Here is a 72,089-nt window from a genome sequence, read left to right as displayed (position 1 = left end):
CCTGGCTTTGCTGATCCAAAGAATGCATTCTTAAGTATTTGGGTCCATGACGAGTCTTTCAAAGGAGCCTTGTCAACAATCTTAGAAAGCACCAGAGGATGAAGCATCAATGCTTGCTTCATGAGGTCAATAGCTGTTGATTTATCAGCATGAGCAGAAACATCCTCGGATGCCGCATCACGTTCAAGATAAAACCGGGCAATGGCAAGAGAATAAGAGAAATTGGGGAACAACCAAAGGGAGTTATCACACTGGTACTCTTCAGCAAACTGTTCCAACCATTTGTACTGCTGCGATCTTAGAGCAAAGTAATCAATGCAAAACAGAGCACCCTTTGGGTCGTCAGAATCCAATGACAAAAGGAATTTGCAGGCCTCTAAAGCTGAACGATGGCAACCACGCCTATCCAGATTTTTCATATGACTGAAAAGGGCTGTAAAAAATGGCTTATTTGTGTCATGGCTGTATTTCAACTGGTAGTTGCCCTGCAGTGGACCAAATAATGGATGCCAAGCACACTCAAGTGCAAATAGACACTTCTCAACAGCATCTGCTGAGGATTGATGTTCTCCAGAATATTTGAACAAGTCAGCAAATGTTAACAATGAGTCTGGGTGATAGGGGTATCTTGCTAATACAGCAGCGATAGCATTGAGGTCATTGGCTGATTTGGCAGCTTCAAACAAATCCTGCACGTGGCTGACAGAAGGATCATATACATACCTGCAAGAAATAAAAAACATGGTTACTTAGGAAGTCAAGAACTCTAGAACAGATTTCAGCAAACCTACTTCTGAAATTTTACTACACCTGTAGTACTGCTTAAAGCTTCTTAAAATGAACTACAATTGTAAGCACAAGGAGTACCAGTGATGCTATCTGTGCCCATACAAATTAGTGATGTACTGAATTACTGAAATGATGGCAGGACAAACAATAATAAATGCATAATCACAACGAAACAATATTCCAGCTTGAGCCAGAAGTCAAATTCCCCGTGCTTTGACAAGGCTATGTTGTCCTCAAAGAACCCTCATCTAGTTCTATTACTAAGAAATCAGTGCATAAATGTCGTGGAGGGAATAACAATTGCATGATGCGTATATAAATGGCCCTCTGATGGACTGTCTACTTGCATGAATGCATGTTCAAACAAACACGGTTACCAATTGTAGATAATGGGATATATAAAATAGCCTTCTCTGTATTCAATCAAAATTAATTTTTGGCTATGGACGAAACAAGTTGTTCTCCTAGTATCTCAGCAAAAGAGAACCAAGTACTAAAATTTTTACATACAAATATAGATCATATTACCATGCACAGTTCAAAGTAAAGGATATGACCTCACCTGAAGTAATTCAAACTACCCTTTGTCTCAATAAGATCCATTGACATTAACTTATCCCATGGTGGCCAGAAGCTAGGTGGCGATACAAGGAGGGTTCTTCTAGGATTATGTGCTGCACGCCTGACACCACGTACTTGCCTTGAAGGGCCAGGCACATTCCGCTGGTTTTCAAGTGAATCCACTACCTTTGATCCAAATATGCGCCTCATCTCATTTTCAGCCTTGAGGTGCTTGGGATCAATTGCGAGAACTGAGGATGTCCCAACAGTGGTTTCGCTTGTCTCAATCTCCTTCCCAGCTGCTCTGTCACTTTGATGAACTTTTTGTTGGATGGGCTTCTTTTCAATAGATAGATCTTCCAGAATTGAATCCAGCGACTTCTCATCCCTTGACTTCGCTGAGGCTGGTGGTTCTGCCTTGCCCTTCTTCTTCTTTTTCTTTGATTTCTTGTTTGTCTCAGGAACAGCGCTGGTAGGCTTCTTTTTCGTAGATTGTTTCTGTTCTGGATAACTCACAGTTTGATCGGCGTCCACTTCATCTTCCTGCAGTGGAGTAAAGAACGTAAGATTAAAAGCAAGTCATCAATCATGGTTGATACATAGTATAAAATACATGAGTTATGTAAGGCTACATCACATGGTCTAGATCAATATTGATAAACATGATCTCTTATTTCTTTCACCTTGTCATAAAAAATTCAATGCAAACATGCATCACCACAAACTAGTGGTATAGACACAACCTGAGCAATCCCCTAGCAAGCAAACAGACAACCAACTCCTAATCAACAGAACAATTCTCAGACTCCATCCTAGAAGCCACTCCATTCATAAGGGTATACAAGTTGCAGTTCAAGCGGGGTCAAAACTACTGACCAAATTGCAACAACAGACCACTAGTAATGAATTATGATTCTAGACAATAAGGAATAGTAACAAACACAGATTACACGATGCAACATGTATCCCTTCCAAATTCCCTCGGTGCTACTAGAGTTCTACCCTTAATGAAAACAACCTCATGTGCACACAAACAACGAATCCTGTCTATTGCCTCTTCTTCTCCAACACTAAACCATGGCATCTCTAACACAAGCACAAGGATCAGCGGGCATCTGCTCGCATTCTACCAATTTTATACAGTCATAATATAAGATATGGCACCACGAGCGCCAGCACGCATGCTCTACGGCGATTAGACCGGGGAAGCAATCCGGAACCCAAATAAACCCTAACGAGAAGCGCGCGGTGGGGAGAGGAACGGACCTTGTCGTCTTCTGCCTCGTCGTCGTCGTCGTCGAGGAGATCGAAGGGGTTCCGGGCGGCGACGCGTCTCGGGGAGGCAGCCTCCTCCTCCTCCTCTTCTTCATCCACCACCACGAGCCCGCCGTCGGCTGCGGCGGCGGGGTCCTGCGGGGAAGCCTCCCTCTCCTGGAGGACCCGACGGACCAGCCTCCCGGACATGTCGACCTCGGCGGCGGCGGCGAGCGGGAGCGAGGGTTAGGGTTTGGGCTCGGGCGGCGGGTCGCGAAGCGAGAGTTGGAGATGGAGACGAGGTCACGAGGACGATGAGTGTTTTGCTATGTTTTCCAGGACTCGGGAGAGGGGCAGATCGTGATTTCGGCACCGCAGAAGGGTGTTTCTGGAAGAAGGTCAGTTGGCACGTGGCAGGCGTCATTTTAGGGTTGAATCCGATACTGTGCGTATATATAATAGTATGATCTACAACTTTGTAAACAACAGCAGCCCTTATAGCTCAGTGGTAGAGCGTCAGTCTTGTAAACTGAAGGTCCGTAGTTCGATCCTGCGTGAGGGCAATACATTTTTCTTTCCTTTTTCCAGCAATAGACTTTTTTTTGCGCTCCCCAGTTCTCCTAAAGAGCATGTCCTCTCATGCCTCCTCCAAAGCGATTGAAAACGCACCCGATATTTGACCCCTTCCACTCGTACCGCAAAGCACTTTTTCCGTCCGATATAGCCTAATACGCTTTTCAGCGTCTCGAGCTTGTCCCCGCTACACAAGAGACATTGCGGGGGCGTCGGACTAAACCAAAACCCGTGTCGTGAGTGATGGGTTAGTCTTGTCAGTGACGCAGATGCGTGCACGCGGGGTTTAACCCGTCGCCTACCTCTGCCCAAGCAGCGTAATGGTCGCGCAACTTTCCTAGCTAGCCACGCAATTTACTGGGTGACGCAGCGAAGCGTCGCGCATGGCCGCGTGGCCATCCGCGCTGGCTGCACAACATGTACTTCGAGTTCGTCGTCCACATAACCGAGGACCATTTGGGCAGAAAGAGACTCCCGGACAAGTTCGCGGAGTTTCTCTCCGGCTGGGAGCCGGCCGCCGTGAACCTGCGGGAAGTCAGCTGTCATCAGTGCCGGTGGCCCACCGAGGTCCTATTTGACGGGCAAGGCAAGATGTACCTCAGTATTGGCTTCGCCCGCGCCCACAACTTGGAGGTCGGATGCATGTGCTCTGCCGCTACGAAGGCAATGGAAACATGTGCGTCAGTGTGTTCAACTAACTCATCCTGCCGTAGCCACTACCACAATGACGACTCCGGCGAAGATAGCGACGGGCAGCTGTAAGTTCTAGGATGTTCTTTCTTTGTAACCAAGATGGCAAGTGCCAGTTGAAGCCACTAGTGTAGGTTTTTGGATGTTCTTCCATCGCAACGAAGAAGGTGCGGACGTCCAAAACTCTTGTTTCGGTGATTGAGTGTTCTTTCTTCGCAGCAAAAAAGGCGAGGGCCATCACACCCACTAGTTAGGTTTCCTCATTTTGTACTGTTTAAATTTATGTATGTCTCAAAACATATGAAAAAAAATCTATGTAATTGATTCTATCAATTAAACATATTTCCAAATTTTAAAATGCATCGGGCCGTTGGGGGCACCTCAGACGAAAACGGTCGATCGTGGCACGAAGCCTAATTTCGCATTCGTGGTCTGACCGAAGTACACAAAATCTAGTCTAGAACTAGCAGTACCTCGCTCGTAGGCTTCCCCTCAGAGCCATCAAATGTCTCGGTGGGCCTCTATCAAGGACCAGTCAGGTAATCATGCAGCCAAATGCATGTAGTTTCAGGTGCATCTGGGCAGAGCTTCGCCCTCACTTCACTGAACTTATTGGAAATGCCTAGGACAGAGTTCATTCACTTGCCCAGCAGCCCTACTCCTCATAGTTGATCCGAATTTCTATCCCTGATTGAGTCAATCAGGAAGAGGAAGACTTGATAAAAGATGAAAAGAAAGGATTGATTACCTTTTTAAGTCAAGAAAAGAAAGGAAAGGGCTATTTATGAGTTTATGTAGATGAAGTTTCAGATTCTTGGATGAGCGGAACATCTTTGAGACAAATCATCTCTACCCGGGTACATAGCTTCATCCAAACCAAACGGCCCAAACAAAAAATCTCGGGCCTGGTCAGGTCAGGCTTGCACGTCGGCTGAGTTCAGGCCTAAATTTGCAGCCTGAACGTCGTGATGGGCCGGGCTCAGGCTTGCAGAAAAACAGGATTAGGCTTAGTTGGGGCTAGGTTTGTCGGGGCAGGTCGGGCTTTCCTCTCTTCGGGTTGGGTTCGGGTTTGGTTTGTAAGCTCAAAGGTCAGGCTATGCCGGGCTCAGTACCTGTTTGTTTGGGCTGAAGCTGAACGATAAGCGGCTGAAGATGGCAGGCTCTGAGAAGCAGCTGGAACTGGACGGCTGGTGAAATGCAAAATTGTTGTTTGGCAACCTGCTTTTAGCATGGCTGGTAGACATGTAACTGATGCCAAAAGTCTGATATATCCCTATATATTGACGATGATTTTTTGAGTTGATCAAAATTAATTTTCCATGGTAAAAAATTAATTTTCTAAATAGCATTTTTTGTTGTAAAAAAATTATTTTCTGCTCGTTCCTAAATCATTCAAGAACCACATATCTGAATTTTGTTTTAACTAACCACAGATCTGAATTTCACAAACAAATATAGCGCTTAACCACAGGTTGGAAAAAGTCGTGGTGGCCATTTTCGTTCAGCACCAGCAGGGCCGGATGACACCTTTCTCACCGGCAACAGGCAGTTTGTACATGGGCGGCCGACATCCAGAGCTCTTCCTGGTCGGTGTTCTAGTCAGAGAATTGTTGGAGATATGCCCAAGAGGCAATAATAAAAGTGGTTATTATATATCTTTATGTTTATGATGAATGTTTATTTACCATGCTATAATTGTATTAACCGAAACATTGATACATGTGTGATATGTAAACAACAAAGAGTCCCTAGTATGCCTCTTAACTAGCTTGTTGATTAATGGATGATTAGTTTCATAATCATGAACATTGGATGTTATTAATAACAAGGTTATATCATTATATGAATGATGTAATAGACACACCCAATTAAGCGTAGCATAAGATCACGTCATTAAGTTATTTTCTATAAGCTTTCGATACATAGTTACCTAGTCCTTATGACCATGAGATCATGTAAATCACTTATACCGGAAAGGTACTTTGATTACATCAAACGCCACTTCGTAAATGGGTGGTTATAAAGATGGGATTAAGTATCCGGAAAGTATGAGTTGAGGCATATGGATCAACAGTGGGATTTGTCCATCCCGATGACGGATAGATATACTCTGGGCCCTCTCGGTGGAATGTCGTCTAATGTCTTGCAAGCATATGAATAAGTTCATAAGAGACCACATACCACGGTACGAGTAAAGAGTACTTGTCAGGAGACGAGGTTGAACAAGTTATAGAGTGATACCGATGATCAAACCTCGGACAAGTAAAATATCGCGTGACAAAGGGAATTGGTATCGTATGTGAATGGTTCATTCGATCACTAAAGTCATCGTTGAATATGTGGGAGCCATTATGGATCTCCAGATCCCACTATTGGTTATTGGTCGGAGAAAGTACTCAACCATGTCCACATAGTTCACGAACCGTAGGGTGACACACTTAAGGTTTGATGTTGAAATGGTAGAACTTGAATACGGAATGGAGTTCGAAGTATTGTTCGAAGTCTCGGATAGGATCCCGGACATCACGAGGAGTTCCGGAATGGTCCGGAGAATAAGATTCATATATAGGAAGTCATATTCCAAGTTTGGAAATGATCCGGTGCATTTATGGAAGGTTCTAGAAGGTTCTAGAAAAGTCCGGAAGAAATCACTTTGGAAGGCGGAGTCCCGAAGGGACTCCACCACCCATGGCCGGCCAACCCTAGGGGTGGAGTCCCAGGTGGACTCCACCTAAGGTGGCCGGCCACCTCCCCCCATGGGAAGGTGGGAATCCCACTTGGGTGGGAGTCCCACCTTGGGTAGGTTTCCCTACTACATGGAAATTTTGGGTTGGGGTCTTATTCAAAGACTTGTAGACCAACTCTTGGGGGTTCCACCTATATAATGAGGAGCAAGGGGAGGGGGCCGGCCACACCAAAGCCATTGTGGCCCCACCCCCTCAAGTGGCCGGCCACCTCTCCCTCTCCCAAACCCTAGCCGCCCCCTCTCCTCCACCTCTCCCGCAAAGCTTAGCGAAGCTCCGCCGAAGTTCTCCATCGCCACCGCCACCACGCCGTCGTGCTGCCGGATTCAAGGAGGAGCTACTACTTCCGCTGCCCGCTGGAACGGGGAGAAGGACGTCGTCTTCATCAACACCGAACGTGTGACCGAGTACGGAGGTCTTTGCCCCGATTGTGGCGCCGTGATCAAGATCTTCTACGCGCTTTTGCAAGCGGCAAGTGATCGTCTACCGCAGCAACAAGAGCCTCATCTTGTAGGCTTTGGAACTCTTCAAGGGTGAGACTCGATCATCCCCTCGTTGCTCCCGTCTTCTAGATTGCATCTTGGCTTGGATTGCGTTCTCGCGGTAGGATTTTTTTTGTTTTCTATGCAACGTTATCCTACAGTGGTATCAGAGCCGTGTCTATGCATAGATGGTTGCACGAGTAGAACACAATGGTTTGTGGGCGTTGATGCTTATGTTATCTTTAGTTTGAGTACTTTGCATCTTTGTGGCATAGTGGGATGAAGCGGCTCGGGATAACTTTACATGACCGCGTTCATGAGATTTGCTCCACGCTCGACATGCAACTTGTATTGCATAAGTGGCTTTGCGGGTGTCTGTCTCTCCCACTATAGTGAAGATTAAATTTACTCTTCTATTGACAACACTAGTATCACCGTTGTGGTTCATGTTCGTAGGTAGATTAGATCTCTCTCGGAAACCCTAAACCACGTAAAATATGCAAACCAAATTAGAGACGTCTAACTTGTTTTTGCAGGGTTTGGTGATGTGATATGGCAATAATGTGATGATGAATATGTATGAGATGATCATTATTGTATTGTGGCAACCGGCAGGAGCCTTATGGTTGTCTTTAAAATTTCATGTTGAGTAGTATTTCAAAGAAGTTGTAATAGTTGCTACATGGGAGAACAATCATGAAGACGGCGCCATTGACCTTGACGCTACGCCGACGATGATGGAGATCATGCCCGATGATGATGGAGATCATGTCCGTGCTTTGGAGATGAAGATCAAAGGCGCAAAGACAAAAGGGCCATATCATATCACATATGAACTGCATGTGATGTTAATCCTTTTATGCATCTTATTTTGCTTAGATCGCGACGGTACCATTATAAGATGATCCCTCTCACTAAAATATCAAGATAATAAAGTGTTCATCCTTAGTAGCACCGTTGCCAAGACTTGTCGTTTCGAAGCATCTCGTGATGATCGGGTGTGATAGAATCAACAAGTGCATACAACGGGTGCAAGCCAGTTTTTGCACATGCGGATACTAAGGTGGACTTGACGAGCCTAGCATGTACAGACATGGTCTCGGAACACGTGATACCGAAAGGTAGAGCATGAATCATATGATTGATATGATGAACACTTTGAGTGTTCGCCATTGAAATTACATCTTGTCTCGTGATGATCGGACTTAGGTGTGGTGGATTTGGTTCGTGTGATCACTAAGACAATTCGAGGGATATTGTTTTGAGTGGGAGTTCACCTAGTTTTTAATCATGTTGAATTAAAATTTGAACTCAATTTGTCATAAACTTAGTCTAAACTATTGCAAATATATGTTGTAGATATGGCGTCCCCAATCAATTTTAACCAGTTCCTAGAGAAAGAAAAACTTAAGAGCAACGGTAGCAACTTCACCGACTGATTCCGTCATGTGAGGATTTTCCTCGCTGGCGGAAATCTGCAATATGTGCTTGATGCACCGCTAGGTGACCCTCCTGCAGAAACTGAAACCGATGAAGTAAAGAATGTTTACGCGACTCGGAAAACTCGGTACTCTCAAGTTCAGTGTGCCATCCTATGCAGTCTGGAAGTCAATCTTCAAAAACGTTTTGAGCACCACGATCCACATGAGTTGATAAAAGAGTTGAAGACTATTTTTGAAACTCATGCGGCTGTGGAATGCTATGAAGCATCGAAACACTTCTTCAGTTGCATGATGGAAGAAGGTAGCTCCGTTAGTGAGCACATGCTTGTTATGACCGGGCATGCGAAGAAACTCAGTGACTTGGAAATAGTTATTCCTAACAGACTGGGGATTAATCGTATCCTTCAATCACTGCCACCTAGTTACAAGAACTTTGTGATGAACTACAATATGCAGAACATGAACAAAGAGTTACCTGAACTCTTCTCCATGCTTAAAGCTGCTGAGATTGAGATCAAGAAAGAGCACCAAGTGTTGATGGTCAACAAGACCACCAGTTTCAAGAAACAGGGCAAGTCTAAAGGCAAATTCAAGAAGGGTGGCTGATACGTCTCCGACGTATCGATAATTTCTTATGTTCCATGCCACATTATTGATGTTATCTACATGTTTTATGCACACTTTATGTCATATTCGTGCATTTTCTGGAACTAACCTATTAACAAGATGCCGAAGTGCCGCCTCTGTTTTCTGCTGTTTTGGTTTCGTAAATCCTAGTAACGAAATATTCTCGGAATCGGACGAAATCAACGCCCGGGTTCCTATTTTTCCCGGAACCATCCAGAACACCCGAGAGCCGCGTAGAGGAGCCACAGGGGCCACACACCACCCCCTGGCGCGGCCAGAGGGGGGGCCGCGCCGCCCTATGGTGTGGGCCCCCCAGAAGCCCTCCTGCGCCGCCTCTTCGCCTATATAAAGCCTCCGTCGCGAAAACCCCGAGGCGTTCGACGAAAACCACAGAAACCTTCCAGAGCCGCCGCCATCGCGAGGCCAAGATCTGGGGGACAGGAGTCTCTGTTCCGGCACGCTGCCGGAGCGGGGAAGTGCCCCCGGAAGGCTTCTCCATCGACACCGCTGCCATCTCCACCGCCATCTTCATCACCGCTGCTGCTCCCATGAGGAGGGAGTAGTTCTCCATCGAGGCTCGGGGCTGTACCGGTAGCTATGTGGTTAATCTCTCTCCATGTACTTCAATACAATGATCTCATGAGCTGCTTTACATGATTGAGATTCATATGAGTTTTGTATCACAATTCATCTATGTGCTACTCTAGTGATGTTATTAAAGTAGTTCTAGTCCTCCTGCACGTGTGTAAAGGTGACTAGTGTGTGCACCGTGTGGTTCTTGTCGTAGGCTATGATCATGATCTCTTGTAGATTGTGGAGTTAATTATCATTATGATGGTATTGATGTGATCTATCTGGTTATGTTGATCTATCTTACACTATAAGGTTACTTAAATATGAACAAATTGTGGAGCTTGTTAACTCCGGCATTGAGGGTTCGTGTAATCCTACGCAATGCGTTCATCATCCAACAAAAGTGTAGAGTATGCATTTATCTATTATGTTATGTGATCAATGTTGAGAGTGTCCACTAGTGAAAGTATAATCCCTAGGCCTTGTTCCTAAATACTGCTGAGTTACTACTGCTTGTTTACTGTTTTACTGTGCTACTACTGCTGCAATACTACCACCATCAACTACACGCCAGCAAGCTATTTTCTGGCACCGTTACTCTTGCTCATATATATTCATACCACCGTATTTCACTATCTCTTCGCCGAACTAGTGCACCTATTAGGTGTGTTGGGGACACAAGAGACTTCTTGCTTTGTGGTTGCAGGGTTGCATGAGAGGGATATCTTTGACCTCTTCCTCCCTGAGTTCGATAAACCTTGGGTATCCACTTAAGGGAAAACTTCTTCTGTTCTACAAACCTCTGCTCTTGGAGGCCCAACACTGTCTACAGGAAAGGAGGGGGAAAGTAGGCATCAAGCACTTTTCTGGCGCCGTTGCCGGGGAGGAAAGGTAAAAGGCACTCATACTCCGGTTCCAGGTAAAGTACTTTTCTGGCGCCATTGTGTTTGTGCTCGAAGCTATTTCCTTAAGATCCTGCAATTGCATCTTTTTGTTTCTTGTTTACACTAGTTAGGCATAATGGAAAACATCTGTGAGCTCTTTGTACTATTTCCTGAGTCAAGACATGAATGGTTTAATGCGAAAATTAAAAAACCCATGGAACATGTTAGCATGAATACTTTGAACACCATTGTTGCTAATGATATGGAAAATTCTAAGCTTGGGGAAGCTGGTTTTGATGAGCATGATCTTTTTAGTCCACCAAGCATTGAGGAGAAAATTTTCTTTGATGATACTTTGCCTCCTATTTATGATGATTATAATGATAGTAGTCTTTTGTTACCACCTGTTATGGAGGATAAATTTGATTATGATTACAATATGCCTCCTATATTTGATGATGAGAATAATAATGATAGCTACTTTGTTGAATTTGCTCCCGCTATTACTAATAAAATTGATTATGCTTATGTGGAGAGTAATAATTTTATGCATGGGACTCATGATAAGAATACTTTATGTGATAGTTATATTGTTGAGTTTGCTCATGTTGCTACTGAAAGTTATTATGAGAGAGGAAAATATGGTTGTAGAAATTTTCATGTTACTAAAACACCTCTCTATGTGCTGAAATTTTTCAAGCTATACTTGTTTTATCTTCCTATGCTTGTTACTTTGCTCTTCATGAACTTGTTTATTTACAAGATTCCTTTGCATAGGAAGCATGTTAGACTTAAATGTGTTTTGAATTTGCCTCTTGATGCTCTCTTTTGCTTCAAATATTATTTCTTGCGAGTGCGTCATTAAAACTGCTGAGCCCATCTTAATGGCTAAAAAGAAAGAACTTCTTGGGAGATAACCCATGTGTTATTTTGCTACAGTAATTTGTTTTATATTTGTGTCTTGGAAGTTGTTTACTACTGTAACAACCTCTCCTTATCTTAGTTTTGTGTTTTGTTGTGCCAAGTAAAGCCGTTGATAGAAAAGTAAGTACTAGATTTGGATTACTGCACAGTTCCAGATTTCTTTGCTGTCACGAATCTGGGTCCACCTCCCTGTAGGTAGCTCAGAAAATTAAGCCAATTTACGTGCATGATCCTCAGATATGTACGCAACTTTCATTCAATTTGAGCATTTTCATTTGAGCAAGTCTGGTGCCATTTTAAAATTCGTCAATACGAACTGTTCTGTTTTGACAGATTCTGCCTTTTATTTCGCATTGCCTCTTTCGCTATGTTGGATGAATTTCTTTGATCCACTAATGTCCAGTAGCATTATGCAATGTCCAGAAGTGTTAAGAATGATTGTTTCACCTCTGAATATGTCAATTTATAATGTGCACTAACCCTCTAATGAGTTGTTTCGAGTTTGGTGTGGAGGAAGTTTTCAAGGATCAAGAGAGGAGTATGATGCAACATGATCAAGGAGAGTGAAAATTCTAAGCTTGGGGATGCCCCGGTGGTTCATCCCTGCATATTTCAAGAAGACTCAAGCGTCTAAGCTTGGGGATGCCCAAGGCATCCCCTTCTTCATCGACAACTTATCAGGTTCCTCCCCTGAAACTATATTTTTATTCCGTCACATCTTATGTGCTTTGCTTGGAGCGTCGGTTTGTTTTTGTTTTTGTTTGTGTTTGAATAAATTGGATTACATCATGCTTGTGTGGGAGAGAGACACGCTCCGCTGGTTCGTATGAACACATGTGTTCTTAGCTTTTAATATTCATGGCGAAGTTTCTTCTTCGTTAAATTGTTATATGGTTGGAATTGGAAAATGATACATGTAGTAATTGCTATAAATGTCTTGGGTAATGTGATACTTGGCAATTGTTGTGCTCATGATTAAGCTCTTGCACCATATGCTTTGCACCCATTAATGAAGAAATACATAGAGCATGCTAAAATTTGGTTTGCATATTTGGTTTCTCTAAGGTCTAGATAATTTCTAGTATTGAGTTTGAACAACAAGGAAGACGGTGTAGAGTCTTATAATGTTTTCAATATGTCTTTTATGTGAGTTTTGCTGCACCGGTTCATCCTTGTGTTTGTTTCAAATAAGCCTTGCTAGCCTAAACCTTGTATCGAGAGGGAATACTTCTCATGCATCCAAAATACTTGAGCCAACCACTATGCCATTTGTGTCCACCATACCTACCTATACTACATGGTATTTTTCCGCCATTCCAAAGTAAATTGCTTGAGTGCTACCTTTAAAATTCCATCATTCACCTTTGCAATATATAGCTCATGGGACAAATAGCTTAAAAACTATTGTGGTATTAAATATGTAATTATGCACTTTATCTCTTATTAAGTTGCTTGTTGTGCGATAACCATGTTTACTGGGGACGCCATCAACCACTCTTTGTTGAATATCATGTGAGTTGCTATGCATGTTCGTCTTGTCTGAAGTAAGAGCGATCTACCACCCTATGGTTAAGCATGCATATTGTTAGAGAAGAACATTGGGCCGCTAACTAAAGCCATGATCCATGGTGGAAGTTTCAGTTTTGGACATATATCCTCAATCTCAAATGAGAAAATTATTAATTGTTGTTACATGCTTATGCATAAAAGAGGAGTCCATTATCTGTTGTCTATGTTGTCCCGGTATGGATGTCTAAGTTGAGAATAATCAATAGCGAGAAATCCAATGCGAGCTTTCTCCTTAGACCTTTGTACAGGCGGCATAGAGGTACCCCTTTGTGACACTTGGTTAAAGCATGTGCATTGTGATGATCCGGTAGTCCAAGCTAATTAGGACAAGGTGCGGGCACTATTAGTATACTATGCATGAGGCTTGCAACTTGTAAGATATAATTTACATGATACATATGCTTTATTACTACCGTTGACAAAATTGTTTCATGTTTTCAAAATAAAAGCTCTAGCACAAATATAGCAATCGATGCTTTCCTCTTTGAAGGACCATTCTTTTACTTTCAATGTTGAGTCAGTTCACCTATTTCTCTCCACCTCAAGAAGCAAACACTTGTGTGAACTGTGCATTGATTCCTACATACTTGCATATTGCACTTGTTATATTACTCTATGTTGACAATATCCATGAGATATACATGTTATAAGTTGAAAGCAACCGCTGAAACTTAATCTTCTTTTGTGTTGCTTCAATGCCTTTACTTTGAATTATTGCTTTATGAGTAACTCTTATGCAAGACTTATTGATGCTTGTCTTGAAGTGCTATTCATGAAAAGTCTTTGCTTTATGATTCAGTTGTTTACTCATGTCATTACCATTGTTTTGATCGCTGCATTCACTACATATGCTTTACAAATAGTATGATCAAGTTTATGATGGCATGTCACTCCAGAAATTATCTGTGTTATCGTTTTACCTACTCGGGACGAGCAGAACTAAGCTTGGGGATGCTGATACGTCTCCGACGTATCGATAATTTCTTATGTTCCATGCCACATTATTGATGTTATCTACATGTTTTATGCACACTTTATGTCATATTCGTGCATTTTCTGGAACTAACCTATTAACAAGATGCCGAAGTGCCAGTTCCTGTTTTCTGCTGTTTTTGGTTTCAGAAATCCTAGTAACGAAATATTCTCGGAATCGGACGAAATCAACGCCCAGGTTCCTATTTTTCCCGGAACCATCCAGAACACCCGAGAGCCGCCAGAGGGGGAGCCACAGGGGGCCCCACACCACACACCCTGGCGCGGCCGAGAGGGGGCCGCGCCGCCCTATGGTGTGGGCCCCCGTAAGCCCTCTGCGCCGCCTCTTCGCCTATATAAAGCCTCCGTCGCGAAAACCCTGAGGCGTTCGACGAAAACCACAGAAACCTTCCAGAGCCGCCGCCATCGCGAGGCCAAGATCTGGGGGACAAGAGTCTCTGTTCCGGCACGCTGCCGGAGCGGGGAAGTGCCCCCGGAAGGCTTCTCCATCGACACCGCTGCCATCTCCACCGCCATCTTCATCACCGCTGCTGCTCCCATGAGGAGGGAGTAGTTCTCCATCGAGGCTCGGGGCTGTACCGGTAGCTATGTGGTTAATCTCTCTCCATGTACTTCAATACAATGATCTCATGAGCTGCTTTACATGATTGAGATTCATATGAGTTTTGTATCACAATTCATCTATGTGCTACTCTAGTGATGTTATTAAAGTAGTTCTATTCCTCCTGCACGTGTGTAAAGGTGACTAGTGTGTGCACCGTGTGGTTCTTGTCGTAGGCTATGATCATGATCTCTTGTAGATTGTGGAGTTAATTATCATTATGATGGTATTGATGTGATCTATCTGGTTATGTTGATCTATCTTACACTATAAGGTTACTTAAATATGAACAAATTGTGGAGCTTGTTAACTCCGGCATTGAGGGTTCGTGTAATCCTACGCAATGCGTTCATCATCCAACAAAAGTGTAGAGTATGCATTTATCTATTCTGTTATGTGATCAATGTTGAGAGTGTCCACTAGTGAAAGTATAATCCCTAGGCCTTGTTCCTAAATACTGCTGAGTTACTACTGCTTGTTTACTGTTTTACTGTGCTACTACTGCTGCAATACTACCACCATCAACTACACGCCAAAGCTATTTTACGGCACCGTTGCTACTGCTCATATATATTCATACCACCTGTATTTCACTATCTCTTCGCCGAACTAGTGCACCTATTAGGTGTGTTGGGGACACAAGAGACTTCTTGCTTTGTGGTTGCAGGGTTGCATGAGAGGGATATCTTTGACCTCTTCCTCCCTGAGTTCGATAAACCTTGGGTATCCACTTAAGGGAAAACTTGCTGCTGTTCTACAAACCTCTGCTCTTGGAGGCCCAACACTGTCTACAGGAAAGGAGGGGGAAAGTAGGCATCAGTGGCAAGAAAGCTGCCACGCCTCCTGTGAAACCTAAGACCGGCCCTAAGCCTGATGCTGAGTGCTATTACTGCAAGGAGAAGGGACACTGCAAGCGTAATTGCTCCAAGTATTTGGCGGATCTGAAGAGCGGCCTTGTCAAGAAGAAGAAAGAAGGTATATCTGATATACATGTTATAGATGTTTATCTTACTGGTTCTCGTACTAGTACCTGGGTATTTGATACTGGTTCGGTTGCTCATATTTGTAACTCGAAATAGGAACTAAAAAATAAACGAAGACTACTAAAGGATGAAGTGACGATGCGCGTTGGAAATGGATCCAAAGTCGATGTGATCGCTGTCGGCACACTTCCTCTACATCTACCTTCGGGATTAGTTTTAAGCCTAAATAATTATTATTTTGTACCCGCGTTGAGCATGAACATTATATCTGGATCTTGTTTAATGCAAGACGGTTATTCATTCAAGTCTGAGAATAATGGTTGTTCTATTTTTATGAATAATATCTTTTATGGTCGAGCACCTGAAAAGAATGGCTTATTTCTGTTAGATCTCGATAGTAGTGATACACATATACATAACATTGATGCTAAGCGAATTAAATTGAATGATAATTCTACTTATATGTGGCACTGTCGTCTGGGTCATATTGGAGTGAAACGCATGAAGAAACTCCATACCGATGGATTACTTGAATCACTTGACTTTGAGTCACTTGATAGATGCGAAGCATGTCTAATGGGAAATATGACTAAGACTCCATTCTCTGGTATTATGGAGCGAGCTACAGACTTATTGGAAATCATACATACTGAAAGATCGAGATGTCGCCTAGAGGGGGGGGGGTGAATAGGCAATTACAAACTCTTGCGGATTTGTCTTGTGTGAATGCGGAATTAAACTATCGTTTAGTTTACAAGCACAAACCCTAAATATGCTAAGCTCAACTAAGTGTAACAATAGCAACTAGAGCTAAGCAAGATAGGCACAAGATATATGTAGCACAAGTGATAGCAAGATATATGTACTTCAAGCACGATGGCTATCACAAGGAAAGAGAGCTCGGGTATAGAAATAACCGAGGCACGCGGAGACGAGGATGTATTCCCGTGTTCCCTTGCTTTGCAACAAGGTACGTCACGTTTGGAGGAGTGGAGGTCCCACGAAGGATTCCCCGCGCCACGAAGGCTCACCCTATTCTCCGAACCACACCCACGAAGGATAATGGCCCTTTCCTTATGGTTAGCTTTTCCTCCGCTCCGGAGATGGCAAGCTCCACAACCACTTCACAAGCTCCACGAAGGAGAAGCCCGGGCCTCTTCACAATCTTCTTGAAGAGATCACCGGAGCACCAATCACCAAGCCAACTAGGAGGTCACCCTCCAAGAGTAACAAGCTCACGGTCTCTCACTCGAACAAATCGTGGTGGAGAGCTCAACACTATGCAATGATGCAAAGCAAGAACACTAGAGGTGTTCAAGTCCTTCACCCTCAAATCCCACCCAAGCAACAAATGCTAAGATGAGATTGGAGAGGAAGAACAATGGGGAAAGTCAACAAAAGACTCCAAGATCTAGATCCCAAGAGTTCCCCTCACTTAGAGGAGAAATGGATTGGTGGAAGTGTAGATCTAGATCTCCTCTCTTAGATCCCTCAAGAATTAGCAAGAACTATGGGAGGAATCAAGAGAGAGAGAGCAAGTTCTTCAAATGCAACAATGGAGGAGAGAGAATGGGAAGAACTACTCAACCCAAGGTGGAAGAAGGGCTATTTATAGCCCAAGAGCAAATATAACCGTTGGGGAAAAGTTGGGCTGAGTCAACCGTCGAGGAAGCCGGTCAACCGGGCCTGGGGCCGGGCCGTCCGGTCCAGGGCCCGGTCAGACCGGGCCACAGACCGGACCAGCCGGTCCAAACCGGTCGGTAGGCTGGACCCCGAGGTCATTCGTTTGGCGCCCGGTTGCCGCCCGGTTGACCGGGCCGAGCGCCGGACACCCCGGTCTGTAGGCCGGCTGACCGGTCGGCAACCGGATCTGCTGGCTCTTCGTTTGGAGACCGGAACTGGCCGGCGCATGGGCCGGTCCGACCGGGTCCCTGACCGGGTGAGTAGGAAAACATGTTTATACAAAAACTGTGATAACTAATGCTCCCGAACTCCGATTGACATGAAACTAATTTTGTTGGAAAGATAACGACGAATGGAACCCCAACAAAAGCTGGAAATATGGAGACTCCTCACAGAACATTTTAGATGATTTTTAGAGAGGGAGTCTCCCACCGTCAAGAAATGGTGAAGACGTCCAAACTCGAAAACGCAATAGAAGATGCATGCGGATTCCGTTTTCGATGAACTTGGGCTTGTTGTAAAGCTAGCAACAAGCTCAAGAACCTCACACAGAGAAACACCAAGAAGCAATAGGGATATGCAAAGTATGCAAAGGATTGAGCTCCCTAAGACGATGCGATCAAGTTACCCAACCGAAAGCCCCTCTTGATAGTGCGGCTATCTATCCTATAATCCGGTCTCCCAACATCCACCTTGAGACCGGTAAAAAGGAAAACCTAGCAAGGCCATACCTTTGCCTTGCGCATCCCGCTTGATCTTGATGATAGCTCTTCAAGCTCCACTCAAGCCGGAATGCCTCACTTGATCATCGTCGCTTCGTGTAGACTCACAAATGCTCCCCCATACACCATGATGGGAAAGCTCTATTGATGCATATCTTCACATGTCCATTATCACCAAATGGACGGCAAGCTTCAAGCATGTGATTCACTTGAGATGCTCATCTCTTGAACTTGCCCATCTTAACCTTGTATCTTCTCATACTCACTTAAGATAGAGCATGGCTAATATTGAGTTCCACATAAGAACTCCATCTTCATTTCTTCTTCTTGATCATATCACATATGTATCTTCAAATCGATGATCTTGATGCCAATCCACAAGGTATATCTTTATCTTCATGGCATCCATACTTGAATCCAACACATGGAGAGCAAGTAGAACCTATGGAATATTCCTTCATATAAACTCAATGAAAACATTAGTCCATAGGGGTTGTCATTAATTACCAAAACCACACATAGGGGCAATGTACCCTTACACATACCGATGTGTGTGGACCAATGAGTGTAGCCTCGCGCGGTGGTTATCGTTATGTTCTAACCTTCACAGATGATCTGAGTAGATATGGGTATATCTATTTCATGAAACATAAATCCGAAACTTTTGAGAAGTTTAAGGAATTCCAAAGTGAAGTAGAAAATCAACGTAACAAGAAGATTAAATTTCTACGATCTGATCGTGGAGGTGAATATCTGAGTTATGAGTTTGGCATGCATTTAAAGAAATGCGGAATACTTTCACAATTGACACCGCCGGGAACACCACAACGTAATGGTGTGTCCGAACGTCGTAATCGAACTCTCTTAGATATGGTTCGTTCTATGATGTCTCTTACTGATTTGTCGTTATCATTTTGGAGTTATGCATTAGAGACAACCGCATTCACTTTAAATAGAGCACCATCAAAATCCGTTGAAACGACACCGTATGAATTATGGTTTAACAAGAAACCAAAGCTGTCGTTCCTTAAAGTTTGGGGTTGCGAAGCCTATGTAAAGAAGTTACAACCGGACAAGCTAGAACCCAAAGCGGAGGAATGCATCTTCATAGGATACCCTAAGGAAACTATAGGGTACACTTTCTATCACAAATCCGAAGGCAAAATCTTTGTTGCTAAGAACGGAACCTTTCTTGAGAAAGAATTTCTCACTAAAGAAGTGACTGGAAGAAAAGTAGAACTCGATGAGATTGATGAATCTTCACTAGTTGATCAGAGTAGCGCAGTGCCGGAAGTTGTTCCTGTGCTGCCTACACCGACAACAGAGGAAGCTAATGATAATGATCATGAAACTTCAAACGAGATAACTACTGAACCTCGCAGATCGACAAGGGAACGTGCCACTCCTGATTGGTATGATCCTTGTCTGAATGTCATGATTGTGGACAACAATGATGAGGACCCTGCGACGTATGAAGAAGCGGTGATGAGCCCAGATTCCAACAAATGGCAAGAAGCCATGAAATCCGAAATGGGATCCATGTATGATAACAAAGTGTGGACTTTGGTAGACTTACCTGATAAATGGATCTTCAAGAGAAAAACAGATGCTGATGGTAATATTACTGTCTATAAAGCTCGACTTGTCGCAAAGGGTTTCCGACAAATTCAAGGTGTTGACTACGATGAGACTTTCTCACCTGTAGCGAAGCTAAAATCTGTGAGGATTTTGTTAGCAATAGCTACGTTTTTTGATTATGAGATTTGGCAGATGGATGTCAAAACAGCGTTCCTTAATGGAGACATTGAGGAAGAGTTGTATATGGTACAACCCAAAGGTTTTGTCGATCCTAAAAATGCTGACAAAGTATGCAAACTTCAGCGTTCAATTTATGGACTGAAACAAGCATCGAGAAGTTGGAACCGACGCTTTGATAAGGTGATCAAAGACTTCGGGTTTATACAGTGTCATGGAGAGGCCTGTATTTACAAGAAAGTGAGTGGAAGCTCTGTAGCATTCCTGATATTATATGTAGATGACATATTATTGATTGGGAATGATATAAAACTATTAAGCAGTGTAAAAGGTTATTTGAATAATAGTTTTTCAATGAAAGACCTTGGTGAAGCATCGTATATATTAGGCATCAAGATTTATAGAGATAGATCAAGACGACTAATAGGGCTATCACAAAGTACATACCTGGACAAGATTCTAAAGAAGTTTAGAATGGACGAAAGTAAGAAAGGATTCGTACCTATGTTACCAGGCAAGGTCTTGAGCAAGACTCAAGGACCGGCTACGGCAGAAGAAAGAGAAAGGATGAGTCAGATCCCCTATGCCTCGGCAGTAGGATCTATCATGTATGCCATGCTATGTACTAGACCGGATATAGCACATGCTGTCAGTTTGACTAGCAGATATCAAAGTGATCCAGGAATGGAACACTGGACAGCGGTCAAGAATATCCTGAAGTACTTGAAAAGAACTAAGGATATGTTTCTTTGTTATGGAGGTGACCAAGAGCTCGTTGTAACCAGTTACACCGATGCAAGTTGGAACACTGATCTGATGACTCTAAGTCACAGTCTGGGTACGTGTTTATATTGAATGGTGCTGCGATGGTGGGCAAGCTCAAAGCAGTGCACGGTGGCGAAGTCTTCAACAGAATCGGAGTACATAGCGGCTTCAGAGGCTTCATCGGAAGCAGTATGGATGAAGAGGTTCATTGTAGAGCTCGGTGTGGTTCCTAGTGCATTGGACCCATTAGTCATCTACTTTGACAACATGGGTGCCATCCCAACGCACAAGAACCAAGGTCACACAAGAGGCTGAAGCATATCAAGCTACGTTATCATTCGATTCGCGAGTACATCGAAGATGGAGAAGTAAAGATTTGCAAAGTACACACTGATCTGAATGTAGCAGATCCGTTGACTAAAGCTCTCCCTAGGGCAAAGCATGACCAACACCAGAGTGCCATGGGTGTTAGGTATCTTACAATATAATCTAGATTATTGACTCTAGTGCAAGTGGGAGACTGTTGGAGATATGCCCAAGAGGCAATAATAAAAGTGGTTATTATATATCTTTATGTCTATGATGAATGTTTATATACCATGCTATAATTGTATTAACCGAAACATTGATACATGTGTGATATGTAAACAACAAAGAGTCCCTAGTATGCCTCTTAACTAGCTTGTTGATTAATGGATGATTAGTTTCATAATCATGAACATTGGATGTTATTAATAACAAGGTTATATCATTATATGAATGGTGTAATGGACACACCCAATTAAGCGTAGCATAAGATCACGTCATTAAGTTATTTGCTATAAGCTTTCGATACATAGTTACCTAGTCCTTATGACCATGAGATCATGTAAATCACTTATACCGAAAAGGTACTTTGATTACATCAAACGCCACTGCGTAAATGGGTGGTTATAAAGGTGGGATTAAGTATCCGGAAAGTATGAGTTGAGGCATATGGATCAACAGTGGGATTTGTCCATCCCGATGACGGATAGATATACTCTGGGCCCTCTCGGTGGAATGTCGTCTAATGTCTTGCAAGCATATGAATAAGTTCATAAGAGACCACATACCACGGTACGAGTAAAGAGTACTTGTCAGGAGACGAGGTTGAACAAGGTATAGAGTGATACCGATGATCAAACCTCGGACAAGTAAAATATCGCGTGACAAAGGGAATTGGTATCGTATGTGAATGGTTCATTCGATCACTAAAGTCATCGTTGAATATGTGGGAGCCACTATGGATCTCCAGATCCCGCTATTGGTTATTGGTCGGAGAAAGTACTCAACCATGTCCACATAGTTCACGAACCGTAGGGTGACACACTTAAGGTTTGATGTTGAAATGGTAGAACTTGAATATGGAATGGAGTTCGAAGTCTCGGATAAGATCCCGGACATCACGAGGAGTTCCGGAATGGTCCGGAGAATAAGATTCATATATAGGAAGTCATATTCCAAGTTTGGAAATGATCCGGTGCATTTATGGAAGGTTCTAGAAAAGTCCGGAAGAAATCACTTTGGAAGGCGGAGTCCCGAAGGGACTCCACCACCCATGGCCGGCCAACCCTAGGGGTGGAGTCCCAGGTGGACTCCACCTAAGGTGGCCGGCCACCTCCCCCCATGGGAAGGTGGGAATCCCACTTGGGTGGGAGTCCCACCTTGGGTAGGTTTCCCTACTACATGGAAATTTTGGGTTGGGGTCTTATTCGAAGACTTGTAGACCAACTCTTGGGGGTTCCACCTATATAATGAGGAGCAAGGGGAGGGGACCGGCCACATCAAAGCCATTGTGGCCGCACCCCCTCAAGTGGCCGGCCACCTCTCCCTCTCCCAAACCCTAGCCGCCCCCTCTCCTCCACCTCTCCCGCAAAGCTTAGCGAAGCTCCGCCGGAGTTCTCCATCGCCACCGCCACCACGCCGTCGTGCTGCCGGATTCAAGGAGGAGCTACTACTTCCGCTGCCCGCTGGAACGGGGAGAAGGACGTCGTCTTCATCAACACCGAACGTGTGACCGAGTACGGAGGTGCTGCCCGATTGTGGCGCCGTGATCAAGATCTTCTACGCGCTTTTGCAAGCGGCAAGTGATCGTCTACCGCAGCAACAAGAGCCTCATCTTGTAGGCTTTGGAACTCTTCAAGGGTGAGACTCGATCATCCCCTCGTTGCTCCCGTCTTCTAGATTGCATCTTGGCTTGGATTGCGTTCTCGCGGTAGGAAATTTTTTGTTTTCTATGCAACGTTATCCTACAAGAATAGGACAGTTGGTCCACAGAGAGAAGGCGAGCGACGCAAGGACGGGGGAGGAGTTGCGGGGCAGAGGGGAGGGCCACATTGGGAGCGCCGGCCGGCGGTGCAGCAAGGAGAGGCCGGCGGCGCGGAATTCTGGCCACCTCTCCTATGCGGGTCGGGGAAGAGGATGGGGAATGGCCGAGGTACGTAGTGGCATATGGTCGTAGATAACTCCAACTTCGAGGCTAATATTGCATACCGGTTCGATTCTTTTGCGGGAAGCCGCAGAAGCAGCGGACAAGTACCTCAAGAGGTGCTTGTGGGCTTTAGTGTAAATTGAATAAGCACTTGAAGAAGCCAGATGGTAGAAGTTAGGTGTTTGTTTAAGTTTGTACTTCTAAGGACTTAAAAGCTGTAAAAGCTCCAGCTCCAGCCCACAAGAGGTGCTTGTGGGCTTTAGTGTAAATTGAATAAGCACTTGAAGAAGTACTTCTAAGGACTTAAAAGCTGTAAAAGCTCCAGCTCCAGCCCAAACAAACAGAGCCTTCAGACCTATAAATATAGGGTTAGACTTATTTTAGGACTAGCCAAAGACCGACCTTTACAAAGGTTTAATCCGTCGTGGGAACGCGCATACGATCAGCGCGCAGGGTTGCTCCGGTGCTGACACATGGGAAGGTAGCAGTGTCTTGCGGCGTATTCCTTCCACGCGAGCTCTTGCGCGTGTTGCTCCAACGAGTACCACCGTCCGCGTATGCGCATGCCTCGGGCGACTACAACCAGCCAAGATTGATTCATCTTGCTTACTAAGAAATCAAGTAGGCTCGCATGTATGGAGCTAGCTAACCTGCACATTTTTTTGGTATTACGAGTATAACACGAGTACAACTACAAATAAAATTAGACTATACAATAATATAAGTACACTTAAATACAACACAAGAGTACACACGAGTACAATTATATGCAGACCACAAGTACAACAGCTGAGTACAACTTCATGAACACCCGAGTACATAGCGCACGAGTACAACTGCACACATCAGAGTGTACATCTGCACACACGAGCGAGTACATGTACAGAAGTACAGCTGCACATACGAGCAAGTACATGTATGGAAATACAGCTGCACACAAGAGCGAGTACAGGTACAACTACACACGAGCAAGTATAGATACAGAAGTATAGCCGCACACACGTGCGAGTATAATTAATGAATAAAGGGAAAACTGCACCAAATACACTAAAACTAAAGTACTTATCAGTGCAAGCACGAGTACAGTTACGTACATAGCTCAGGTACAACGTTACTAGTATTGAAAATACGAAAATAAAATTTCTCAAAATCTATCAACATGGGATCTAGTTTTGAAGGTCTCGACAAGGAGATCTCAAAAGTGAAAACGGTCCGTAATTACCATTCTCAATATATTTCATTTTTAGAAAACAAATACAAAAAGAAAAGAAAACTGACACAACCCACCCTCCCCTGTCATTCTCTCTCCTCTCTCATCCACGCCTTGCTTTCCCTGCCTTGTTTCCCCTTGCGACACTTGGCGAGCGGGGAGATCACTTCCCAAAAAAAAATTAGCACCACAACGAGCCACGTGTCGTATGTGGAGAGAGTTCCAGATCTTCACAAAGATCGGTCTTTTTCTAGAGATTTCGAGTAAATTGCTTGAGTATTTATGGCCCTCCTCCTATCGGGGCCAGCCATGAAACCGTAGAATGCATCACATTTTTTTATCGTTGGTTATTACCAAGTACTTACATGCATACCTTTTTCAACTCAATATTGAGCCCGCTGTAACTTGCAAGACACACTAGACCACCAAAAGGTGTATATAATCGTGCTAGTGTTTAATTTTTACTCTGGAAGTCTCATAGATATATGCTTACATAATCAGTTGATCACACTCTAAAAACCATATTTGTTAGACAATATGCTTTATAGATCTTTGTCATGAATATATATAATTGTATATCTTATGCAATTTTCATAAATTAATTCAGGAAGGAAAATAATGTGACAAATATTGTTTAAATATAGCACATGGAAAGTGTATTTTCCATCTATATGTAGTATAACTTTATAAAAGCAATGTACAAATTAACATTTCCAATTTTGTTAGAAAATAAGAAATATAAACTTGGAATTATTAAGAAGGTAGCATCCTAAAATACATCTTATATAGGTATACAAGTTTAATATAAATTACAATAAACCTAATCCAAGACAAAACATTTGGGGCACCACCCTATGACTGTTTGCAGAGATTTCTATGTTCACCACCACACGGAAATCTAGGATGGCCTCGAAAGAAGTCTCATTGCGTGGACATCCAGGTGGCGTGGGCTGGAGTCGGCGTCGTGGAGGAGCACAAGGCCGAGCGCACACGTGGGTAGCGCGGGGCACATACTCCCCGCCATCTCCATGCCGTATGCGATGGCGCTGCCGAGGCGTTTGTTGACGGCGGCGACGACAGCGACGGCGCGCACGCCGGCGGGGAGGGGGATGCCCGCTGCGACGAGCAGGAGGCGAGGGACGTGGAAAAGCGGGGCGGGTGCGTCGACGAGGACGAGGCGGCTATTGGGGACGGGCACTAGCGCCATCTGTGCAGCGGAAGGCAGCGCCATTGGAGCGAGGCGAGGCGGGCGAGGCGAGGAGGGAGAGGCGCTCCTCGGGTACTGCGGCGAGGCAAAGACGAGGATGGAAGTGGTGGTGTTGCGTGTGGAGGTGTGGGGGAGAGGGGTTCATACACCAAAGCGGCAATCGCTCCCATAGGATTTTACCGATCTACCCCTGCTTTTCTGGGCGTTCCGCCACTCCGTCTGCAGCGCATGGCTATCGCTGGGTACCTATTTCTCTACCCTTATGTCTCACAAAACGTGGGCCACGGTTTACCGTTTCCTTTGTTGTATCAAAGGGGTAAGTGGCAATATCTAGGTAGTAGAGAAAATGCTTCTTCGTTACAAGCAAAAGCTTTGGGGTCTCGCTGTGTTCAAACCCCGTGCTTCTGTACGTACCTGACCACGCTCCGCCTGTCCCAGAGATTTTTTTTCGATAAAGGGAATATATTAATATCAAAAGATACAAATTACACCCAGCCTCTGCAACAACACACCACCCTAATGGCACTATGGATGCACACAGCCAAAAAAAGGAAAAAAGAAAACTAAGAAACAAAAGTCCCGCTACAGTATCTCGGGCCTAACAACAGCAATACATCCACCGCCAAGACAACACCTGAAATAAAGACTCTCCAAAAACGACGCCTCCAAGAAGGGAACGGTGTTCTAACACCGACGTCGCCCGATCAAAGATCTTAGGTGTAATGTCCCAGGTTTAGAGACGATCGAGGGGTAGATTTTAGAAAGGGATGTGCATTGCATAGTAAATTCTGGGGAAATTTCGCGCTTTTAAACAAAAACTGCATCGAAGGGGGACAAGTTTCTCTCTCGACACCTTACAGGGTTAGGGTTTCGAGAGTGCGACAAACTTGCATCTCACTTCACTAGTTTAGGGTTTTGAGAAGAGAGAGGAGAGTTTGCTTGATTGAATTCCAAATGATATGACATGGTTGAATTCAAACCAAGGTTGAATTTGAATTTCAAATTCAAACATTAAATAATTACTTTAAATAATTCAAATGAGGACATTCATTAAGAATATAATCAATAATAATCAAGATAAACAATAATATTAAAGTCAAGCTCATTAGAGAAAACTTTGAGCTTTATTGATCATCACACACATTACAATGTCATTACAATATTTAAAAGTGAAATAAAAGAATATTACAACACATCACATAAATGGGCAGAATAGAAAATAAAGAAAAATTACAAGTTAATAGTCCTAGTCTAAACTCTACAAGGTCATCCTCATTTGATCTTGTATTTGATGAAGTCCTTGTCCAATTTGCTCAATTGTTGATCCCTGCACAAAAACACAACAAAGAGAAATTATGCCAAGTGGCAAAGCCACTTGGCAAGTTAGAAATCAAATGGAAAGGTAAAATGAGCAGATAAGCTCAATGTGGCCGAGCTGGTCCAGGCCAAAGCCAGGTTCACAGATCTGGTTCACACGGGCACACAAGCGGCACACACATCGTGTGTGCATGCTTAACACACGAGCACCGCCCGTGCATGTGGCACAACACACACACAACATCGGTGAGTCACCAAAGTGACCGGAGACAAGTCATCGACCGGGGAAAGCATAGAGGCACCATATTTAACCTTTCCAGAGCCCAAACCCTAGCCATTTGTTCATCCATCGACAAAGCAGTGGTAAGTTCACCAAGAACAGCCAAGAACACAAAGAACAGGTGAACAGCTAGAGCTGTTTCATCTATTCACAATCACCAGAAAGTAAACCAAGATCTCAAGCTTGCTAGGAGGAGAAGGGCAAGCAAACCAAGCATCACAGAAGAAATCCTCTACATCAACACTTAATTCTAGGAGCTGGAGTGAGGTATACCACATAAAAACCTGAGCAAGATCATACCTTGCTCATAATTAAGCATACAATGCATCACTGGAGCACGTAAGGGTAGATTACCCGTGAGTGTCATCATTTGGCTACCAAGCCATTTGGTGCAAGCACGGATGGGTAAGACCAATAGGTTAACATTCTAAGGGAACAACAATATGCAAATCCATGCATAACTAGAGGAATCCAGCCAAGAATGCAACCATAGTTAGTCTAAACCACTCACTAAGCACCTACAGCTAGCTAGGCCATCAGATTATAGACAATTATTTGTCTATATATTTTGTCAACACCAAAAGGTTACTGGAAGTCCAAGATTGGATCAAACCAGTGAACAATTATTCCATTCCAGCCAGCCAACACAAACTATGGCAAATCACAGATAGGGGAGCAACCAGACAAGAACACAAGTGCGCCGGGGCCACCTCAACCCTAAGCCGATACAAGAACGTATACCTCATTATCCATTTGGATTCAGTAGAGGGCTAGGGTACACAACTGAAGGTTGGCATCCATCTAGCCCTGTCACAATTAATTAGATGATCACAACTGCAAAGCAGCTCACATCACTTATCCACTTCAGTAAAACTCAGGCAACACAGATAAGTGAACAAAACAAATGAATCAAAGCAACAGCCAGCTTGCTTAAGCCAACAAGAATACACACCAGGTTAAGCCTGTGTGATACACACACAAACACGAGTGAGCAACAAGTGAGCCATAGACACCAAAGAGCAGCTTTTACAAGCAGCTGGTGATCATATGATCACCGAAGCTTGCTAGAGCATGCTAATGCATCTTTGGAACTCATTCCAAGTAATTAACACATGAACAGATAATTGTTTAACTGAACAATTGCATCACAGATAAGAGCATCAGGCTTTATAATTGTATCCAGAAGCACATCAAAGGCTTGATGAACCAAAGGATCACAATATACAAGAAAAGCACATGTCAATCCATCACTGAATCACACTGCTAAGCCAACAGTATAGCTCAATGGAGCATAATCATGAATCTGAACTAAATGAACTAGCTCAGAGGCACTGGCACTTGCAAGTATGCAAGGATTAACCACCACAATCAAGCCAGGGACAGAATTAAGCACACACACAGTATGCCCTAGTTACAGTAAAAAGGAATAGGAGCATGCCAACAGGCCATGAGCATCACTGGATGCTCATGAGCAATCACAGGAGGGCCACAGCCAGAGATGGAAATGCACAACTAGAGCTAGGAAACACAGAAGCAAGCTTTCACAGGCATATAGCTTAGCAATCTTGCGCAGTAGCACACGCATAGCGTAGCAGCATAGCATAACAGGAACAGGCAAACAATGGCGCTGCAGAAGAACACGGCGGTGCTTGCGTAGGCAAGCACACCACAACGAGTCTAGAGGTGGAAGAAGGTCAGGCACAGAAGGGGAGCAGGAAAGGAGGCGCACGTACCCGGAGTCGAGGAGAACAGCGCAGCCATGGCGGCCACGGCGGCACGCGTCGGGCGAACGACGGTGCCAGGCCATGGCCAAGCCAGGCTGTCGTCGGGCGCGGGGACCCCAAAGAAGACCACGGCGGAGCACGCGGCCACGCCAAGGCGTCAAGCTCGTCGGCAACGACGAGAGCGCGGCGACTCGCCCGCGGCCATGTCACCGGGGCGTTGAGGAAGAACGGCGGCGGGGAAAAGCAGATCGACGCGGATCAATCGAGCGCCGTCGAACGGCGGTTCGATTGATACCCATCTCACCGCCCGGCGGTGGCCGGAGTAGGCCGGATTAATTCGGCGATGGCGGCGGCGACCACGGGTCGCCAGAGCACGGGAGAGGATTAGGGTTAGTCGAGCGGCGCGTGGTGAGGGAGTGAGCGACCGCTCGGGTCGGTTGGACCCGAGCTGGTCTAACCCAACCCACTGGGCTCCACTGACAGGTGGGCCCAGGGGCAAAGTTGGTATTTCACAAATTCTATAAATACTGAAACTTTGAAAATTCATATTAAATGTTTAAAAGCTTCAAAAAAATAATTAGAAATATGAAAACCACTCAGTATAAAAATCTCTATCATAATAAAATATGAAATAGAATTTTTAAAATTAAACTAGAATCAGTTCAAATTTGATGATTTAAATAATCATTTAAATCACACCTAATATTTTCAATAATGAAAATAAGTCCATTAATGCATTTGGACTTCAAAAACACCTTGACAACATTTCAAGGTGGTATCTTACTCTTAAACAAGTATCCTCAATTCATTCTTAGTATTAACCTCTTACAGGAAATAATAACGACATCGGAAGGGGGGGAACAAACCCTAAAAATGGAACCATGCATAAATTGCTTCTTTAACCATTGCCCTTATCGGACAATGATGCTATTTTTCAGAACAAGAGGACAAGGGTCAGTCCAAACCTACCAACTGCAGAACTTTGCAGTGTTCAGGCAAGTTCATCACTTGCTCATGTCATTTGAGTATTTCTATCAAATTACTTGCAAAGTATTATGGTTATCACTATTGCATAAAAATCAAAACCACTACTTTCATAACTATGAATATGACTATGTGGTGGGCAATGGAACCATGGATTGTGTTGAAATGGTGGAGGTTCCATTGCACGGGCTTATATCCATCTAGGATTAAACAACAAATGTCGCCAGTGATTCTTGTGCCGTAATATCCGTGTTAACCATAAGATCCGGAGTGGGACGGAATAGTCAAAAGTGTTTCCACCTCTCGTTCATCAACGGATGCGCTTTACCGTAGACACTTGTATCTGTCAGGGCAAGCGGTGGGCTGGGGAAGCCTTAAGTCCCCACGGCATAGTCCGTAGACACTTGTCGCTCGAAGTGCAAGCGGTGGGCTGGGGAAGCCTAAAGTCCCCACGGTATTGCGGTCTATGATGGGTTGCAGCTACCGGCGAAGGAGTTTGGTTCGATCCCAAACTGTCGTCGTGGTCGGGGTCCACCCCGAGTGGGAATAATGGGACCGGCGAGGACCCAGGGTCGGGGCATGCAACAAAGGGTGGGTGTTCGAGGTAGCGGAGGAACATGATTGGCTAGACCTTATACCGGGCCTCACACCTAAGGAAGTGTGGACGGGAAAGCTGCCCGGTTGGCACCAAGGTTAAGATCTCTTATGGGTAAAGCAACACACCTCTGCAGAGTGTAAAGAACTGTGACCTGTCACTCCTGTTCCGGGATTGAGGAACTGCGAACGCGCCGGAAAGGAGCTCCATGAAGTTCTAGCAAACCGGTGAAGGTGACGGACATAGCTCTTTGAAATAAAAGCAATCTCTTGAAGAAATGTTTATCAAAACTTGCATTGGTATTAGACTTTCTGGTCTAATATCGTAGCTAGTGCATTAAACACCTCTTATCTATAATGAACTTGTTGAGTACGCTCGTACTCATACCACTCTTAAACCCCATGCTTAGATTGTCTGAACCGTCTGGAGGAGGAGGACTACGACAGCAATGATGGAGCCGAGATCATCGGCTACGAGGAACCAGACCTCTCAGGAGGAGTGGAAGGCGTAGACTACATCATCGTCTACGGATCCGGGGAGGCTTCCGGAGGAGAACAAGCCTAGAGATCTCTGAGGAGTAGTAGTAGCCGAGCAGCACAAACTCTTACTACAGAGCTGCTTGATTAAATAAATGTTTAGTTTAATGAGACAATGGTATTGTAAGTTAAGTTGGGTTCGCCTCGACCCAGGAGTTATCCTCTTAGGACCCAAGAGGAGCTCCGAGACGACTTGTGTATGATGATTGTAATAATATGTGAATGAGTTATGGACCTTGCTATGTTCTGTTGTACTACTCTGAGGGATGTAATATTTGCGGAATGGTACTTCGCGAATGTTATATCAACGATCGGCATACTACAACATGCGGTGGTATGCGTGTGGTCACCACAGTTGGTATCAGAGCAAAAGCTTTGACCTTAGGTTGGAACCTAGTAAGTGGGACTAAACGTTAGGAGTCAAATAGGATTAGTAAAGAATTCTCTAAAAATATGGTGTATATTCAATTGAGAATACAACAACCATATCTTTTAGTGCGATAATTCTTTATTATCTCTATTATGATGCATTATTACTAATCTTATAATCTTTCTATTTCTACAGCCAACATGGCAAGTGCACGACCGGGAAGAAACGTGAAAGTTATGGATTCCACACTGAACGAATACCAAGGAGGACTTGCTGATATCCTACGATCCATGTTGCTGGAATTTGGGTGTGATCCCCAGATTCCAGTAAAGAAGTACATGTTCTATGATGGACCGGTGTTGGCCAAGTGCAGAGTAGGACTGCGACTTCCCGAATCTTTGGGAATGAGCGTAGTCATGCCAGCTGGAGAAGCTAGGACAACCAACACAGCCTATCATATAGCTGTTATGAGAGCCATAACCGACATACGGGAACATAAGACAAAAGAGCTTATGGATTCCGAGTTCTCCCATATTCCTCATAATCAGGAGGAGGAAGATCCCTTGCTCAACCACTACAAATACGCCAAACGCAAACCCATAGCAGCGGCAAAATATATGGATAATAGCCGTAACTTCATATCATTACTCTTTCAATTTGAATCATCATCGATAGGAGCTATTGATACGATGCTAGAGGAATTTACCGAACCCAAGGAGGAGAGTAGGGGGAAAGAACCTATGGAGAATGTAGTGCACACACCGGTTTATTCAGCTGGTGACTACATCAGCTTTGATCCACTTGCACGTGAACCTACACACTACACCTGGGAACTACCTGAATAGTTCCTATGGGGGATACGAAGGCGGAGCGGAATCCGGAAACAACCAGCGTTCCGAGACTCCGATCGAGAATTCTAGGGGTTGGCGTTGGGGTAGTGATACTGGAACTCATAGTACTACTGAGTATTATGATGGAGAGATGAACGATGATGCAACAACCCAGAACCAGAGCTATCCTAGTAATGAAGGAGTGGATGGAGGATATCCGACACAGGTTGAGTCGGGTATGGGTTTTGGTAACCCTTATGGTGGGGCTACAGGAGAGTACACCCGATGGGTGGACTATGATGCACTCAACGATCAGTTTGTGAACACTGATTTCTCCTTAGGGTCATCATCGGATTCGGACTACAAGCCAACGGGGAGACCTTATGTTCCAGGGTCTATCAGGAGGACGACACGTTCGACCGGATGGAAGCCTGGAATGTATCGGGAGTGAAGACCGATTAGAAGTCTACCAAGGGAGGCGTGGCTATAATACACAAGTACCACGTGTATTATAGTTTGTAATATCTGTATAAATTTGTACATATACTTTAATAAGTGAGTTTGCATACTCACATCGACTTGAGTATTGTAATAAGACCACTTATGTATGTATATACAGGGTATATGTTTTGTATGATTTGGATTTGCTTCTTGATTTCCATTGCGTGACTAGTTCTGTGCACAAAGTTGAGCTCAGAAAACTTGCGCATGGAGTAATTATGAGAATCATCTTGTGTTGCAGAACTAGGGGGATTATGTCGGGAACGTTAGGAAACGAGACTGAAGCACAGCGCATGGAGCGCGAAGCAAAAGAGAAGGAAGAGGCTGAGGGTGCAGCTAGAGATCAGTTTCCACCACCACCACCACCCATGACGCAGCAAAACTTTATCCAGTACATGCAACTTGCGGAAGAGAGGCAGCGTGTAACACTGGAGCTGCAGAACAAATTCCTTCAGGATCTGATGCAGCAGAATAGGGTGGAGAGACCTGAGAACCAGGGAGTCACATTAGCAGACTTCCAAAACACCAAGCCGATATCTTTCGCATACGCGCCCGAGCCGATGGACGCGGAAGATTGGTTGATGGATACTGAGCGCAAGCTCAACACTGTTGGATGCAATGACCAAGAGAAGGTCCGATATGCTACCCATCTGCTATGTGGACCTGCCGCATCATGGTGGGACAACATTGTAGCCGTGTATCCGGCAGGAAAGGTATTCACCTGGGAGGAGTTTGCAAGGAAGTTCAGGGAATCCAATGTCCCTGAAAGTATTGTGGAACTGAAGCGTCGAGAGTTTGAGAGTCTCGAGCAGAAGGATAAGGCAATCCTGACTTATGTCAGGGAGTTTTCAAAGCTGTCCCGGTATGCTGTTGAGGAAGTCAATACCGAGGACAAGAAGAAGAAGAGATTTCTGAGGGGGTTAAGTCCCCAGTTTAAGGTGCAGCTACGGATGATGAGAGCAACAGAATTCCAAGAGTTGGTGGATGCAGCCATCACTCTTGAAGATGACTTTAAACAACTGCAAGAAGAGAAGAGGAAGAAGGCCAAGTATGAGCCTAAGAGGTTTGTTAGTAACAAGCCCAATACCAGCTTGAGTTTCAAGCCACGGTATAACAACAACCACAACAACAATAACAAGAATCGAGGAGGAACCAAGGATATCAGTCTGCAAATCAGATTACATGCCATTCCTGTGGTTTAAAAGGACATGTCATGAAGGATTGTAGGAAACCCAAGATCATATGCTTTGGGTGTCGTCAGGAGGGGCACATGCTGAAGGACTGCCCCAAGAAGAATAGTGGAGGAGGAGGAAATCGAGGAAACACCGGAGGGAATTGGAAGAATAAGAAGCCCTTCGGCAAGCTGAACTGTACCGATGCGGGACGAGGTGGTCAACTCGACCAGGCGGTGATAGGTACGCTCCAGATACTCACTCATCCTGGCAAAGTACTTTTTGATACTGGTGCAACTACATCATTCATTTCTCAACAATTCATCATCAAACATGGGATTAGTTGCACTAAGTTAGATACACCCATAACCATACTTTCTGCGGGGGGAACGATATTAGTAACCCATGCCAAACAAAAAGAAGTCATTATGATCAATAAGTGCGCGTTTGACGCGGACCTGTTCATTTTACCGATGAAGGACATTGATGTCATTCTTGGTATGAACTGGTTAGAAGCTAATGGAGCATTGATCGACTGTGTAAACAAGACGGTGTCACTAAAAAGTCCCGATGGAAGTAGAATGATCTACCAAGGCGACAAACATACACAGATTGAAGTGGAGCTACAGCTGAATAGCATGAAGGAGGTAAAGTTAAAAGATATACCTGTAGTAAATGAATTCCAGGATGTGTTTCCTGCGGAATTACAGTATGCCACCGGATAGGGAGATAGAATTCACTATCGACCTAATCCCGTGAACAGCTCCGATTGCCAAAGCACCATATAAAATGGGGCCTAAGGAACTGAAGGAACTTAAGGAGCAATTGGATGACTTAGAACAAAAGGGATTCATTCAGAGAGTGTTTCACCATGGGGATCACCCGTGATCTTCGTAGATAAAAGGGATGGAGGAAGAAGGATGTGCGGAGACTACAGGAATCTAAACAACGTCACAATCAAGAACAAGTATCCACTTCCAAGGATACAAGATCTATTTGATCAGGTTAGAGGAGCGGGAGTCTTTTCCAAAATTGATCTAAGATCGGGTTATCACCAGATAAAGATCAAGAAGGAGGACGTTCCGAAAACTGCTTTTGTCTCAAGGTATGGACACCATGAATACCTTGTAGTACCTTTTGGATTGACCAATGCCCCAGCAATATTCATGAATCTCATGAATAAGATTTTCATGCCATATCTAGACAAGTTTGTCATCGTATTCATCGATGATATCTTGATATATTCCAAGAACAAGGCAGAACATGCCGATCATTTGAGGTTAGTGTTGCAAACACTAAGGGAACACCAACTTTATGCAAAACTCAGTAAGTGTGAATTTTGGCTAGATCAAGTGGAATTTCTTGGTCATGTCATTAGTAAAGATGGAATCGCTGTCAACCCGAGCAAGGTAGCAGCAGTTTTAGAATGGGAAGCACCCAAGACTGTCAAGGAAATCCGAGGATTCCTTGGAATGGCAGGATATTATCGGAGATTCATTGAAGGATTCTCTAAGATCGCAGGACCAATGACAAAGTTGCTAAGGAAGAACACACCATTCGTGTGGTCAGAGGAGTGTGAGAAGAGTTTTCAAACTCTGAAGGAGAAACTCACCACAGCACCGGTGTTAGCAGTTCCGGAAGTTGGCAAGGATTACACCGTGTACTGTGACGCATCCAAACATGGATTGGGTTGCGTACTCATGCAAGATCGGAAAGTGATATCTTATGGATCGAGGCAACTCAGACCTCATGAAGTGAACTATCCAACACATGACTTGGAATTAGCAGCGGTCGTATTCGCACTTAAAACATGGAGACATTTTCTCTATGGAGCTAAGTGTGAGCTTTATACAGACCATAAAAGCCTCAAATATTTCTTCACTCAGAAGGAACTCAACATGAGGCAGAAAAGATGGCTAGAATTGATCAAGGATTATGATCTGACGATCAACTATACACCAGGGAAGGCTAATGTTGTAGCAGATGCCCTGAGTAGGAAGAGTACGGGAGGAGTGGAACAAGAAATATCACCGGAGCTGAGGAAAGAAATAAGTCAAGCCCAAATACAACTTTGGGAGAAGGAAGCCCATGAAGGATTATCGGCGTTGCAAGTAGCCGATGAGTTGAATGTCAACCTGAAGAATGAGATAATGATGGGTCAGTTGGACGATCCATTCATTGTAGAAGAGATGAGGAGAATAGATGAGGGAAGACCATCAGAATTTCACCGTGGAGAATCTGGATCTTTGTGGTTCCAGAAGAGGATTTGCGTTCCGGATATTGCTGAAATTAAGGAAGTAATACTCCGGGAAGCTCATCAAACCCCATACTCAATACATCCGGGAAGTACAAAGATGTACATGGACTTAAAGGAACTATTCTGGTGGAATAACATGAAGCGGGAGATTGCACAATATGTGGCAGAATGCCATACCTGCCAGCGAGTGAAGGCTGAACATCAGAGTCCCGCAGGGAAGTTACAACCTCTACCTATTCCAGAGTGGAAATGGGAGGAGATAGGGATGGATTTCATCACCGGACTACCCATGACTAATAAAAAGAAGGACATGATATGGGTAATCGTGGACCGGTTGACGAAAAGTGCACACTTCTTAGCGGTAAACCAGCAGGATAAAGGAGAGAAACTTATTGATCTTTACATCAAAGAGATCGTGAGTAAACATGGAGTGCCTAAGAAAATAGTGTCGGATCGAGGATCCGTGTTCACATCAGCATTCTGGAAGCAGCTTCACGAAGCTTTAGGATCCAAGTTGGATTATAGTACCGCGTATCACCCACAAACAGGCGGACAAACTGAGAGAACCAATCAGATCTTAGAAGATATGCTTAGGGCTTGTGCCCTAGACTTCGGAGGATCATGGGAGGAGCATCTACCTTTAGCAGAGTTTTCATACAACAATAGTTACCAAAGCAGCATCAAGATGGCACCATTTGAAGCTTTGTATGGAAGAAAGTGTAGATCACCCATATGTTGGTATGAAGCCGGAGCAAGCAAAGAGTTCAACCCTGATTATGTCAAGGAAAAACAACAAATCATTGACATTATCAGAGACAGGCTCAAGATAGCCCAGAGTCGGCAAAAGAGTTATGCCGATCAGAAGAGGAGGACATGGGAGCCACAAGTTGGAGACATGGTTTATCTTAAAGTAAGCCCGATGAAAGGACTCCAGAGATTTGGAGTAAAAGGGAAACTCAGTCCTAGATATATAGGACCTTTCAAGATCCTGAGTCAGAATCGAGGTTTAGCCTTTGAGTTGGATCTACCGGGAAGGTTAGCTCAAGTTCATAATGTATTCCATGTGTCACAACTTCGGAAATGTTTGAAGACCCCAGATGAACCAATATCACATGAGGAGCTCGAGTTACAACCAGACTTGACGTACATTGAGAAGCCAGCTAAGATTCTCGAAGAGAGCTGGAAACAACTCAGAAATAAGGCGATCAAGTATTGCAAGATACAATGGAAGCATCATCCCGAGAGGGAAGCCACCTGGGAAAAAGAAGAAGACCTGAGGAAAACATACCCCGAGCTGTTCAGGTATTACAACCACAACTTCGGGACGAAGTTTTCTTTAAGGGGGAAAGGCTGTAATGTCCCAGGTTTAGAGACGATCGAGGGGTAGATTTTAGAAAGGGATGTGCATTGCATAGTAAATTACTGGGAAATTTCGCGCTTTTAAACAAAAACTGCATCGAAGGGGGACAAGTTTCTCTCTCGACACCTTACAGGGTTAGGGTTTCGAGAGTGCGACAAACTTGCATCTCACTTCACTAGTTTAGGGTTTTGAGAAGAGAGAGGAGAGTTTGCTTGATTGAATTCCAAATGATATGACATGGTTGAATTCAAACCAAGGTTGAATTTGAATTTCAAATTCAAACATTAAATAATTACTTTAAATAATTCAAATGAGGACATTCATTAAGAATATAATCAATAATAATCAAGATAAACAATAATATTAAAGTCAAGCTCATTAGAGAAAACTTTGAGCTTTATTGATCATCACACACATTACAATGTCATTACAATATTTAAAAGTGAAATAAAAGAATATTACAACACATCACATAAATGGGCAGAATAGAAAATAAAGAAAAATTACAAGTTAATAGTCCTAGTCTAAACTCTACAAGGTCATCCTCATTTGATCTTGTATTTGATGAAGTCCTTGTCCAATTTGCTCAATTGTTGATCCCTGCACAAAAACACAACAAAGAGAAATTATGCCAAGTGGCAAAGCCACTTGGCAAGTTAGAAATCAAATGGAAAGGTAAAATGAGCAGATAAGCTCAATGTGGCCGAGCTGGTCCAGGCCAAAGCCAGGTTCACAGGATCTGGTTCACACAGGCACACAAGCAGCACACACATCAGGTGTGCATGCTTAACACACAGGCACTGCCTGTGCATGTGGCACAACACACACACAGCATCAGTGAGTCACCAAAGTGACCAGAGACAAGCTGTCGACCAGGGAAAGCATAGAGGCACCATATTTAACCTTTCCAGAGCCCAAACCCTAGCCATTTGTTCATCCATCGACAGCAGCAGTGGTAAGTTCACCAAGAACAGCCAAGAACACAAAGAACAGGTGAACAGCTAGAGCTGTTTCATCTATTCACAATCACCAGAAAGTAAACCAAGATCTCAAGCTTGCTAGGAGGAGAAGGGCAAGCAAACCAAGCATCACAGAAGAAATCCCCTACATCAATACTTAATTCTAGGAGCTGGAGTGAGGTATACCACATAAAAACCTGAGCAAGATCATACCTTGCTCATAATTAAGCATACAATGCATCACTGGAGCACAGAAGGGTAGATTACCACATGAGTGTCATCATTTGGCTACCAAGCCATTTGGTGCAAGCACAGATGGGTAAGACCAATAGGTTAACATTCTAAGGGAACAACAGCTATGCAAATCCATGCATAACTAGAGGAATCCAGCCAAGAATGCAACCATAGTTAGTCTAAACCACTCACTAAGCACCTACAGCTAGCTAGGCCATCAGATTATAGACAATTATTTGTCTATATATTTTGTCAACACCAAAAGGTTACTGGAAGTCCAAGATTGGATCAAACCAGTGAACAATTATTCCATTCCAGCCAGCCAACACAAACTATGGCAAATCACAGATAGGGGAGCAACCAGGACAGCAACACAAGTGCTGCCAGGGCCACCTCAACCCTAAGCCAGTACAAGAACCTATACCTCATTATCCATTTGGATTCGATGAGGGCTAGGGTACACCACTGAAGGTTGGCATCCATCTAGCCCTGTCACAATAAATTACATGATCACAACTGCAAAGCAGCTCACATCACTAATCCACTTCAGTAAAACTCAGGCAACACAGATAAGTGAACAAAACAAATGACTCAAAGCAACGGCGGTTGCTTAAGCCAACAAGAATACACACCAGGTTAAGCACGTGTGATACACACACAACACGAGTGAGCAACGATGAGCCATAGACACCAAAGAGCAGCTTTTACAAGCAACTGGTGATCATATGATCACCGAAGCTTGCTAGAGCATGCTAATGCATCTTTGGAACTCATTCCAAGTAATTAACACATGAACAGATAATTGTTTAACTGAACAATTGCATCACAGATAAGAGCATCAGGCTTTATAATTGTATCCAGAAGCACATCAAAGGCTTGATGAACCAAAGGATCACAATATACAAGAAAAGCACATGTCAATCCATCACTGAATCACCTTTGCTAAGCCAACGGTATAGCTCAATGGAGCATAATCATGAATCTGAACTAAATGAACTAGCTCGGAGGCACCGGCACTTGCAAGTATGCAAGGATTAACCACCACAATCAAGCCAGGGACAGAATTAAGCACACACACGGTATGCCCTAGTTACGGTAAAAGGAATAGGAGCATGCCAACGAGGCCATGAGCATCACTTTGGATGCTCATGAGCCCTCACAGGAGGGCCACAGCCAGAGATGGAAATGCACAACTAGAGCTAGGAAACACAGAAGCAAGCTTTCACAGGCATATAGCTTAGCAATCTTGCGCAGTAGCACACGCATAGCGTAGCAGCATAGCATAACAGGAACAGGCAAACAATGGCGCTGCAGAAGAACACAGCAGTGCTTGCGTAGGCAAGCACACCACGGCGACAGGTCTAGAGGTGGAAGAAGGTCGAGGCACGAAGGGGAGCAGAAAGGAGGCGCACGTGCCGGAGTCGAGGAGAACGGCGCAGCCATGGCGGCCACGGCGGCACGCGTCGGGCGAACGACGGTGCCAGGCCATGGCCAAGCCAGGCTGTCGTCGGGGCGCAGGGACCCCAGCAGCACCACGGCGGAGCACGCGGCCACGCCAAGGCGTCAAGCTCGTCGGCAACGACGAGAGCGCGGCGACTCGCCCGCGGCCATGTCACCGGGGCGTTGAGGAAGAACGGCGGCGGCGGGGAAAAGCAGATCGACGCGGATCAATCGAAGCGCCGTCGAACGGCGGTTCGATTGATACCCATCTCACCGCCAGCGGTGGCCGGAGTAGGCCGGATTAATTCGGCGATGGCGGCGGCGACCACGGGTCGCCAGAGCACGGGAGAGGATTAGGGTTAGTCGAGCGGCGCGTGGTGAGGGAGTGAGCGACCGCTCGGGTCGGTTGGACCCGAGCTGGTCTAACCCAACCCACTGGGCTCCACTGACAGGTGGGCCCAGGGGCAAAGTTGGTATTTCACAAATTCTATAAATACTGAAACTTTGAAAATTCATATTAAATGTTTAAAAGCTTCAAAAAAATAATTAGAAATATGAAAACCACTCAGTATAAAAATCTCTATCATAATAAAATATGAAATAGAATTTTTGAAATTAAACTAGAATCAGTTCAAATTTGATGATTTAAATAATCATTTAAATCACACCTAATATTTTCAATAATGAAAATAAGTCCATTAATGCATTTGGACTTCAAAAACACCTTGACAACATTTCAAGGTGGTATCTTACTCTTAAACAAGTATCCTCAAATCATTCTTAGTATTAACCTCTTACAGGAAATAATAACGACATCGGAAGGGGGGGAACAAACCCTAAAAATGGAACCATGCATAAATTGCTTCTTTAACCATTGCCCTTATCGGACAATGATGCTATTTTTCAGAACAAGAGGACAAGGGTCAGTCCAAACCTACCAACTGCAGAACTTTGCAGTGTTCAGGCAAGTTCATCACTTGCTCATGTCATTTGAGTATTTCTATCAAATTACTTGCAAAGTATTATGGTTATCACTATTGCATAAAAATCAAAACCACTACTTTCATAACTATGAATATGACTATGTGGTGGGCAATGGAACCATAGATTGTGTTGAAATGGTGGAGGTTCCATTGCACGGGCTTATATCCATCTAGGATTAAACAACAAATGTCGCCAGTGATTCTTGTGCCGTAATATCCGTGTTAACCATAAGATCCGGAGTGGGACGGAATAGTCAAAAGTGTTTCCACCTCTCATTCATCAACGGATGCGCTTTACCGTAGACACTTGTATCTGTCAGGGCAAGCGGTGGGCTGGGGAAGCCTTAAGTCCCCACGGCATAGTCCGTAGACACTTGTCGCTCGAAGTGCAAGCGGTGGGCTGGGGAAGCCTAAAGTCCCCACGGTATTGCGGTCTATGATGGGTTGCAGCTACCGGCGAAGGAGTTTGGTTCGATCCCAAACTGTCGTCGTGGTCGGGGTCCACCCCTGAGTGGGAATAATGGGACCGGCGAGGACCCAGGGTCGGGGCATGCAACAAAGGGTGGGTGTTCGAGGTAGCGGAGGAACATGATTGGCTAGACCTTATACCGGGCCTCACACCTAAGGAAGTGTGGACGGGAAAGCTGCCCGGTTGGCACCAAGGTTAAGATCTCTTATGGGTAAAGCAACACACCTCTGCAGAGTGTAAAGAACTGTGACCTGTCACTCCCTGTTCCGGGATTGAGGAACCGCGAACGCGGCCGGAAAGGAGCTCCATGAAGTTCTAGCAAACCGGTGAAGGCTGACGGACATAGCTCTTTGAAATAAAAGCAATCTCTTGAAGAAATGTTTATCAAAACTTGCATTGGTATTAGACTTTCTGGTCTAATATCGTAGCTAGTGCATTAAACACCTCTTATCTATAATGAACTTGTTGAGTACGCTCGTACTCATACCACTCTTAAACCCCATGCTTAGATTGTCTGAACCGTCTGGAGGAGGAGAACTACGACAGCAATGATGGAGCCGAGATCATCGGCTACGAGGAACCAGACCTCTCAGGAGGAGTGGAAGGCGTAGACTACATCATCGTCTACGGATCCGGGGAGGCTTCCGGAGGAGAACAAGCCTAGAGATCTCTGAGGAGTAGTAGTAGCCGAGCAGCACAAACTCTTACTACAGAGCTGCTTGATTAAATAAATGTTTAGTTTAATGAGACAATGGTATTGTAAGTTAAGTTGGGTTCGCCTCGACCCAGGAGTTATCCTCTTAGGACCCAAGAGGAGCTCCGAGACGACTTGTGTATGATGATTGTAATAATATGTGAATGAGTTATGGACCTTGCTATGTTCTGTTGTACTACTCTGAGGGATGTAATATTTGCGGAATGGTACTTCGCGAATGTTATATCAACGACTGGCATACTACAACATGCAGTGGTATGCAGGGTCACCACATTAGGTTTTCACCCTGAAGATAGTCTCCACTCTCAAAACAATGCCTTCAACAAGATCATTGCCAGGCTCAACCAGTTAAGGCCAGACCTTGGGTTTTCACCCTGAAAGGTAGGACTTTGAACTTCACCTGTGTTGTCGCCCTCACTTTCATACCGATGATGTGAAGCCCGGAACACTAAGCAAGTCCCTCAACAGCGCGGAGACTTAAACCTCCCTTAGCTAGTCCTCCCCTCCGGCCTTCATGAAATTCTCTTCTTCCAACTTTCATCATGGATCCATAGTCACTTGATGTCAACACAGAAAAAGAGCTTCGCGCCGCTCCCTCCAGAACCAATCGGTCGGAATAAAAGCATGGGTGCGCACGATCGAATACCACTGATCCAGCAAACTCCAGGCAAAAGCACTGTTACATTCACCGGCGGAGCCTTCCGGAACTCAACACTCTGGCCAGATCACGAGTCCAGGCCTCCGGTAGGTCCTCCTCTTCATGCAAGAGAGGCCCTAGGACCGCCGCCTTTATTCAGGTCGGACCCCCACGTCGGCGACCATCTTGGGCTGGCCACTCCAACCCTCCACCAGCGACGCCATCGCCGGCTTCCAAGCTCCTCCATCTCACCGCCGGAACGCGGTGCTAGATCAATAGATCCACCACCACCAACCGCAGGCCGATCCTCTCCGGTGAAGAAGAGGGTCACCTCCACCGTCGAACCCAAGGCTGCTGCCCCGGGCGTCCTCGTACCGCGGGAGAAGCCGAAGATCATCGGCCCTCACCGGCGAGAGGTGGAGGGAAAGGCGCTGACCGCCTCCACCAGCCACCACCGTCGGCATGCCGCCGATGGGAGGCGGGGAGGCCGCAGCCCGCAGCTGGATCGACCCCGGGAGGGCCGCCGCCGCCCCTCCATCCTCGTCCAACCGCCGCCGCCCCGGGAGGCGGAAGGGCCGCCGCCGCGTGAGAGACTCCTTAGCCGCCGTTCCCGACGCGTCACGAGGAGAAGTCCCCGCCGCCGCCACGCCTCGAGATCTTTGCCCCGGCGGCGGCGGCATGAGGGTTGGGTGGCGGGGGACGGTAGGTTAGGGTTGGGGGTTGGGAGGCTTGATGATGAGCTAATTAGATAGCGATAGGCTGACAGGCATGAAAAAAGAGTAGCAACGGAGACCGACCGCGTAATCGGCCATGGCTGGTTTACCGCTTCTAGAGGGTTCATCGGACGTGTACCTACATGCGCTAATTACAATTACTCCTAATTGTAGTACTCCAATAGAGAGTACATGTATTACTACAGTAATTAATATATGTATGCTTTGGCAGTTAATTTCTATCAGGGAGTACATGTATTACTACAGTAATTAATACTATATGTATGCTTTGGCAGATAATTTCTACTACGTAGAAAAGAGTCTCCAATAGAGAGCAATTTAACCCAGCAGGGGGTTGAGCCGTGGACGAGAGAATCTTTTGTCCAGTGTGCCGCCTATCGTCTCCGATCCCAACCTACATGCATGCGTATCTTTTTCCGTTACATTTTCACTTTGGCCCGCAACAAATTAACCCAACGCACGCGAGAGGAGTCACGTTCGAGGCGTTGAGTGCCTTGTTCTTGAACACACTACGCTTAATCCGTAATTATGTTATCTCTCTCATACGGAGCAGTAGTAGTAATTTCCGATCGACAATGGCAAAAGCTCTTTTTCACCGATCCACGACCGTCTCGCCGCCGTGAAGACAGAGGAGCAGCAACGGGACTCATTATCAGCGCAGGCACTGGAGTCAGGCGGGCCTAGCCTAGAGTGAACAGGAGGCAGCCTACGGCGATTTACACAAAAATAACCTAAAAGTGAAAGAAAAGTACAGACTGGCTCTCCGGACATACTATTTCACCCATCTAACCCTTTTGTGTGGCGTCTCTATCATCGGCGCCACACATGCCAGTGTGGCGCCCGTCCTGCCGGCGGCACACACCCAGCCGACGTGGCGCCCTCGACGCTGAGCTGGTGCGCCGATCCGACGTGACAGCATGTGTGGCGCCGCTCCCATCGGCGCCACACTGTGAAACTGTGGCGCCACACTGTGAAACTGTGGCGCCGCCCGGAAGGGCGCCACACATCCACTTAAGTGTGGCGCCCGCGCCCGCCCCAGCCCGACCACACCTCTTCTTCTCTGTTCTTTTCTTCTCTGCTCACAAGAAACCGCCGCCGCCGCCCGCCTCCCCTTCGCCCCCCCCCCCCCCACCAAATCCACGAAGGATTCGTCAGATCTGGCCGGCCAACTCCTTCCTCATCCATTCCTCAAGGTATTCCCCTTCGATTCCCTCCGATTCATCCACTAGTGTTGGTGGATTTGGTAGATTTAGATATGAACCCTAGACATGGAAATTTATGTTGGTGGATTTGGATATGAACCATAGATATGGAAATTAATGTTGGTGGAATCTACATTGTAGTCTATGTGTTTGAACCAAAGATTTGTTTGAACCCTAGATATGAAATTTTACATGTATGTGTTCAAACCCTATGTATGTATGTGTTGAAATGTCTAATATTTGCCTAGCAAATGCATTCAAATGTGTTATGTATGCCTAGTATTTGTGATGCAATAACTCATATTTGTTAGGAATGGCTCATAATATGGTGTTCTATCCCTAGATATGAATGTATATGTATGTATATGATGTATGTGTGATGGCTTATTTGGATATATTCTCATGTATGTGTTGCTCATATTTGTTAGGAATGACTCATAATATGGTGTATTTGTGTAAACATGTAGGATGGTGTGGCTCCTAGATCAAGAGTATGACAGGGAACACCGGGCTTTTCATATGACGGAGAGGACAACGGATCTTCACCCTTTGAAGATTCGTTACCATGGCACAGTGGATATACCGTATGACGAGAGGTATACGGAGCACATCGAGCCTACCGGTCTTCTCCCGTTCATATCGCTTGTAAGCCGTGGGGGGCCGAATATGAACGCCGTGACACTCACCGCCCTTGTCGACCGGTGGAGGCCGGAGACGCACACCTTCCACTTGAGAGCCGGCGAGATGACCCCTACTCTCCAGGATGTTTCCATGATCCTTGGACTTCCTATTCAGGGCGAGCCACTGTGTATGAACACAGCTTCTGATGGGTGGCGCCAGCAGATGGAGGCGCTTATTGGCATGGCTCCTCCGGCGCAAGCAAATCCAAAGGAGAGAGCTCCCGCCGGCGCAGCTTTCTCTTGGATCAGGCTTAACTTTGCACAATGCCCTGAAGGGGCCAACGAGGACACTATCAGGACGTACACCCGCGTGTACTTATGGTACATGATTTCGAGGACTCTCTTTCCTGACAGTGGGGAGAAGCTGGCCCATTGGTGTTGGCTGAAGGCGCTTACGGTGTTGGAGCACCGGTGGAGTTGGGGAACAGCGGCACTTGCCTATCTCTACCGGCAGGTGATGATTTGTTCTATGTACTATTTTTTTATAGTAGTGTGCTAGACAAAGTACTAACCAAATGTCTTATGTACGCAGTTGGACGAATCTTGTCGCAGGACTGGGAGCGGCGGTATTGGTGGATGTTTGCTCCTACTTTCCGTATGGAGCTGGGACCGCCTATCAGTTGGGCGGCCTAGGACACTCACCGATAGGCCATGGCCTCATCACCATGAGAACCTTGATCGGGAGCCGACTTGGGCATATCTTTGGGACAATGTCTCGGAGATGACGAGCGATCCAAAGATCATGTACAGTCACTACACTGAGGAGTTGGACACTCTTACCGCTGAGCAGGTAACCGATCACTCTTTTGCAATCCAAATTCATAAATTATACTGGCATGTTGTAAATTCTGAAATATTTGTATGCTACGGGTGAATTGGGAGCCATATGGTACCTACTACCGTATTGGCGCGGGGATGCCTGACCTCAACTAGAAGTGCACAGAGGAGGCGCGGTTGTGGCGTATGTGCTGCCCACTCATATGCATGTGGCTTGTTGAACACCACCAACCGCACAGAGTGATGAGACAGTTTGGGCTGTATCAGGAGTGCCCACCTCAGTGACAAGACACGGACAAGGCGCTTCATAGGTAAACTTCTGGAATCATGCGATGGAAGATTCTTGATTGAAGAGGTAGAATATAACTTGTTGATTCTTGCAGGCTTGATAGGCAGCGGCAGAGGAAGATCACAAATTGGCCTGTCCATCATAGCGGCCACGTCACAGCGTTCCAACACTGTTTGGAAGCGACACGGAATGCTAGCCCTGTGGAGATTGTGCCTCACGACTTGGCCGCTTTCAACAACTATCTCCAATGGTTTCATCAAAGCACGCGTATCGAGTTAGTGAAGCACGCGTATGATGACGACATCTTGGACGACCCCATCGAGTTCGATGAGGTTGCGCAAAGCCAGCACGACATCTATGCTCGCAGAGGGAGATCGACTTCTATTGCTTCCGAGCTGAACTTCGTGGTAACGGATTCTCTCATTAGCTAGTACATCATCTACATTCGCATGCTCTCGCTTAAATTGTGTATACTATGTTTGTCACATCGATCGGAGATCCAAAAAACAGCTGAGAAGTGCGAGGTTGTTTGGGATCAGAGCTTAAGAGATGAACAGCCTGTCGGACCGTTGCGGCATTTCATTAAGGTACGATCACCAACTTTGAATGTACGCTATTATGTTCGGGTGGCTTTGTAACCATGACTTCCATGACGCAGAACACTGCACGAAAGATGCGGCGGTTAGCCAACTTGCTAGGTTGCCGCGACACCGAAATTCGTACATCCTCTTCTGAAGAGGTGGAGGTATGGACTATTTTCAACTTTTCTAATCTCATGTGTTCATGTTTGTGAAGATTCCTGAGGACGACGAAATTCTGAGTCAAAGCATACCTCGAGGCAAGAAGCAAGCCACACGGTCTGCTTATCAGTTGAAGCCAAGGGGCAAGGCTCCAAACCGATACACTCCGGAAGATTATGTCAACCGAGAAAAGAAGGTTGTCATTGAGGAGGATGAGGCGCCGCCGCGGAGATCATCTTTGTCGAGGATGGGGAACGACGAGCCGTTATCTTCAGAGGAGGAGGAGCAGGAGGAGCAGCAGCAACAAGAGCCACGGCAGCGAACGAAAAGGATGGCTGTCCGGGAGCAGCCCGTGAGGACGGCACGTCGAGGACGATACTAGGATTTGCTACGTGTTGTTGTGAACTCTATCTTCATAAGTATCGAGTTGTGAACCCTATGTCATTTCGAACCATATCTGTAATGCTACTTGTTGTTTGAATCTACGTGCTACGATGTGAGCTATGAAGTGTTATATGTGTATGTTCTGAAATTGCTACTTGTTGTGTCAATGTTGTATTCAAAACTGTTGAAGTATGGTAGGATTTTTCATTGGTTTAACACAAGTCAATGTGTGGCGCCCTTCACACTGGCGCCACACTGCACTGTGTGGCGCCCGTGGCATCGGCGCCACACATGCCAACTTATATCAAATTTTGGACCGAAAACCTCCAGGGGCTCCGGACGATTAGTCCTTAGCCGTTTTGGCGAGCCTCTTTGTGTGGCGCTCACGGCATCGGCGCCACACTGTGATGGCGCCCGTGGCATCGGCGCCACACAAACAGGGCCGCAAAACGGCTAAGTCCCAGACGATTTGTCTTACAGTATGATTTGGGCAATTATAAGTGCATGTGTGGCGCCGATGGGAGGGGCGCCACACGTGCTGCCACGTCGGATCGGCGCACCAGCTCAGCGTCGAGGGCACCACGTCGGCTGGGAGAGTGGCGCTGGCAGGATGGGCGCCACACTGGCATGTGTGGCGCCGATGGGAGGGACGCCACACAAAAATGTTAGATGGGTGAAATAGTTTACCCGAAGAATCAATCTGTACTTTTCTTTCACTTTTGGGTTATTTGTGTAAATCGCCGCAGCCTACCTCTGCTTTCCGATCAACAACAAAGCTCCTTTTCGCTTCTCTCTCTGCATTCGCTACATGACGGATGCTGTACCTTGCTACTGTTTCAGGGACTCCGGTCCCAACGTACATATGCCCGAGCCTTTTTTCATTTAAATTTTACTTTTCACCGCAACAAATTCTCTTCGAGTGTGGATAATTTATTAGGAAGAAGATTATTCATCCTTTCAACCGGATACAGCGAAATAAATTCGTGCAAAAGAAAAATGGCACCAAAACCGACTACACAAAGCTGAACGAATCTACTCCCTCGGTTACAAAATAATTATGGATACTACCTTCATCCCAAGGTTTAAGACCTATATTTTTTCAGAAAGTCAAATTATGTTAACTTTGATTAAATTTTTATCAAAAATTATTAATATGAAAAGTACAAAATCAATATCATTAGATAGATAATAAAATATGTTTTCATATGGTATCTACAAAATATCATACTTGTTCATAAAATTTTCTAAAAATTTGATCAAATTTTACTTTGTTTGACTTACTGAAAAAATATAGGCCTTAAACCTTGGGATGGAGGTAGTATTTGTTTAGATCCGTATGTATCTATATACACTAAAATGTGTCTAGACATGTGTGAATCTAGAAAAATATGCGGCACTTATTTTGGAATGGAGAGTTAGAGCAACCAGGTATATAACCATCCCTTAAGAAACGTATAAAAGGTGCTGAAAACCAGCTTTCGGATGTCGCTGATACGTCTCAAACGTATCTATAATTTCTTATGTTCCATGCTACTTTTATGATGATACTCACATGTTTTATACACATTATATGTCATTATTATTCATTTTCCGGCACTAACCTATTAACGAGATGCCGAAGAGCCGATTCTTTGTTTTACTGCTGTTTTTGGTTTCAGAAATCCTAGTAAGGAAATATTCTCGGAATTGGACGAAATCAACGCCCAGGGTCCTATTTTTTCACGAAGCTTCCAGAAGACCGAGGGAGAGACGAAGTGGGGCCACGGGGCGCCGCCACACTAGGGCGACGCGGCGTGGACCCTGGCCGCGCGACCCTATGGTGTGGGGCCCCCGTGAGGCCCCCTGACCTACCCTTCCGCCTACTTATGCATTCGTCGATAATATCCCCAGTACCGAGAGCCACGATACGGAAAACCTTCCAGAGACGCCGCCGCCGCCAATCCCATCTCGGGGGATTCAGGAGATCGCCTCCGGCACCCTGCCGGAGAGGGGAATCATCTCCCGGATGACTCTACACCGCCATGGTCGCCTCCGGATTGATGTGTGAGTAGTTCACCCCTGGACTATGGGTCCATAGCAGTAGCTAGATGGTTGTCTTCTCCTCATTGTGCTATCATTGTTAGATCTTATGAGCTGCCTAACATGATCAAGATCATTTATCTGTAATGCTACATGTGCGTTTGTTGGGATCCGATGAATAATGAATACTATGCTATGTTGATTATCAATCTATCTATGTGTTGTTTATGATCTTGCATGCTCTCCGTTGCTAGTAGAGGCTCTGGCCAAGTCATTGCTTGTAACTCCAAGAGGGAGTAATTATGCTCGATAGTGGGTTCATGTCTCCATTAAATCTGGGGGAGTGACAGCAACCTCTAAGGTTGTGGATGTGCTGTTGCCACTAGGAATAAAACATCAATTCTATATCTAAGGATGTATTTGTTGATTACATTACGCACCATACTTAATGCAATTGTCTGTTGTTTGCAACTTAATACTGGAAGGGGTTCGGATGATAACCTGAAGGTGGACTTTTTAGGCATAGATGCATGCTGGATAGCGGTCTATGTACTTTATCGTAATGCCCAATTAAATCTCACACTACTCATCATAACATGTATGTGCATTGTTATGCTCTCTTTATTTGTCAATTGCCCAACTGTAATTTGTTCACCCAATATGCTATTTCTTATGGGAGAGACACCTCTAGTGAACTGTGGACCCCGGTCCATTCTTTTACATCGAATACAATCTACTGCAATACTCGTTTTACTGTTTTCTGCAAACATCATCTTCCACACTATACATCTAATCCTTTGTTACAGCAAGCCGGTGAGATTGACAACCTCAATGTCAAGTTGGGGCAAAGTAATTGGGTTGTGTTGTGCAGGTTCCACGTTGGCGCCAGAATCCCTGGTGTTGCGCCGCACTACACTCCGCCGCCATCAACCTTCAATGTGCTTCTTGACTCCTACTGGTTCTATAAACCTTGGTTTCTTACTGAGGGAAAACTTGCCGCTGTACGCATCACACCTTCCTCTTGGGGTTCCCAACGGACGTGTGCTTTACCGTCACAAGGAAGCTACTTTCTGGCGACGTTGCAATCCAACTCCCACGTCAGCAGCATATTTTCTGGCGCCGTTGCCGGGGAGATCAAGACACGCTGCAAGGGGAGTCTCCACTTCCAATCTCTTTACTTTGTTTTTGTCTTGCTTTACTTTTATTTACTACTTTGTTTGCTGCACTAAAACAAAACACAAAAAAATTAGTTGCTAGTTTTACTTTATTTACTATCTTGTTTGCCATATTAAAAACACAAAAAATTAGTTACTTGCATTTACTTTACTTATTTCATCATGCTTCCTCCTAAGTTTACTCTTAAAGATATACCGGTAGGACAATGGTCTATCATTGGAAGAGATAATATAGAAGAATTTTTCACCCATGTTAGCATGGATGAAGATTTTGAAGATATACCCTTAGTAAAAACTGTCCCTACTTATGAAAGTGCCTCTGCCTGTTTGGTACACATGTTAGAAACTAGATTTATTAATCTCAATCCCATAATACAACATATGTTTCTTACACTTTCTGATATGGAGATGGGAGAAAAGAGAGATTTTGTTTTAAAAGTCCTTATTAGAGAATTTGAAGAGGTAGCTAAAGAAGCTAGAAAAGTGTTTGTTAAGCATAAGAGGCTTGGTTTGTTCACTGATTTTAAAAGAACACTTGAAAAGATGGACATGGATAGAATAAGGTACACTAATAATGTTAATGATGGTGGGGATATTAAAGTACCGATACCTAGTAAGCTCCTAGGAATGCATGAAGCTCTAGAAAATAATTATGCTTGGCTTGTCCCTGAAAATTTGTTTGATGAGAATAGCAAGCCTAAGACTAATGAAAAGGGAGCCTCTGAAACTTATATAGATAAAATACAATGCATTGTTGAGAAAACTCCAAACCCCACTGTTGATGCTTCATAACACTTGATACACACTTTCTGCGCCTAGCTGAAAGGCGTTAAAGAAAAGCGCTTATGGGAGACAACCCATGATTTTACTACAGTACCTTTGTGAAAGATCGAGATGTCGCCTAGAGGGGGGGTGAATAGGCAATTACAAACTCTTGCGGATTTGTCTTGTAAGAATGCGGAATTAAACTAATGTTTAGTTTACAAGCACAAACCCTAAATATGCTAAGCTCAACTAAGTGTAACAATGGCAACTAGAGCTAAGCAAGATAGGCACAAGATATATGTAGCAGAAGTGATAGCAAGATATATGTACTTCAAGCACGATGGCTATCACAAGGAAAGAGAGCTCGGGTATAGAAATAACCGAGGCACGCGGAGACGAGGATGTATTCTCGTGTTCCCTTCCTTTGCAAGAAGGTACGTCACGTTTGGAGGAGTGGAGGTCCCACGAAGGATTCCCCGCGCCACGAAGGCTCACCGTATTCTCCGAACCACACCCACGAAGGATAATGGCCCTTTCCTTATGGTTAGCTTTTCCTCCGCTCCGGAGATGGCAAGCTTCACAACCACTTCACAAGCTCCACGAAGGAGAAGCCCGGGCCTCTTCACAATCTTCTTGAAGAGATCACCGGAGCACCAATCACCAAGCCAACTAGGAGGTCTCCCTCCAAGAGTAACAAGCTCACGGTCTCTCACTCGAACTAATCGTGGTGGAGAGCTCAACACTATGCAATGATGCAAAGCAAGAACACTAGAGGTGTTCAAATCCTTCACTCTCAAATTCCACCCAAACAACAAATGCTAGGATGAGATTGGAGAGGAAGAACAATGGGGAAAGTCAACAAAAGACTCCAAGATCTAGATCCCAAGAGTTCCCCTCACTTAGAGAAGAAATGGATTGGTGGAAGTGTAGATCTAGATCTCCTCTCTTAGATCCCTCAAGAAATAGCAAGAACTATGGGAGGAATCAAGAGAGAGAGCAAGTTCTTCAAATGCAACAATGGAGGAGAGAGAATGGGAAGAACTAGCTCAGCCCAAGGTGGAAGAAGGGCTATTTATAGCCCAAAAGCAAATATAACCGTTGGGGAAAAGTTGGGCTGAGTCAACCGTCGAGGAAGCCGGTCAACCGGGCCTGGGGCCGGGCCGTCCGGTCCAGGGCCCGGTCAGACCGGGCCACAGACCGGACCAGCCGGTCCAAACCGGTCGGTAGGCCGAACCCCGAGGACATCCGGTTGGCGCCCGGTTGCCGCCCGGTTGACCGGTCGGCACGCCGGGCCGCCCGGTTGGGAGGCCGGCTGACCGGAGCTAGTCCGGCGCACGGTTGGCGCCAGTTGCCGCCCGGTTGCCGCCCGGTTGACCGGTCGGCACGCCGGGCAGGCCGGTTGGGAGGCCGGCTGACCGGGCGGCAGACCGGAACCGGCCGGCGCATGGGCCGGTCCGACCGGGTCCCTGACCGGGTGAGCAGGAAAACATGTTTATACAAAAACTGTGATAACTAATGCTCCCGAACGCCGATTGACATGAAACCAATTTTGTTGGAAAGATAACGACGAATAGAACCCCAACAAAAGCTGGAAATATGGAGACTCCTCACAGAACATTTTAGATGATTTTAGAGAGGGAGTCTCCCACCGTCAAGAAACGGTGAAGACGTCCAAACTCGAAAACGCAATAGAAGATGCATGCGGATTCTGTTTTCGATGAACTTGGGCTTGTTGTAAAGCTAGCAATAAGCTCAAGAACCTCTCACAGAGAAACACCAAGAAGCAATAGGGATATGCAAAGTATGCAAAGGATTGAGCTCCCTAAGACGATGCGATCAAGTTACCCAACCGAAAGCCCCTCTTGATAGTGCGGCTATCTATCCTATAATCCGGTCTCCCAACAACCACCTTGAGACCGGTAAAAGGAAAACCTAGCAAGGCCATACCTTTGCCTTGCGCATCCCGCTCGATCTTGATGATAACTCTTCAAGCTTCACTCAAGCCGGAATGCCTCATTTGATCAATGTTGCTTTGTGAAGACTCACAAATGCTCCCCCATACACTATGATGGGAAAGCTTCATTGATGCATATCTTCACAAGTCCATTATCACCAAATGGACGGCAAGCTTCAAGCATGTGATTCACTTGAGATGCTCATCTTGAACTTGCCCAACTCAACCTTGTATCTTCACATACTCACTTAAGATAGAGCATGGCCAATATTGAGTTCCACATAAGAACTCCATCTTCATTTCTTCTTCTTGATCATATCACATATATATATCTTCATACCGATGATCTTGATACATCTCAAACGTATCTATAATTTCTTATGTTCCATGCTACTTTTATGATGATACTCACATGTTTTATACACATTATATGTCACTATTATGCATTTTCCGGCACTAACCTATTAACGAGATGCCGAAGAGCCGATTCTTTGTTTTTACGCTGTTTTTGGTTTCAGAAATCCTAGTAAGGAAATATTCTCGGAATTGGACGAAATCAACGCCCAGGGGCCTATTTTCACACGAAGCTTCCAGAAGACCGAAGGAGTCACGAAGTGGGGCCACGAGGCGCCCAGACACCAGGGCGGCGCGGCCTGGGCCTTGGCCGCGCCGGCCTGTCGTGTGGGGCCCTCGTGTGGCCCCCTGACCTGCCCTTCCGCCTACAAATAGCCTTCGTCGCGAAACCCCCAGTACCGAGAGCCACGATACGAAAAACCTTCCAGAGACGCCGCCGCCGCCAATCCCATCTCGGGGGATTCAGGAGATCGCCTCCGGCACCCTGCCGGAGAGGGGAATCATCTCCCGGAGGACTCTACACCGCCATGGTCGCCTCCGGATTGATGAGTGAGTAGTTCACCCCTGGACTATGGGTCCATAGCAGTAGCTAGATGGTTGTCTTCTCCTCATTGTGCTTCATTGTCGGATCTTGTGAGCTGCCTAACATGATCATGATCATCTATCTGTAATGCTATATGTTGTGTTTGTTGGGATCCGATGGATAGAGAATACTATGTTATGTTGATTATCAATCTATTACTTATGTGTTGTTTATGATCTTGCATGCTCTCCGTTATTAGTAGAGGCTCTGGCCAAGTTTTTACTCTTAACTCCAAGAGGGAGTATTTATGCTCGATAGTGGGTTCATGCCTCCATTAAATCTGGGACAGTGACAGAAAGTTCTAAGGTTGTGGATGTGCTATTGCCACTAGCATTGATGCTATGTCCGAGGATGTAGTTATTGATTACATTACGCACCATACTTAATGCAATTGTCTGTTGTTTGCAACTTAATACTAGAAGGGGTTCGGATGATAACCTGAAAGTGGACTTTTTAGGCATAGATGCATGCTGGATAGCGGTCTATGTACTTTGTCGTAATGCCCAATTGAATCTCACAATACTCATCATGTCATGTATGTGCATTGTCATGCCCTCTCTATTTGTCAATTGCCCAACTGTAATTTGTTCACCCAACATGCTATTTATCTTATGGGAGAGACACCTCTAGTGAACTGTGGACCCCGGTCCATTCTTTTACATCGAATACAATCTACTGCAATACTTGTTCTACTGTTTTCTGCAAACAATCATCATCCACACTATACATCTAATCCTTTGTTACAGCAAGCCGGTGAGATTGACAACCTCACTGTTTCGTTGGGGCAAAGTACTTTGGTTGTGTTGTGCAGGTTCCACGTTGGCGCCGGAATCCCTGGTGTTGCGCCGCACTACATCTCGCCGCCATCAACCTTCAACGTGCTTCTTGGCTCCTACTGGTTCGATAAACCTTGGTTTCTTACTGAGGGAAAACTTGCTGCTGTACGCATCACACCTTCCTCTTGGGGTTCCCAACGGACGTGTGTATACACGCTATCAAGCATATTTTCTGGCGCCGTTGCCGGGGAGATCAAGACACGCTGCAAGGGGAGTCTCCACATCGCAATCTCTTTACTTTGTTTTTGTCTTGCTTTATTTTATTTACTACTTTGTTTGCTGCACTAAATCAAAACACACAAAAATTAGTTGCTAGTTTTACTTTATTTGCTGTCTTGTTTGCCATATTAAAAACACAAAAAAATTAGTTACTTGCATTTACTTTACTTAATATCATGCATGTTTTTATTTCACTAGTTAAGCATAATGGAAAACAACAAAAATATGAGAGATCTTTATGAACTTTATCTTGAATTAGGACATGATGTGTTTGAAGAGAGAATTAAAAAACCCATGGAACTTTATATGCATGCTAATGGGAATGTTATTACTATGAATGCTTTGAACACCATTGTTGCTAATGCTATGGAAAATTCTAAGATTGGGGAAGCTGGCTTTGATGAGCATGATCTTTTTAGTCCCACAAGCATTGAGGAGAAAATTTTCTTTTATGATTACAATATGCCTCCTATATATGATGATAGCCACTTTGTTGAATTTGCTCCCACTACAACTAATAAAATTGATTATGCTTATGTGGAGAGTAATAATTTTATGCATGAGACTCATGATAAGAATGCTTTATGCGATAGTTATATTGTTGAGTTTGCTCATGATACTACTGAAAGTTATTATGAGAGAGGAAAATATGGTTGTAGAAATTTTCATGTTACTAAAACACCTCTCTATGTGCTGAAATTTTTGAAGCTACACTTGTTCTATCTTCCTATGCTTGTTACTTTGCTCTTCATGAACTTGTTTATTTACAAGATTCCTTTTCATAGGAAGCATGTTAGACTTAAATGTGTTTTGAATTTGCCTCTTGATGCTCTCTTTTGCTTCAAATACTATTTTTTGCGAGTGCATCATTAAAATTGCTGAGCCCATCTTAATGGCTATAAAGAAAGAACTTCTTGGGAGATAACCCATGTGTTTATTTTACTACTGCACTTTTATTTTATATTTGAGTCTTGGAAGTTGTTACTACTGTAGCAACCTCTCCTTATCTTAGTTTTATTGCATAGTTGTGCCAAGTAAAGTCTCTAATAGAAGGATGATACTAGATTTGGATTACTGCGCAGAAACAGATTTCTTTGCTGTCACGAATCTGGGCCTAATTCTCCGTAGATAACTCAGAAAATTATGCCAATTTACGTGAGTGATTCTCAGATATGTACACAACTTTCATTAGTTTTAAGTTTTCTCATCTGAGCAAGTCTGGTTCCTGTGAAAAATACGTCTTTACGAACTGTTCTGTTTTAACAGATTCTGCCTTTTATTTTGCATTGCCTGTTTTGTCATGCTTGATGGATTTTTCGATTCCATTGACTTTCAGTAGCTTTGTGCAATGTCCAGAAGTATAAAGAATGATTGTGTCACCTCTGAATATGTGAATTTTTATTATGCACTAACCCTCTAATGAGTTTGTTTCGAGTTTGGTGTGGAGGAAGTTTTCAAGGATCAAGAGAGGAGAATGATTCAACATGATCAAGGAGAGTGAAAGCTCTAAGCTTGGGGATGCCCCGGTGGTTCACCCCTGTATATATCAAGAAGACTCAAGCGTCTAAGCTTGGGGATGCCCAAGGCATCCCCTTCTTCATCGACAATATTATCAGGTTCCTCCCCTGAAACTATATTTTTATTCCGCCACATCTTATGTACTTTGCTTGGAGCGTCGGTTTGTTTTTGTTTTTGTTTTGTTTGAATAAAATGGATCCTAGCATTCATTGTGTGGGAGAGAGACACGCTCCGCTGTTGCATATGGACAAATATGTCCTTAGGCTTTACTCATAGTATTCATGGCGAAAGTTTCTTCTTCGTTAAATTATTATATGGTTGGAATTGGGAAATGATATATGTGGTAATTGGTATAATATCTTGAATAATGTGATACTTGTCAATTGTTGTGCTCATATTTAAGCTCTTGCATCATATACTTTGCACCTATTAATGAAGAAATACATAGAGCATGCTAAAATCTGATTTGCATGTTTGGTTTCTCTAAGGTCTAGATAATTTCTAGTATTGAGTTTGAACAACAAGGAAGACGGTATAGAGTCTTATAATGTTTACAATATGTCTTTTATGTGAGTTTTGCTGCACCGCTTCATCCTTGTGTTTGTTTCAAACAACCTTGCTAGCCTAAGCCTTGTATCGAGAGGGAATACTTCTCATGCATCCAAAATCCTTGAGCCAACCACTATGCCATTTGTGTCCACCATACCTACCTACTACATGGTATTTCTCCGCCATTCCAAAGTAAATTGCTTGAGTGCTACCTTTAAAATTTCCATTCTTTATCTTTGCAATATATAGCTCATGGGACAAATAGCTTAAAAACTATCGTGGTATTGAATATGTACTTATGCACTTTATCTCTTATTAAGTTGCTTGTTTAGCGATAACCATGTTCCCGGGGACGCCATCAACTACTCTTTGTTGAATATCATGTGAGTTGCTATGCATGTCCGTCTTGTCTGAAGTAAGGGAGATTTACCACTCATTTAATGGTTAGAGTATGCATAATGTTAGAGAAGAACATTGGGCCGCTAACTAAAGCCATGAATCATGGTGGAAGTTTCAGTTTTGGACATATATCCTCAATCTCATATGAGAACATTAATTGTTGCTACATGCTTATGCATTAAAGAGGAGTCCATTATCTGTTGTCTATGTTGTCCCGGTATGGATGTCTAAGTTGAGAATAATCAAAAGCGAGAAATCCAATGCGAACTTTCTCATTAGACCTTTGTACAGGCGGCATAGAGGTACCCCTTTGTGACACTTGGTTAAAACATGTGTATTGCGATGATAATCCCGGTAATCCAAGCTAATTAGGACAAGGTGCGGGCACTATTGGTATACTATGCATGAGGCTTGCAACTTGTAGGATATAATTTACATAACTCATATGCTTTATTACTACCGTTGACAAAATTGTTTCTTATTTTCAAAACTAAAGCTCTAGCACAAATATAGCAATCGATGCTTTCCTCTTTGAAGGACCTTTCTTTTACTTTTATGTTGAGTCAGTTCACCTATCTCTCTCCACCTCAAGAAGCAAACACTTGTGTGAACTGTGCATTGATTCCTACATATTTGCATATTGCACTTGTTATATTACTTTACATTGACAATATCCATGAGATATACATGTTACAAGTTGAAAGCAACCGCTGAAACTTCATCTTCCTTTGTGTTGCTTCAATACCTTTACTTTGAATTACTGCTTTATGAGTTAACTCTTAAGCAAGACTTATTGATGCTTGTCTTGAAGTACTATTCATGAAAAAGTCTTTGCTTTATGATTCAATTGTTTACTCATGTCATTTACCATTGTTTCAAATCGCTGCATTCATTACATGTGCTTACAATAGTATTGATCAAGATTATGTTGGTAGCATTGTCACTAAGAAATTATCTTTGTTATCGTTTACCTACTCGGGACGAGTAGGAACTAAGCTTGGGGATGCTTGATACGTCTCAAACGTATCTATAATTTCTTATGTTCCATGCTACTTTTATGATGATACTCACATGTTTTATACACATTATATGTCATTATTATGCATTTACCGGCACAAACCAATTAAGGAGATGCCGAACAGCCGATTCTTTGTTTCTGCTGTTTTTGGTTTCAGAAATCCTAGTAAGGAAATATTCTCGGAATTGGACGAAATCAACGCCCAGGGGCCTATTTTCACACGAAGCTTCCAGAAGACCGAAGGAGTCACGAAGTGGGGCCACGAGGCGCCCAGACACCAGGGCGGCGCGGCCTGGGCCTTGGCCGCGCCGGCCTGTCGTGTGGGGCCCTCGTGTGGCCCCCTGACCTGCCCTTCCGCCTACAAATAGCCTTCGTCGCGAAACCCCCAGTACCGAGAGCCACGATACGGAAAACCTTCCAGAGACGCCGCTGATACGTCTCCGACGTATCGATAATTTCTTATGTTCCATGCCACATTATTGATGATATCTACATGTTTTATGCATACTTTATGTCATATTTATGCGTTTTCCGGAACTAACCTATTGACGAGATGCTGAAGGGCCAGTTCCTGTTTTCTGCTGTTTTTGGTTTCAGAAATCCTAGTAAGGAAATATTCTCGGAATCGGACGAAATCAACGCCCAACATCTTAGGATCACGCGAAGCTTCCAGAACACCCGAGAGAGGCCAGAGGGGGGCCACTGGGCCACCAGACGCCAGGGTGGCGTGGCCCAGGCCTTGGCCGCGCCCCCCTAGTGTGTCACCGCCTCGTCGACCCTCCGACTCCGCCTCTTCGCCTATTTAAGCCTCCTCGACCTAAAACCTCGACACGGAAAAGCCACGGTATGAGAAACCTTCCAGAGCCGCCGCCATCACGAAGCCAAGATCTGGGGGACAGGAGTCTCTGTTCCGGCACGCCGCCGGGACGGGGAAGTGCCCCCGGAAGGCTTCTCCATCGACACCGCTGCCATCTCCACCGCCATCTTCATCAACGCTGTTGTCTCCCATGAGGAGGGAGTAGTTCTCCATCGAGGCTCGGGGCTGTACCGGTAGCTATGTGGTTCATCTCTCTCCCTATGTACTTCAATACAATAATCTCATGAGCTGCCTTACATGATTGAGATTCATATGATGATGCTTGTAATCTAGATGTCATTATGCTAGTCAAGTGGATTTTACTTATGTGATCTCCGGAGACTCCTTGTCCCACGTGTGTAAAGGTGACAGTGTGTGCACCGTGTGGGTCTCTTAGGCTATATTTCACAGAATACTTATTCACTGTTATGAATGGCATAGTGAGGTGCTTATTTATATCTCTTTATGATTGCAATGTGTTTTGTATCACAATTTATCTGTGTGCTACTCTAGTGATGTTATTAAAGTAGTTTATTCCTCCTGCACGGTGTAATGTTGGCAGTGTGTGCATCGTGTAGTACTTGGCGTAGGCTATGATTTTGATCTCTTGTAGATTATGAAGTTAACTATTGCTATGATGGTATTGATGTGATCTATGCCTCCTTTCATAGCGTGAAGGTGACAGTGTGCATGCTATGTTAGTACTTGGTTTGGTTATGTTGATCTGTCGTGCACTCTAAGGTTATTTAAATATGAACATCGAATATTGTGGAGCTTGTTAACTCCAGCATCGAGGGTTCGTGTAATCCTACACAGTTAGTGGTGTTCATCATCCAACAAGAGAGTGTAGAGTCTAGCATCTATCTATTTATTTTGTTATGTGATCAAAGTTGAGAGTGTCCACTAGTGAAAGTATGATCCCTAGGCCTTGTTCCTAAATACTGCTATCGCTGCTTGTTTACTGTTCTACTGCATCTGTACTGTCCGCAATATTACCACCATCAACCACACGCCAGTCCTGGATAGCAAAGCACTTTTCTGGTGCCGTTGCTACTGCTCATATTTATTCATACCACCTGTATTTCACTATCTCTTCGCCGAACTAGTGCACCTATTAGGTGTGTTGGGGACACAAGAGACTTCTTGCTTTGTGGTTGCAGGGTTGCATGAGAGGGATATCTTTGACCTCTTCCTCCCTGAGTTCGATAAACCTTGGGTGATCCACTTAAGGGAAACTTGCTGCTGTTCTACAAACCTCTGCTCTTGGAGGCCCAACACTGTCTACAAGAATAGAAGCTCCCGTAGACATCAGCCGCCGCCGCCAATCCCATCTCGGGGGATTCAGGAGATCGCCTCCGGCACCCTGCCGGAGAGGGGAATCATCTCCCGGAGGACTCTACACCGCCATGGTCGCCTCCGGATTGATGAGTGAGTAGTTCACCCCTGGACTATGGGTCCATAGCAGTAGCTAGATGGTTGTCTTCTCCTCATTGTGCTTCATTGTCGGATCTTGTGAGCTGCCTAACATGATCAAGATCATCTATCTGTAATGCTATATGTTGTGTTTGTTGGGATCCGATGGATAGAGAATACTATGTTATGTTGATTATCAATCTATTACTTATGTGTTGTTTATGATCTTGCATGCTCTCCGTTATTAGTAGAGGCTCTGGCCAAGTTTTTACTCTTAACTCCAAGAGGGAGTATTTATGCTCGATAGTGGGTTCATGCCTCCATTAAATGCAGGACAGTGACAGAAAGTTCTAAGGTTGTGGATGTGCTGCTGCCACTAGGGATAAAACATTGATGCTATGTCCGAGGATGTAGTTATTGATTACATTACGCACCATACTTAATGCAATTGTCTGTTGTTTGCAACTTAATACTGGAAGGGGTTCGGATGATAACCTGAAAGTGGACTTTTTAGGCGTAGATGCATGCTGGATAGCGGTCTATGTACTTTGTCGTAATGCCCAATTGAATCTCACAATACTCATCATGTCATGTATCTGCATTGTCATGCCCTCTCTATTTGTCAATTGCCCAACTGTAATTTGTTCACCCAACATGCTATTTATCTTATGGGAGAGACACCTCTAGTGAACTGTGGACCCCGGTCCATTCTTTTACATCGAATACAATCTACTGCAATACTTGTTCTACTGTTTTCTGCAAACAATCATCATCCACACTATACATCTAATCCTTTGTTACAGCAAGCCGGTGAGATTGACAACCTCACTGTTTCGTTGGGGCAAAGTACTTTGGTTGTGTTGTGCAGGTGCCACGTTGGCGCTGGAATCCCTGGTGTTGCGCCGCACTACATCTCGCCGCCATCAACCTTCAACGTGCTTCTTGGCTCCTACTGGTTCGATAAACCTTGGTTTCTTACTGAGGCAAAACTTGCTGCTGTACGCATCACACCTTCCTCTTGGGGTTCCCAACGGACGTGTGTATACACGCTATCAGATCTTGATGCCAATACACAAGGTATATCTTTATCTTCATGGCATCCATACTTGAATCCAACACATGGAGAGCAAGTAGTACCTATGGAATATTCCTTCATATAAACTCAATGAAAACATTAGTCCATAGGGGTTGTCATTGATTACCAAAACCACACATAGGGGCAATATACCCTTACAATCTCCCCCATTTTGGTAATTGATGACAACCACAATAAGAGGGTTTATATAATGAATATTAGTGACAAGTACGCAACTTATCCGAGAATAAGTTGTATACAAGAGGTTGTATTTGATATGGTCAAGTAACACAAAGCTACTAGACCATATCAAAACCGGCTCTACTCACACAACTACAACAAATGCAATGGATGTGAGTAGAACCAATATATATAGAGAAAACTCCCCCACAATGTATGCACGTGTGATGAACATGAATTCATTGCATACATTGTCAAGATTAACCTTTGGGATAGTTTCCACTATATATATACAACCATGCAAGACATATAAATATGGAATGCATGAGAGGCAAAACACTTAAGCACAAACCAAACTTAAGTATAAAACCATTCCCTTAAACCCTCTAAACTTCTCCCCCATTGGCATCGATTGTCAAAATGGGTGAAAAATTTAGAAGGCCAATATAATGTGAGTTCCTCCCCAAAGTGTGCACTTCTCATAATTTGAGTGGAATCAAGTGCACATATCCTATGATGAATACTTGAAGGAAGTCAAACTATATTGAGGATCAAAGATTGCGTAAGGATAACATGGTGCACAAGAAACAATTTTGTCAACGGTAGTAATAAAGCATATGTGTTATGTAAATTATATCCTACAAGTTGCAAGCCTCATGCATAGTATACTAATAATGCCCGCACCTTGTCCTAATTAGCTCGGATTACCTGGATTATCATCGCACTGCACATGTTTTAACCAAGTGTCACAAAGGGGTACCTCTATGCCGCATGTACAAAGGTCTAAGGAGAAAGCTCGCATTGGATTTCTCGCTTTTGATTATTCTCGACTTAGACATCCATACCGGGACAACATAGACAACATATAATGGACTCCTCTTTTATGCATAAGCATGTAGCAACAATTAATTTTCTCATATGAGATTGAGGATATTTGTCCAAAACTGAAACTTCCACCATGGATCATGGCTTTAGTTAGCGGCCCAATGTTCTTCTCTAACATTATGTATGTTCTAACCATTTTAGTGGTAAATCTCCCTTACTTCAGACCAGACGAACATGCATAGCAACTCACATGATATTCAACAAAGAGTAGTTGATGGCGTCCCCAGGAACATGGTTATCGCACAACAAGCAACTTAATAAGAGATAAAGGGCATAAGTACATATTCAATACCACAATAGTTTTTAAGCTATTTGTCCCATGAGCAATATATTGTAAAGGTGAAGAATGGAAATTTTAAAGGTAGCACTCAAGCAATTTACTTTGGAATGGCGGAGAAATACCATGTAGTAGGTAGGTATGGTGGACACAAATGGCATAGTGGTTGGCTCAAGGATTTTGGATGCATGAGAAGTATTCCCTCTCGATACAAGGTTTAGGCTAGCAAGGTTTATTTGAAACAAACACAAGGATGAAGCGGTGCAGCAAAACTCACATAAAAGACATATTGTAAACATTATAAGACTCTACCGTCTTCCTTGTTGTTCAAACTCAATACTAGAAATTATCTAGACCTTAGAGAGACCAATTATGCAAACTAAATTTTAGCATGCTCTATGTATTTCTTCATTAATAGGTGCAAAGTATATGATGCAAGAGCTTAAACATGAGCACAAAAATTGCCAAGTATCACATTATCCAAGACATTTTAGCAATTACTACATGTATCATTTTCCAATTCCAACCATATAACAATTTAACGAAGAAGAAACTTTCGCCATGAATACTATGAGTAAAGCCTAAGGACATATTTGTCCATATGCAACAGCGGAGCGTGTCCCTCTCCCACACAAAGAATGCTAGGATCCATTTTATTCAAACAAAACAAAAACAAAAACAAACCGACGCTCCAAGCAAAGTACATAAGATGTGACGGAATAAAAATATAGTTTCAGGGGAGGAACCTGATAATGTTGTCGATGAAGAAGGGGATGCCTTGGGCATCCCCAAGCTTAGACGCTTGAGTCTTCTTGAAATATGCAGGGATGAACCACCGGGGCATCCCCAAGCTTAGACTTTTCACTCTTCTTGATCGTAGTATATCATCCTCCTCTCTTGACCCTTGAAAACTTCCTTCACACCAAACTCGAAACAAACTCATCAAAAACTCACATGTTCAGAGGTGACACAATCATTATTAACACTTCTGGACATTGCTCAAAGCTACTGGAAGTCAATGAAACAAAGAAATCCATCCCACACAGCAAAAGAGGCAATGCGAAATAAAAGGCAGAATCTGTCAAAACAGAACAGTCCGTAAAGACGAATTTTAAAGAGGCACCAGACTTGCTCAGATGAAAATGCTCAAATTGAATGAAAGTTGCTTACATATCTGAGGATCACTCACGTAAATTGGCATAATTTTCTGAGTTACCTACAGAGAATTAGGCCCAGATTTGTGACAGCAAGAAATCTGTTTCTGCGCAGTAATCCAAATCTAGTATGAACCTTACTATAAAAGACTTTACTTGGCACAACAATGCAACAAAACTAAGATAAGGAGAGGTTGCTACAGTAGTAACAACTTCCAAGACTCAAATATAAAATAAAATTACTGTAGCAAAATAAACACATGGGTTATCTCCCAAGAAGTTCTTTCTTTATAGCCATTAAGATGGGCTCAGCAGTTTTAATGATGCACTCGCAAGAAATACTATTTGAAGCAAAAGAGAGCATCAAGAGGGAAATTCAAAACACATTTAAGTCTAACATGCTTCCTATGCAAAGGAATCTTGTAAATAAACAAGTTCAAGAAGCATAATGCAACAAGCATAGAAAGATAAAACAAGTGTAGCTTCAAAAATTTCAGCACATAGAGAGGTGTTTTAGTAACATGAAAATTTCTACAACCATATTTTCCTCTCTCATAATAATGTCCAGTAGCATCATGAGCAAATTCAACAATATAACTATCACATAAAGCATTCTTATCATGAGTCTCATGCATAAAATTATTACTCTCCACATAAGCATAATCAATTTTATTAGTTGTAGTGGGAGCAAATTCAACAAAGAAGCTATCATCATTATTATCATCATCAAATTTAGGAGGCATATTGTAATCAAAATCAAATTTATCCTCCATAACAGGCGGTACCAAAAGGCTACTATCATTATAATCATCATAAATAGGAGGCAAAGTATCATCAAAGTAAATTTTCTCCTCAATGCTTGGGGGACTAAAAAGATCATGAAAACCAGCTTCCCCAAGCTTAGAACTTTCTATATCATTAGCAACAATAGTGTTCAATGTGTTCATGCTAATATGTTCCATGGGTTTTTTAATTTTCGGATCAAACCATCCATGTCTTAAATCAGGAAATAGAATAAGAAGCTCATTGTTGTCCATTATGCCTAACTAGTGTAAACAAGAAACAAAAAGATGCAATTGCAGGATCTAAAGGAAATAGCTTCGAGCACAAACACAATGGCGCCAGAAAAGTACTGTTACCTGGAACCGAAGTATGAGTGCCTTTTACCTTTCCTCCCCGGCAACGGCGCCAGAAAAGTACTTGCTGGCGTGTAGTTGACGAGGGAGGAAATGGTGTAGCTTTCCTTCGTTCCCCGGCAACGGCGCCAGAAAAGTACTTGATGTCTACGGGAGCTTCTATTCTTGTAGACAGTGTTGGGCCTCCAAGAGCAGAGGTTTGTAGAACAGCAGCAAGTTTCCCTTAAGTGGATCACCCAAGGTTTATCGAACTCAGGGAGGAAGAGGTCAAAGATATCCCTCTCAAGCAACCCTGCAACCACAAAGCAAGAAGTCTCTTGTGTCCCCAACACACCTAATAGGTGCACTAGTTCGGCGAAGAGATAGTGAAATACAGGTGGTATGAATAAGTATGAGCAGCAGCAACGGCACCAGAAAAGTGCTTGCTGGCGTGTGGTTGATGGTGGTAATATTGCAGGCAGTAGAAACGCAGTAAAACAGTAAACAAGCAGCGATAGCAGTATTTAGGAACAAGGCCTAGGGATTATACTTTCACTAGTGGACACTCTCAACATTGATCACATAAATAAATAGATAGATGCTAGACTCTACACCCTCTTGTTGGATGATGAACACCACTAACTGTGTAGGATTACACGAACCCTCAATGCCGGAGTTAACAAGCTCCACAATATTCGATGTTCATATTTAAATAACCTTAGAGTGCATGACAGATCAACATAACCAAACCAAGTACTAACATAGCATGCACACTGTCACCTTCTCGCTACGAAAGGAGGCATAGATCACATCAAAACCATCATAGCAATAGTTAACTTCATAATCTACAAGAGATCACAATCATAGCCTACGCCAAGTACTACACGATGCACACACTGTCACCATTACACCGTGCAGGAGGAATAAACTACTTTAATAACATCACTAGAGTAGCACATAGATGAATAGTGATACAAAACACATTGCAATCATAAAGAGATATAAATAAGCACTTCACTATGCCATTCATAACAGTGAATAAGTATTTTGTGAAATATAGCCTAAGAGACCCACACGGTGCACACACTGTCACCTTTGCACACGTGGGACAAGGAGTCTCCGAAGATCACATAAGTAAAATCCACTTGACTAGCACAATGACATCTAGATTACAAGCATCATCATATGAATCTCAATCATGTAAGGCAGCTCATGAGATTATTGTATTGAAGTACATAGGAGAGAGATGAACCACATAGCTACCGGTACAGCCCTTAGCCTCGATGGAGAATTACTCCCTCCTCATGGGAGACAGCAGCGGTGATGAAGATGGCGGTGGAGATGGCAGCGGTGTCGATGGAGAAGCCTTCCGTGGGCACTTCCCCGTCCCGGCGGCGTGCCGGAACAGAGACTCCTGTCCCCCAGATCTTGGCTTCGCGATGGCGGCGGCTCTGGAAGGTTTCTCGTACCGTGGCTTTTTTCGTATCGAAGTTTTAGGTCAGGGACCTTTATATAGGCGAAGAGGTGGAGTCGGAAGGTCAACGAGGCGACGACACAACAGGGGGGCGCGGCCCCCCCTTGGCCGTGCCAGGGTGTCATCTGGTGGCCCTGTGGCCCACCTCTGGCTCCTCTCGGGTGTTCTGGAAGCTTCGTCCAATTCTAAGACTCTGGGCGTTGATTTCGTCCAATTCCGAGAATATTTCCTTACTAGGATTTCTGAAACCAAAAACAGCAGAAAACAGGAACTGGCACTTCGGCATCTCATCAATAGGTTAGTTCCGGAAAACGCATAAATATGACATAAAGTATGCATAAAACATGTAGATATCATCAATAATGTGGCATGGAACATAAGAAATTATCGATACGTCGGAGACGTATCATGTGTCTCCATCCTTTCTTTGAGCACTTTCTTGAGAGCACAACTGTTATTCTTAGTATAATATGCTTGTCTCAAAATATGATTGATTGCGGTATAACTTTGATGCTTTTATCTTTGACAATCACTATTTCTAGTCTTTCTATGAACTTCAGAGGTGACTGAGCATTTATGTTTTGCTGATCAAATATGGGCAAGCGAGATACCACTTTATCATACTCTTTTATGAACATTGCAATCCTGCTTATAGACATGATTCATGATGCTTATTATTAATTGTTGGTACCTCTCCATGATTGACATAGCTGTTAGATGATCTTATTTGCATGCATCTTATTATGAACTGCCTAAGTGTTAGCCATAGCATGAGAATATATACATCATATGAACAAATGTGTTCGTGAAAGTTCTTTTATCGCATCAGTTGTTAACTGAATTGCTTGAGGACAAGCAATAAGCTAAGCTTGGGGGGATTTGATACGTCCAAAACGTATCTACTTTCCCAAACACTTTTGCTATTGTTTTGCCTCTAATTTGTGTGTTTTGGATACAACTAACGCGGACTAACGCTGTTTCGGCAGAAGCTGTTACAGTGTCTCGTTTTTGTGCAGAAATCCAACTTTCAGGAAAATCCTCGGAATTTATGCGAAAGGTCTTATTTTTCCAGAAAACTCACGGAGCCAGAAGGGCAAGCTAGGTGGAGGCCCGAGGGCCCCAGACACTAGGCCGGCGCGGCCCAGGAGGGGGGCGCGCCGCCCTAGCGTCTGGCCCCCTCGGCTGGCCTCCGACGCCCTCCTCTGGACTACTTAAGGTGTTTCGATCTAAAAATCGCGACCAAGAAGCCGAAGTCACCAGAAACCCTCCAGAACGCCGCCACATCGCGAAACTCCGTCTCAGGAGCCAGAAGTCTCCGTTCTGGCACTCCGCCGGGACGGGGAATTGGAGGAGATCATCGCCATCATCACCACCGACGCCTCTCCATCGACCAGCCATGTTTCCCCCATCCATGTGTGAGTAATTCCCCCGCTGTAGGCCGAAGGGGATGGTAGGGATTGGATGAGATTGGTCATGTAATAGCATAAGATTGTTAGGGCATAGTGCCTAGTGTCCGTAATTGGTACTTTGATGATATTGTTGCAACTTGTTATGCTTAATGCTTGTCACTAGGGCCCGAGTGCCATGATCTCAGATCTGAACATGTTATTGTTTCATCATGATATTCATTGTTTATGATCTTACCTGCAAGTTGTATACACATGTCGCTGTCCGGAACCAATGGCCCCGAAGTGACAGAAATCGGGACAACCGGAGGGGATGGTAGTGATGTGAGGATCACATGTGTTCACGGAGTGTTAATGCTTTGCTCCGGTACTCTATTAAAAGGAGTACCTTAATATCCAGTAGATTCCCTTGAGGCCCGGCTGCCACCGGCTGGTAGGACAAAAGATGTTGTGCAAGTTTCTCATTGCGAGCACGTACGACTATATATGGAACACATGCCTATTGATTGCTTTGTACTTAGACACCGTTTTATTATTATCTGCAAATGCCCTGCTATGATTGTTACATGAGTTTCTCTCATCCATGCAACGCCCGTTATCCGTCCCCGTGCCTACAGTATTTTAATCCTGCTGTTTACTATAATCACTACTGCTTTCTCTGCTACTCTGCTGCTACTATTTCACTCTTTGCTCGCTATAAAACTATTACTACTGATAAACTCTTGCGAGCAAGTCTGTTTCCAGGTGCAGCTGAATTGACAACTCCGCTGTTAAGGCTTTCAAGTATTCTTTGTCTCCCCTTGTGTCGAATCAATAAATTGGGTTTTACTACCCGCGAAGACTGCTGCGATCCCCTATACTTGTGGGTCATCAATACCTTTGATCCATTTGCCATAAGGCACATGTGCATACCGGAGGATGAAGATGAATAAATTCTTGAATCCTCATTTGAAAACATGTCTTGATCCATAGAGTGTTCGGTTTCCTCTACATTGTTAGTCAACAAACAACTAGAGGAAATAGAAGCATTTTGATTATGGGAGCAAGACAAGGCAAGCATATCATCATGGGATTTATGTAAGAAATTTACACATGATATGCAAGGACTATCAACACAAGCATGTAGATTATTTTTAATGCTAGATGTGTTTAAGTACAAAGAGGAAGCATTGCAATGGGATAGAGATGAAGAATCATCACTATTGAGCATAATATCAACATTGCAATTTCCCTCACCACTCACCATATCATTACCTTGTGTCTTGCAACACGTTGGTGAAGTGGAAGAAGATGATGACTCATCACGGCCGGAGGTGGAAGCAACTTGGAGCTCTTCATGATGTGAAGGGGAAGAGAGCTCCTCGGAGTCACCACCGACCAAATGAGAAGTAGATCCACCAAACATTTCCTTAAGCTTGATCCACATCTCATGAGACGACTTTCGCTTTATATATATCAAGAACCTATGAAAATCGGGTCTCAAGGAAAATAGAAGCTCATTAGATACTTGAGCTTCAAGATGTAAGTTTTTCTCATCCTCTAAAGATAGATTTTGAGGATCCATCGGAGGAGAAAAACCTACATCTAGAAATTGCTCAATGTTTGGACACAAGGTCCGAAGTTTGCAAAGCAAGCAATTTCGCCACAAAAGATAATTTGTGCCAACAAAGATAATTGTGTCATTGTGCACTAAATTACTAGCCGACATCTTTACTCTCAAGGCGGTGAAGCCTTAAACAAGGAGAGACCTTGCTCTGATACCAATTGAAAGATCGAGATGTCGCCTAGAGGGGGGGGGGTGAAGAGGCAATTAAAAACTATTGCGGATTTGTCTTGTAAGAATGCGGAATTAAACTAACGTTTAGTTTACAAGCACAAACCCTAAATATGCTAAGCTCAACTAAGTGTAACAATAGCAACTAGAGCTAAGCAAGATAGGCACAAGATATATGTAGCACAAGTGATAGCAAGATATATGAACTTCAAGCACGATGGCTATCACAAGGAAAGAGAGCTCGGGTATAGAAATAACCGAGGCACGCGGAGACGAGGATGTATTCCCGTGTTCCCTTCCTTTGCAAGAAGGTACGTCACGTTTGGAGGAGTGGAGGTCCCACGAAGGATTCCCCGCGCCACGAAGGCTCACCCTATTCTCCGAACCACACCCACGAAGGATAATGGCCGTTTCCTTATGGTTAGCTTTTCCTCCGCTCCGGAGATGGCAAGCTCCACAACCACTTCACAAGCTCCACAAAGGAGAAGCCCGGGCCTCTTCACAATCTTCTTGAAGAGATCACCGGAGCACCAATCACCAAGCCAACTAGGAGGTCTCCCTCCAAGAGTAACAAGCTCACGGTCTCTCACTCGAACTAATCGTGGTGGAGAGCTCAACACTATGCAATGATGCAAAGCAAGAACACCGGAGGTGTTCAAGTCCTTCACACTCAAATCCCACCAAAGCAACGAATGCTAGGATGAGATTGGAGAAGAAGAACAAGGGGGAAAGTCAACCAAAGACTTCAAGATCTAGATCCCAAGAGTTCCCCTCACTTAGAGAAGAAATGGATCGGTGGAAGTGTAGATCTAGATCTCCTCTCTCAAATCCTCAAATATGAGCAAGAATGGTTGGAGGAATCAAGGGGAAGAGCAAGTTCTTCAAATAGCAACAATGGAGGTGAGAGAATGGGAAGAACTAGTTGCTCAAGGTGGAAGAAAGGTCTATTTATAGCTAGGAGCAAATATACCCGTTGGGGGAAAAAAACAGAGAAAAAGACAAGAAAAACGGCCAGGAAAAGGTGCCCAGCCGGTTGACCGGAGCTGTGGCCGGCCAGGCCGGTCTGGGGTCCGGCCCAGCCGGACCAGCAGCTGGGCGAGGCGCGCGCCGCGCTGGGCGGCGGATAAGCGGGGCGGTCGGAGGAGGCTCCGGCTGGGCCGGGAGGCGGTCGGGCGGCCGTAGAGAATCGGCTCTGGCCGGAGTAATCCAGCGAGCCCACGGGACCCGCCCCGGATGGCACAGCCGCCGAGCCGGATTCGGCCGGGTGGCCGGCGCGCGGCCCGCAGGCCGGCGGCCGACCGGTGACCCTCCTCCTTTTTTTCTTTTTCCTTTTTATTCTTTTTCCTTTTTCCTTTTTCTTTAATAACTAATGCTCCCGAACTCCGAATCGCATGAAACCAATTTTGTTTGGAAGATAACAACAAATGCTATCTTATAGA

General features: G+C 44.4%; 2 protein-coding genes and 1 non-coding gene across 3 annotated transcripts in view; 2 read left to right on the top strand and 1 right to left on the bottom strand.

Annotated features, from left to right (window-relative positions):
- Window positions 1–2,943, bottom strand: part of LOC127302418 (uncharacterized) — a 4,306-nt gene extending 1,363 nt beyond the window's left edge. The window contains exons 1-3 of the mRNA XM_051332876.2: window positions 2,617–2,943; window positions 1,352–1,893; window positions 1–723 (exon numbers count right to left, since the gene is read on the bottom strand). The exon at window positions 1–723 is cut by the window's left edge and continues 189 nt beyond it. Coding sequence (XP_051188836.1) covers window positions 1–723; window positions 1,352–1,893; window positions 2,617–2,814 — 1,463 coding nt within the window. The 5' untranslated portion in view covers window positions 2,815–2,943. The remainder of the gene's footprint in view (window positions 724–1,351; window positions 1,894–2,616) is intronic.
- Window positions 2,944–3,095: 152 nt separating this feature from the next.
- TRNAT-UGU (transfer RNA threonine (anticodon UGU)) lies at window positions 3,096–3,167 on the top strand. Its single transcript has one exon. It is a non-coding gene; the product is annotated as a tRNA-Thr (tRNA).
- Window positions 3,168–43,308: 40,141 nt separating this feature from the next.
- LOC127298311 (protein MAIN-LIKE 1-like) lies at window positions 43,309–46,155 on the top strand. Its single transcript, XM_051328200.2, has 3 exons — window positions 43,309–43,431; window positions 43,792–43,814; window positions 45,250–46,155. Exons 1-3 carry the CDS (start codon window positions 43,309–43,311, stop codon window positions 45,959–45,961), a joined length of 858 nt encoding a protein of 285 aa, XP_051184160.2. The 3' UTR covers window positions 45,962–46,155.
- Window positions 46,156–72,089: the final 25,934 nt, after the last annotated feature.

Source organism: Lolium perenne, chromosome 5 (assembly GCF_019359855.2).
Source record: "Lolium perenne isolate Kyuss_39 chromosome 5, Kyuss_2.0, whole genome shotgun sequence".
NCBI classification, from domain to species: domain Eukaryota; kingdom Viridiplantae; phylum Streptophyta; class Magnoliopsida; order Poales; family Poaceae; genus Lolium; species Lolium perenne.
Note: the sequence above shows the minus strand (reverse complement) of the source record. Positions and strands in the feature narration are given on the sequence as shown.

Coding starts and splice junctions, on each gene's coding strand:
- LOC127298311 (XM_051328200.2), top strand. CDS start 43,309: ATGCCGCCGATGGGAGGCGGGGAGGCCGCAGCCCGCAGCTGGATCGAC. Junction 43,432..43,791: donor GGCGGAAGGGCCGCCGCCGC/GTGAGAGACTCC, acceptor ATGCTTTGGCAG/TTAATTTCTATCAGGGAGTA. Junction 43,815..45,249: donor ATTTCTATCAGGGAGTACAT/GTATTACTACAG, acceptor GTAAACATGTAG/GATGGTGTGGCTCCTAGATC.